This window comes from Haliotis asinina, chromosome 16 (assembly GCF_037392515.1).
Source record: "Haliotis asinina isolate JCU_RB_2024 chromosome 16, JCU_Hal_asi_v2, whole genome shotgun sequence".
In the NCBI taxonomy this organism is placed as follows: Eukaryota; Metazoa; Mollusca; class Gastropoda; order Lepetellida; family Haliotidae; genus Haliotis; species Haliotis asinina.
In genome coordinates this window covers 44,097,780-44,169,868 of record NC_090295.1, presented here as the reverse complement: position 1 = coordinate 44,169,868, position 72,089 = coordinate 44,097,780, and the positions used below count along the sequence as shown (strand labels likewise).

Below are 72,089 nucleotides of genomic sequence, written 5' to 3'. Positions count from 1 at the left end.
TGTTCCATTGGGAACTGCATCTACCTGCCACAGTTTCTCAACATTACTCCAGAGCTCGGGATCACGGTGAACACTGGCAGTGTGTAGACACTGTCTGTGACATCCGTGGTAAGTGCATGTCTGCTTGACCTTGTAAAGACCAGCCTAGTCGCGTATGTACAGCAACCAGTGCTCCCTTGGGTCCAAAGTGCACAGGCTCCTGTGGGAGAATTAGGTCTGCATAGTCCGAGCCAATCAGGATCACAGGCTGTGCATTTTAGATGGAGGGTAGAGGATAATCTCTCAAATGTGGCCATCTGATCTGCAAATCCTTCACTGGATAAGTGTACTCTGACAGGCAAAGTGAAGGTGAGGTGAACGCATTTGATATTGGATACTGAATCTGTGGCGAGTCACCTGCCGATATGGAAAGGTTGACACTCTTCCCTGTACAACGGTAAGATTCATGCCTGATTGTTGACAGGAGGACTTCATCCATTCTACCACAGAGGTTAAGCCTTTCTGCAGTTGATGTCAAAATCATAGTTCGCTGTGATCCATCATCCAGGACAGCATATGTTTCCATCTGACCACCTGGGCCGTGGAGGACAACTTACATTGTTAGTTTGGGCTTTAACAGCATCATGGAGTACAGTCAAGTGCAGTTCTTGGTAGGTGTGGCACACTTTCCTGAGTGTACAGTCTACCGGTTTGTGAGTATGTGCACACTTTGAGCATCGGTTCCCTTCTTTCATCCATCTGATAATTTCATCCAATGAAGTAAGGGCAGTAGGCTCTGAACTTGGTCATCATCTTTGTCTCATCCCTACTTACTGTAGTGGATGTAGGAGCACGGGTACTTGGGTTTCGTGAGTCAGATCGCGTATGGAAACTGGTCATCATTGTTGGTTCATTTCTCCTTGATGGTACTCGTCTGAATCGACCTATGTTCAAGGGTTTGTTGCCACTGCCTGATCGGTTGTCATCATTATGATATGATGAGGTGACTTGACCAGATAGACGTCTGGCTTGAGATTTAATCTGAAGCCAATAACTAAACTGAGAGAGAGTGTAGGTTTGACTTGAGTGCTCTCCTATCACACCTGTCTTGATGCAATGTACAATGAAACTATCTGGTAGCTTACTGAACAGTCTGTCCACATGAGAACCACACTGTAACTCTGCACAACTCTCACCATCCAGAGATTTCAGCATCCCAACCAGGGAATGTACAGCAAGGGCAAAGTTCTCAAATGCCTCATTATCTCCAAACTTTACAAAGAGCATACTCAAAATTGCTCCCGGCTCTCCTTGAACTAACTGACGAGGCTGACCTTACTTATTCTTGAGGGCTTCAAAGGCTTCGGAGTAAGGCTGTGGTGCATACATGTATGCCTCTGCTAAACGTTTAGCTCTTGCACCCAGCCTATCAAGCAACAACTGATATTTGTACTGTTCACTTAAATGAGTATGGACATTGACCAGATTATCCAGGGCCATTTTGAGAATGGCAAAGTCCTTTTCCTTCTCGCTGTTGAACAAACGCAAAGTAGGTCGTGGAATCCCATATGAGGAAGAAATCAATAGTTCAGTCATGTTTGGTATCATAGGTGGACTTTGTCCACGAGGGAAACTTGGTGGACCATAAGTTTGGGGTCCAAAGGATGTGTCCCCAGAAGAAGGGTGAACTGAAGCACTTTGGAATGGTTCGGCAGCTATGTTTGGGAAATTCGGTGGCAAGGATGGCTCATCCTGTTTCACACAAGTTTCCTTCTCATATAGTACAGGCATGGCATTATGAACAGAATGCCGAGTGGAAGGATTCACCTCTTGGTTAGTCTTCTCAGGTTTGAAAACAACTTGTTCAACCTGGTTTTCAACATTTGCCATTACAGCTTGCTGACCATGTGTTGATGAGGTAATAGTGGTGGAAGTGGTTACTGCAGCTGGTGGATTCAAACCTATTCCTATCATGGATGCCAAAAGATCTGCCTCCTTCAAGGAATTCTCTGCTTTGCGGATCCTGCGTTCTCGTCCCAGTTCAGTATTCCGTTTTTCACGCTGCCTTATCACTAGACGTTCAATGTCTTCTGCTCGCTTTCGCATTTGCTCCTCTGCTTCCATGCGGGCTAAATATGCTTTATCATTTAATAACCTTGGCATCTTCTATAGCCTGTCTCTTTAGTTCAGACCCGTGAAGGTCCCGGGGTAGAATAGGCCTTCAGCAACCCATGCTTGCCATAAAAGGTGACTATGCTTGTCGTAAGAGGCGACTAACGGGATCGGGTGGTCAGACTAGTTGACTTGGTTGACACATGTCATCGGTTCCCAATTGCGTAGATCGATGCTCATGTTGTTGATCACTGGATTGTCTGGTCCAGACTCGATTATTTACAGACTGATCAGACTTATCTACAGAGCGAACTGACTTGTCTATATTCCTGCCATCTGGGAGATTTAACACATAATCTGTCAAATGGTTTGGTAAATGTCTCTCTCGTGAGGATTGACGTAAAGGCATAGTCCTCTAAATCAAACCTTGGGCACTGGTAGTGGAGGTTGTCATCGTTGATGTCCAGAGTGGGGTTGTCTTCGTGATGACATTGGTAACTGCATGGGAGACTGGGTCGGTTAGCCTTTCCATGTTGGAAAATATAGATTCATCACTAAAGACACGGTTCAGTGGCTGTCCATCCATTTGGCAACGTATCCGCCTCGCGGGACCATGAAAAGAAGTGTATGTTTCATGCTTCAAGGCTTTATTCCAGAGCACATGGCAATGGTTACATGGAGGCCGCCATCTTGTGTTCTACGAAAAACATGAACTTTTTCGAAAATAGGGAATGGTAAGCGGAATAAATCAAATCCTTCACAACAGTGTCTTCGTGAACAGGAATGACACCTTGAGTTCTGCCACATTGAACATTGAGTAAAGGATGTACGTTCGACCACCCTGGCCCCTACTCGCAATCCAGCGTCGACAGAGTGCACCACCAGGGCTACAGGTTTGCACAATTAGAACATGAAAAGCTGTGACAAACAAACAGAGTAAATGCCAGGCTGGTTCGGCTCATGACATCATTCCAAAGAACCACAGATTTCAGTGGCCCGCATCACCAGATTGGCTCATAAGCCACCGCCTTCTGGCAAAAGGCTCCAGGCAAAGTATCAGTTTGCTCTAATGGCATCGTCGTGTTTCATAATCAAGTACTTGATATGATGTTTCTAAATCATAGTTCTCCATGCACAGGCTATGGTGTGACCAGCTGATTCATAGAACCTGGTTCATACTACCACCTGTCTGGGTGAAGTAAGAGTCGAAGTGGTGTGTTGGGAAAAGGAACGCTAATCCCGGAACAAATACCTCCAACCACCAATGTTCTCCACAGACACAGGTGCGCAACCCACGACAAACAGGTTGCCTAATTTCGTCACCTCTGACGACCAGCAATGGGGTGCTATGGACACATTCTAACCCGGGGCTGTCGTTTATGGAAAATGGGGATCGGCATGCCTAAACTTGAGTCTATGCCATCCCTACTCTTTCTGTCAGTTCAAACAGTCTGTGATTTGCGTTGCGCTGATAGTACAAACAGCAGAGGCACCAGTCAGCGTCTAGGGTTGCCTGCTCTAGGGTTACCTGCGCTGTCATGTAGCAGGTAGCCTTGTGGTGCCTGTACGTATCTGTCGTGGTGTATCACTAATTTACCATGGTTAATGTTATTCAGAGGTCGTGTGAGTTTCACACTGTACATTATATCATCCCAGCATACATTATCACGCATTGGTTGTGAAGCAGAGTACGCTAAAAGAATAGACGATTAAGAGCAGTTTCTTATGTTTATGCTTACCTGTTTCACAAGTTAATATGGCCCTTCCCCGCCTCCTCGCTTACAGGCGCAACTATTCGTTGGTTACGTTTTGAAGGAATGACGAGTTTCTGGTCATGTGCAGTGCACACAAACGACAGATACTACAAGTGATAACACATGTCATGCGATAGATCATAAAGTAGGCTCCTAAAATAAACTATGCATTAGTTTTGAAGTAGGTAAGAATAAAGAAATATGAAATTATTCTGAATTTTCTACTTTTTACAACTTTTCAATTCATTCAGAAGCTAATCAATACGTTACACAGTGGACCCGTGAAGGTCCCGGGGTAGAATAGGCCTTCAGCAACCCATGCTTGCCATAACAGGCGACTCAGCTTGTCGTAAGAGGCGACTAACGGGATCGGGTGGTCAGACTCGCTGACTTGGTTGACACATGTCATCGGTTCCCAATTACGCAGATCGATGCTCATGTTGTTGATCACTGGATTGTCTGGTCCAGACTCGATTATTTACAGACCGCCGCCATATAGCTGTAATATTGCTGAGTGCGGCGTTAAACTAAAACTCACTCACTCACTCACGTTACACAGTGATATTGATACGACACACATGCAGTGTTCAGTGGGTTTGGCTGTTCGTTACACTAAAAGCCGGATTTTTCTTAAGTGAAACAAACGCAGAAACGGTACATGCAGCAATGACAAGAAAAAATAGTGACATTCCACACCCAGATCTTTACAATTTTGTTATGGAATACCTCTTACTGTAGGGCAATAGAAAATGTCAAAACAGAATGTGGAAATGGCGGGCAGACATTTTAGTAACTACTCGGGGTTAGGCAATGCGGGTGATTACTGATAAATAATATTACATATGGAACCAAATACTTTCTGATCCGCTTGAAGAGCGTTGACTCCAGTGCTGCCTCATTTGCTTGGAACCCGTGAAGGTCCCGTGGTAGAATAGGTTTTCAGCAACCCATGCTTGCCATAAAAGGCGAGTATGCTTGTTGTAAGAGGCGACTAACGGGATCGGGTGGTCAGACTCGCCGACTTGGCTGACACATGTCATCGGTTCCCAATTACGCAGATCGATGCTCATGATCATGATCACTGGATTTTCTGGTCCAGACTCGAATATTTTCAGACCGCGGCCATATTTCTGGAATATTGCTGAGTGTGGCGTAAAACTAAACTCACTCACTCACACACTCACTGATTTGCTTGGACGCACAACATGGACTACTAACATCTCATATTTGAATTTGAATGAACTTGAAGGTTTTTTAAATTATTAAAATAATTTTGGGTATTATCTTCACATATTACGCAACGAACATCTACAGAGATGCTATAAGACGTGCCAACATATGCACAGTGGTTTGAGCAAGTGTGATTAGAATTATGATTTTACCGTTCTATGTCCCTTCGACCACCATATTGGCGTCTGGGTGTGTGTTTTGATGTGTTCTGATATATATATGTTTATTCATATCAAGCATGAATGTATATGCACATTGTATATTGCGGGTACCACGTGGTTTGTTTGCAGAACCATGTCGTCACTGTAGAGACCTTTTGGACCAACGTCCGGGTTCTCCTAACGTCAGATGTCTGCATCTCCAGGAAAATAACAGATACAAGGACCATCTTATGGATCTCATTGGAAGTTTATATAATTATGGATCGTTATCGGTAATCCTTAGATTTAAAGGAACGTGTAATATCCCACGTGTTCGTGATGTAATCAGAACTACTGAAAATGTCATCGAAAAGGTTGAGAGCAATGCAATTGACAAGAAGCATCCATATAAAGTGCATGGAAAAGCGTTAACTTCGTCAGATGTAATGCTGATAGATATGTCGTGTCCTTTGTGCACCACATGCGTCACTAAAGTCAGTAAATGTGCAACGGGACAAGTGTTTAGTATGCACATGGACATAGCAGCTGTCAACAGTAAAACACCGAAACAGAAAGGAAAGAATCCTAAGCTCGCAGATGAACGGAGGGCAGTTGTGAATCACTTCATGAGAAATGTTTGCGCTCTACAAAATCTTTCTGGAGGCGGGAGTATTATTGTACATTTTGTTGGTAAGGACAAGGGCGATCCAGGAACATACATTGGAGGGTTTGATGAGATGGTTAATACAAAGCTGAATGGACTTTTACCCCCGGGTGAACTATTTATTAATAACTTCAAACGGAAACGTTTGGAAGTTGATGGCTATGCGATACAGTTTGACGTTGCTTCAAGCAGCACATTATCCATTGTTAACATGAAGACGAAACTGCCTTTGGATGACTGTCTTCTTGACCTTGATCTGGCAAGTCTTGGAACGTTCATAAAAGACCTGTCGTCAAGAAGTCAGAAGGTACGGACCAAGCTAAAACTTCCAACAGGACATCCCACGTTTGATGATCTGCATGAAAGCAGATATGTAGAGCTGAAGGCATTTCCTGACAACATTCAAATTAACAATGAAACAGACATAGCGGACATAATCTGGGACAGACTGAAGCTAGGTGAAAACATCAGTGCTTTTGCCAAACTGGAAGATGGTGGAACCTATTACTGTGGGATACGTGAAACAGTTAGAGACATGACACGATACCAAACTAAATTTCCTGATGTATCAGGCATTCCTTTCGTAGAAAGTCAAGAAAGAAACTTGAAGACCATTCTGAAGAAGAAGATTGAGAAAGAAATGGTTTCAGTGAATGAAAAGTTTGATGTTGATAATGAGAAATTATCAGTGAGCATCGACACTACAGATCACAAGCAAGACAGGATTCTCGTTGACATGAAATATCACAAGCAAAAGAGGATTCTTGTCGTACAGGTCCGTGCTTATCAAGGACTTGTGTTTTTTGATAAACGTGGACCAGAGTCATACAGATATGACGAGGATATTGAAATTGTGAGACGCTTGGAGTTAGTTGAATTCTGCGAAGTCATAAAACAATATCATAACTTATGAAGAATATATTTCATACCTCAGAATTAAAACCAGTGAAAAAACACACATATAGGCAAATGGTTGGTGACGATGTATTTCATATTTGTCAGCTGTTCAAAGGATGAGATAGAATTAAGGCCGGGCGGGACAACTTAGGAATGGCCAGCGAGTCCTAACTTGACATACAGAAGGGAGCAAGCTACAAAGACATATTTTATATCATTGGAAAGATCTCGAGGAGATGAACACGAAAAGTTCATTTGCCAGTGTGTTCACGTGTTAATAAGCTCACAAATTGGCTCTGAAAATGCATTTCTGCAGAAATTTCTGGCAGAAATTTTTTTTCCCGCAGAAATTTCTGGCAGAAATTTTTTTCCCGCAGAAATTTCTGGCAGAAATTTTTTTTCCCGCAGAAATTTCTGGCAGAATTTTTTTTTCCCGCAGAAATTTCTGGCACAATTTTTTTATTTCACTACCAGAATTATCTTAATTTAACAAAATTAGAGAGTATAAGTAATGATACTGCTGCATGAGTGGTAGTTTCATGTTTATTCCAAGTAATAAGTACTTAGCGTGATCAACGGATCTGATATTTTTGTTTCGATACTAGAATTATCTAGTTGAATAAGATTAAACACAATCGTTAAATAATTTAATATAGACTTTCTTTAAATGGTGTCGTTTTCCCTGTTTAAAGCCTATTAGTACCAGACAACAGAGAATTTTACAGTGTGAATTTAACCGTATTTCATTATAGCTTTTACAGTTTAACAGGCTTATGCATTATTCCCATCCGTTTCATCATAACACAGTTGTAACTTCTTAGTGGATTCACGTCGTGCAAGATTAATTTAACAGTATCGGGGTGCATTTTCTAATCTCAATAAGCCTACATTGTTTTTGTATGCGACATGGGTTGAGGGCGAATAAAGACGAAACCGGACATATACTACATACATACAATATAATAACAATGTAAGACGTGTGAGCCATAATTTGAATTCATCAACATGCCCGAAAAGACCAGCGTACCAGATGAGATGATAAACAATGCATCAGTGTTCAAAGTGACAATGCCCGCGAAAATGTAATTGCCTCGTTGAAACAATAATTTATGCCAGAGTGGCCACCGAGTATTCACACCTGTTAACGTGGTTTATCAGGTTGTCTCTATAAGCGGTCATCGTTCCGGTTCGGTTGGCCTTGAGTGGACACCGCGGTTAATAATTGCGCAAGCCAGAGAGCGGCCACTGGGGAAATACAGCGAAACAATGCCAGTTGGTGCTGCATGGACAATAGACGTTTTATAGAGTATATCCAGTACGTCTTGTCGGTTCAAGGTCACATGCAACACAAAACAGTTCTTTGCAGATTCTGAATCGGTTCGGTAACAAATTATCAAAAATGCAAAATAAAGTTATGAAGTTGAAAATAACGCGATTGAAAAAACGCTTCCCCAGCGCAGGGGGGAAAAGTGGTTTCACCACCCATAGCACATGTGCAGTGATTATTTTGAACCGGAAAGCCAACTTGAACTCGTATAAACACAAGTGATGTGTGCAAGATTATCGTTGCGGTCGAAGTGGGAGAACAAGAGATGTTTCTTGTGGTTACAAGCATCCTGGTTCGGCAATAATAACAATACACTGGTACAGTACCTGCATATTTGCAACCCATGCTTTTGAAAAAAATGTATAGTATTAGAAATGCTAATTTCATAGTTCAGTTTGAAAACTGAAATGTTTTAAATCATGTATATGGAAACAAAGAATACATTGATTGTGACAAGCAGTCTATGTCATAGACAAAGCGCAACGTCTGTTTATTGTCACCTGTCACTCTGCTTGTCTGCTAATGACAATATGCAGTACTTAGCTTCAATCATTTACCAACTTAACACCTATCAGGCTATACACCGTAAACAAACTACACTGCTTTATGGCTCGTGCACCTGGGGTCTGTCTCTGTCACATTATGTAATTAGACAGACAGGCAGGTGCGATTCCTGTACACATGGCATGTTATTACGTCTGTGGGTTGCAAACAAACTACCTCCATTTTCCCGGATGACTGGGTCGGACGGAACTGAGTGCATACTCAGATTGTCAGTTTCAAGGTCTGTATGTACAAAACCCAACATTTCAATATATAATATTTATGGATAACAACTTCTTCTATTGTGTGTGCTTAGAAGTGGATGGATGAATCATAATGAATGGAATATTTTCAAACTGTTTAACGCTGTATTTTGCACGAATCCACGAGTGACCCACATAGTTCTTACTATTCCTGTTTAAAAACATGTAACTGATAATATGCCGACGGTACACTAGAACAGTGATATAAACTGCCATCATCACAGACACATTTATACAATTTAACATTTCAACCACTGGCCTTTGTTGCGAAAACACGCCAATCAAGTTATCTCACTAGCTTCTGTCATGATGGGGCGATAATTCACTCACTAGGGTCTTGGTTAAAAAAAGGTAGGAATAACAAATATAAAGGGGATATTGTACCACATTAGTCATTCTTGAATGGGATTAACAGGTGTGAAAACTCGGTGGCCACTTCGGCCAAAATCATTGTTTCAAAGAGGCAATTACTTTTTCGCGGGTATTGACACTTTGAACACTGATGCATTGTCACATAGGTATTGTTTATCATCTCATCTGGTACGCTGGTCTTTTCGGGCATGTTGATGAATTCAAATTATGGCTCACACGTCTTACATTGTTATTATATTGTATGTATGTAGTATATGTCCGGTTTCGTCTCTCTTCGCCTTCAACCCATGTCGCATGCAAAAACAAGGTAGGCTTATTGAGATTAGAAAATGCAACCCAATACTGGTACTGGTACTAATAGGCTTTAAACAGGGAAAACGACACCAATTAAAGAAAGTCTATATTAAATTATTTAACGATTGTGTTTAATCTTATTCAACTAAGATAATTCTGGTATCAAACACAAATATCAGATCCGTTGATCACGCTAAGTGCTTATTACTTGGAATAAACATGAAACTACCACTCATGCAGCAGTATCATTACTTATAATCTCTAATTTTGTTAAATTAAGATAATTCTGGTAGTGAAATAAAAAATTTCTGCCAGAAATTTCTGCGGGAAAAAAATTTCTGCCAGAAATTTCTGCGGGAAAAAAAATTTCTGCCAGAAATTTCTGCAGAAATGCATTTTCAGAGCCAATTTGTGAGCTTATTAACACGTGAACACACTGGCAAATGAACTTTTCGTGTTCATCTCCTCGAGATCTTTCCAATGATATAAAATATGTCTTTGTAGCTTGCTCCCTTCTGTATGTCAAGTTAGGACTCGCTGGCCATTCCTAAGTTGTCCCGCCCGGCCTTAATTGCAATAATTTGTTGAGTGAAAGAAAAGGTCATCAGATTTTCAATTTTCAATTAAAAATATATATATTTATGTTTTAATCTGCTATCTTAGTTTCGACCATTATGCTTATTTCGCTGGAACTCGAGTTGACCTTTTCGCCCCTGACGTCACGTGCACATTTCGTCCTTGACGTCAAAGTCCACCATATTGCTAAAGACCAAGCGTTACAGCAATACACCACTTACTTTCAAGGCCAGTTGGCATCGGGATGCATTCAGCACAGCCACACCCTCTACATATATTAAAATATATTGAAAACTTATGAACTGGCACATTAACAATGTAACTGGGCCGATAAAATAGATTATTCTACCATTTTGTGTATGACGAACTTGCCAATGTGTAACCTATTATGGCTTGGTGTTCTCATCAAGACTGAAATGGTCAAAAGAATGTCAAACTTTCTCCCTCAAAGACTCCATGACTGATTTTTCATCTTTGAATAGCGCGAGATGCAGGAAACATACAAATATTTGTCAGCAATGTTACTCTATGGGCATTAAGTATTCCTTACAGCACTAGGCGATAAGACCTTGATTCGTGCACTCTGTAAATTACTTATTGCATTGCATTCGTTTAAAGTTCATCTACTGTGGCAAAAAATAAGCAAAAACATTCCTGTATGCACAAGTTGTAATATAATCTAGGAGTAATCGAAGATGAGTACCATGTATTACTTGTATGTTAAAGGTATGTTCGAACAAAATATTTACGTCGTATCAATCACAAAAGTTTATCTGTTCCCAAAAGGAAAAAAACCATAAATTCATGAAACACGTGTTTTATTTATGAAGATGTACATATGCTCTTCCTGTCACGTATTGCGGCTATGTGGTCACAATCAATGGTGATATGGCCAAAAAAATGAACTGAATCAAGTGGTGCCTCCGTTTTGAGGGATTCGCATGTTCCTTTTCATCCTGTACTGTTCGTTAACTGTCGTGTGTTTCCGTAATGGGCGGAAATTCGAGCACGCCTTTTACGTTTTCATCGCGATTTTAAAACTTTGTGTGGAATTAGTGAGAACGGAGGGTGGCGTTTGGGATGATTGTTTCCATATATCAAAACAAAAATACGTCAGTATTCACCTTTAACGAACCAATGGCCCTAGGCAGTAAACTGTAAATGCTGGAAGAACATTTGCAGCACCGTGGTAGCTGATTGTCTCCAAAGGAATGGACACTAAGGATGGTATTACCAGTACAGAAGAGGGGTATTAAGACGGATCCAATCAAGTACTATTTCTCTTCTGAACATCTCACTGACGTATATTTTAGAAAACACACTACTCTAGAATCTTGATAAAGCGTCGCCTGAAAAACAAAGTGTTCTAAGTCCACTTTTGACAAAATTAGAGTTAGTATGATCGGGTTAGGTTTTACAGCATAATCTAGTACTCTTCTACAGTGATTTCTTGCTTTGAAAGTGTTTTTTTCAAACGCAGACTTTGTTCTTTCTCCGTGCAAAATCACATGTTGATAGTTTTCAAGTGTTCTTTGTTGTCACCTCACCAATGAGCAAGTGCAATGATCACGTGACGTTGAGACTGACCAGTTTTGAAGTGATTTTCATCATGAAGATGGAACTCTGTTCTTATTTCTGCTTTATTTCATTCAATATTGTATTGTGAAAGCAGGACAAGGTTTATAAAACAAAAAATGCAACCTGATAAAAAAAATAAATAAATAAAAATCAGTATCCATAAAATTTTTAGCTGTGTTTTCGACATTTACATGTAAAACACTTTGGTTTTGAGCAAAATCTTGATTTCTTTGGTCAAGTAGTTCCATCTCCAATCATTTTTGGAGAATTTCTTATTCAAATTAATACACTGAGCTCATAATTTAGCCATTTTCTGATGTTTGTCATGTCACATGCATGTGCAAAATTAAAAAGACTTCGATTGAATACTTTAGAAGATATGGTTCGCCTAAACTTCAAGATCGATAGATTTTCTCGAAAATAGTTTTTTATTACATAGTACACTCTGGCTTTCAGGCGACAATATATTAACGATTGTATTTCAGAATCGCATTCATATTTCCCTTCTCCATATTGTACAAACGATTTACGTTGAAGGAACTGTGCCCCAAAGTTTAGCTTTATTGGAAGAATGTTCTTCGTAATTGGGTTTGCATGTAATCTTGGTAAATGAAATACTATTCTATTTTGAAACGAGCGGATAATCGCAGTACGTATCACGTTAACTGGGTAAACTGGACAAAATTACTGTCTTAAGCATCCGGGAATTTCAATCACGCTTAAAATACCTTAATGGGAAACTCGTGGTAGTAATTGATTTATTGCAGTGGAAGTCGGAAGTGCTCCAAAGTTGATGCATGGGTTGGAAGTATGGCGTATGAAATATCAAGACGAAATCGATTAGATCCGAGCAAGCAGTTTGAAACATGTTCTTGGTGTGAATTATGGACGTACACACAGTATCTATATCTGAAGGCTCTTGCCGTTATTTAGAAAAAAGGAATACCATATCTTGTTTTGTACATAAGAAGTATATTCAATATAGTTTTTTACCTTATTATAGAACCATTATAAAGATAGAATTATGTTAGCAGGTATTTATCTCCAGTGATAATAATGTATTGTGCTTGGTAGCTTTTGTATCTACGTACATTATTTAGATTGGGATTGACAACTATGTAACACACGCGACCCATATGTGTGTTATCTGACAACTGTACTATGGGTCACGTAGCCTACCATATAGCTGGAATATTGCTGAGTGCGGTGTAAATCTAAACTCACTCACTCATCCCCCATATGACCTGTATTACGAAGTTAACTTAATAGATTGAATGAAAGTCCTGAGCGTGAATAGTGTGTGTCTTCTTTCCGGCTACATTAAATATAGCGAAGGAGTGTTGTTAATTGTTGTTCTTTTTATGACATCTGTGTTATATTTTGGGGAAGACCATTTAGAGAGGCACCCCATTTGGGGTGTTTCTTTATGTTGATGAACAAGTTTACTTGTGGAGGCGAAAAAAACACTTCCAAGGTCACAAAACATCTTCATAAATTCATCGTCGATTGACCACGCGTTCATGAATTGCAATGACTTGGGTGGAGACTGTACAGCTGTATAAGTATGGGATTTTGTTAAATAATGATCATGCTATCATTTTGTCAATCATCAAATGTTGTGGCAATACATACGTAAAATCTCAGTTCTCATAATTGAGTTGAAAGTAAATTATTTGCTGTCAGTCATGTGTATTACACAGTGAAACAATGTTGTAATTAGGTGTTTTATTAGCATATTCACGTACCTGTATGTGGTGTAACCTAGCATTCGTCCTGAAGAAAACGCAATGGTGTGATATTCATTCTGTAACGTATAATATCATTCTTATTATGTATTATAACATACATCATTCAACGCACTAAGATAATAATAATAGCTCTTAGAGCGTTGAATGATGTATGTTATCATTCCGAGTTCGCGATACTCATTGTACATTGAATGATACGCATATCAAATGTTATTTTGTTATTTTGTGAAGTGCCCGCGAACCAGAACGTGTAATAAATTTCATTTACTGCATCTCTGCCTTTTGCCTTACTCTTCTCGTATTGTGACACTGCCCCCCTGCCCCGCTGGACTAACTGCGGTTCAGCATTTACTCTTCAATTCAGTCAAACATCGGATGCTTCGTTCGTACGTTTCCCTGGACCCTAGACATTCCACTAAAAAGAAGACACAGATTGCATGACACGTATACCTCAAACCTCGGAACTTCGTTTCCTAAACATGTTAATGTCATTTGCAGGGTCGGATACAGACAGAGAAATACACCAGCTGACATTACCATGCAGTGATCCATTTCCGCCAACTACCTACTACTGTGGTGACAGCTTCAATAATGCCCTTGTATATTTTTCAGAAGGTATAGAATTACCTTACACATATTCACCGACACTCAATCTCTAATGAGTAATATACTTAAATGATTCATGCACACATAATTAATTACTAAGGATTTGTGACAGTGTACGTTTACCAGTTAAAAGTCGCAGAGAAACTGACATATTTCAGGGACCCTTGATGACGAACGCTTTTGATGACTTGACTTGGTGTACTTTTTGTATAACGCACCTAAATCGTCACATTCTAAGAGTCTAAAAGTACTAAAGGTTGTATTACTTTGTATTACTTAGTATCTACTGGCTGTATTACATCAAGATTGGGGGTGGGGAGGTGGGGGAATGGGGGATTACGTTGTACATGTGTCTTCATAGAAATCATCATGAAGCCCCCCCCCCCCCCCCCAACCTTGCCATAAATCATGAACGGTCCATAAAGCCACCGTAAGTTCGCGTAATAATTGTTGACGTGCTCCATACCTACAGTTTACGGAATGATAGCGCTGGACATATATAGGTTGGAGTGATGATGGTTTAATCCAAATTTAAAGACTCTGTATGGACAATGTCAAATGGCACATGGTGATACTTGACTGACAGTCTAATACTGCATATTTCTTTACTAACACAGATCAGGCAATGCTCCCGCCGAACTTTGTTGAGACTCTCAAGAAGGAACACCCACATATGGTGAAACGAGTTGCTGAATTGTTAGAATACAATGGCGGGGGATTTGCCATATTTGGTCGGTCACTGGCAACAACCTTAAACCTGCCTAGTTGCAAACCTCCCGACATTCTGCAGTGTGACGTACTAATAGTTACCCGAAAGTGCCTTCCTATTTTTATATCCTTCGCATCTGAGGCATTTGATGGCACTGACAAGTATAATGCAGATTTGGCACGCCGGATGAGGGTAATTCTTGGAAAATACACAGCAGAACGATTCAATCTTATCTTTCTGGCCACCGAAGAAAAACTGTATCTCAAAAAGATCACCTTTCACAGTACCGTTCAAAAAAGAAAGTCTATGGTAATTGAATCATGCTTTTCGAATCAAAAGTACATGAACGATTCAAAATTTGAAGGACTGAAAAACGCTGTAACAGCTACAGTTTCCAGAACAAGGATCCCAATGCACTTTAGAGAAAGGGAGGCCGGAGCTTTCTGGGTTTTGATGAAAGAACAGTTTTCACTGTTACTTGACAATGTTGATCTGCAGCAACCATTAGACGTGCCTGAATCGTTGCCTGGGAAAACAGTATTCATGTTCGAAGCTGCCCAACGACTGGAACGGAGTGGGAAAACACTACTTATTTGTGACAACATGGAGGAAAAAACCAAACGAAAGTAGGTTTTTAGACAGCAACTAATATGCTCCACCAGAGTAAATGAATTATTGTAAAGGCCATGGAATATTAAGCTGATTGGTTTGCATTTAACTTCGTTCATCACAAATGTGTTGTATAGGGACTGGATGATAATACATGACAGGGACTCATGACGTTTAGTGGCATAATGTTGACGTAGTAATTACGAACATACTAAAGTAAGATGGTTAAATATGAAGAGAATAATGAACATGCCTACTTTCAGTCATGCCCCAGATGAAGTGACCATCGAGACCATCGAATCCTTCCTCCAGTCCCGTCAGGACCTGACACCCTTTAAGCACATCATGGTATCCGCCACACATCACAAACTCGAGGCAATTCAGGACAAGCTGAAGGCAGTTCCGACTCCGATATGGAGGATCTTCGAACGCGATGGTAAGTATCACAGATTACTGTTATCACAGATTACTATTATGACTGTGAAAAGAATCTATCGTAATGCCTATTACTGGCTTATGCATTTTTTCTCTTCAGTTATATCGAAAATATCGTGGTTATCATTTTTACACAGGCCCAATAAATTGCAAGGTTCCTTCTTTAAAGGTGACCCGTGAAGGTCTGGGGTAGAATAGGCCTTCAGCAACCCATGTTTACCATCAAAGGCGACTATGTCGTGAGAGGCGACGAAAGGGATCGGGTGGTCAGGCGCGCTGACTTGGTTGACACATGTCATCGGTTCCCGACTGCGCAGATCGATGCTTATGCTGTTGATCACTGGATTGTCTGGTCCAGACTCGATTATGTACAGACCGCCGACATATAGCTGGAATGCTCTTGAGTGCGGCGTAAAAATAAACCCACTCACTCATTTCTTCAAAGACAAAATATAGCTCTCTGATGGCCATTCATTGGAGTAAATGGTCGCATTTGTGTTTCAGTTCACACAAAACCTCTGAGTGTTGTTCTCCTGGGCTACGCTAGAACAGGGAAAAGTCTCCTTGCCAATACAATTGCAGGTGAAAAACTCTTCGAAGCTGGACTATTCAAACCCACAACAATGTGTCAACAGAGACGGACAAGTGTGGGAACGAGGACAATTCATATCATGGACACGCCGGGTTTTTCCTTGCACAATAGACAGTATATTAAGACTACTGCTGAGCAGTTGGTGAGCAAGGCAAGTTCCACTGATGCCTTCTTGCTTGTTGTGAAGGCACGGCAAATGACATATGAGGAGATGCTGCTCTTCAAATATGTCAGAGCAATTGCTGGGAAGTCCATGTCACGTAAAATAATACTGGTGTTCACAACTCTAGATGACAACATCACTTTAGAAGGATACCTCGAGAACACTCCCAGTTTCCTGGAAGAATTTCTCCAGCTCTGCCACAACCCTCCTGTGCTTGTCAACGTTGGGACACAATCTGAGAGGGCGAATGATCAAATACAAGACCTGTTTAGGGCAATAGGCAAGATACAAAGTACGCCATTCCAAGAACCCAAAATGAACAAAATATCTCAAAAACTGACAGCAGCCATCTGTGAACTGGAGAAATATAAGGGTGATGCAAATACAACAGATGCAAGTAATCCTTTCCACACATTATGGACACGATAAAACTGTATCTGGGTGACAAGTGTGAATATTTTCTTACAGGAAATTACATTTTACACATTTAGGCGAAACTAATTGGTCCGGTCCCTCTGATATCCGGAGACTTTGCCAACCCGACGATATTTACGTGAATCGAAATGCATTCTGCATAAAATACTTCATTATTCGGGAAGTGTGGTGAATTCTAAATGCCCAAGGTGCAAAATGCAGAGTATCGTGCACCGTTTAACGGCCTCGCGAAACTTTCAATTCATCACCCTGCATTCGACAATGTTCATGAAAAATGTTGACATGTATCTCGATTTCTGTTCTTAACATGTTGTAATATATTTTTTTTAAAATTTGCGATACTGTTTATATAAATAGTTAAGTGTACATAATTATTCTATGGTCATTGTTATTTTAAATATATACAGTAAATGTTTCAAGTAATATAGCTTTTTTATTCCCTATGTAATAATTGTTTCTTACATAATGTATTCCGACCATTCCATTAATATTCTGTTTGTTATGTTATTTATCATCTGTACAACCACTTAACCAGTAGACTGAACGAAAGGACAGTTGACTGCTATTTTCGTGTTTGTTTACGAGAAAATCTTAACTCTTGTGTATACAGAAATCCTAGTTATGACAGGAAATATATCTAACACTAGCATGTCATCACGACTGGTCATATTATGTGTCAAATTGTATATTTTTGTGGACCGAGGTCGTTGTCAGCCGGTTGTTCGCCTCACTTCGCAGAAGGGACGTTACTCTGAGCATCAAATGTCGACGCCATAGCCTCATTGGCCACGAAAGCTATCTTTACTCATTCTTCTTGGAGGATACGGAAAGGGGCGAGTGGTGACGACTGAACGTTTTTATTTTGTTCGTTTTTGTCACATCAATATTGTGCTTTCACGATACAGTGATTGCAGTTGCGTAATGGGGGTAAATGTTTGTATAATGCCTGTTATCTCAGAAATGAAATGATGCTTAATAATTGGTAATTTCTGTACATTCCCCATTATTATCAATGTTTGTCATCCATCTGTACCAATATTCTCGTGTTGGTAAGCACCAGTGATTGTCAGTAAAGACAAAGGTAAATAAAAATTCTCAATCTGAATCGGATTCAGATTTTACGACCGCTTCATGATACGAGTCGACAGTGATCAATATTGAAAACTTAGTTCTCTCACTTTTACAGTCTTACAGGCCTAAATAAATGAAAGGATAAATACACCCTGACTCATCATTGATAGTTCACTTTATTCTAGGGTTATTTATGATATGTGTAATCTATTTCGCATATATATGTATTGAGCTTTCATGACATATGATAATATACTACTCACGCATCGTTAAGAGCACAAAAAGTCACAGTTTTACTTAAATATAGACTTATAATTTGAAACTGTATTCATTTAAAACTAGATGAATAATGATATAGTAACCCCTCTTTCGGCAGAGTCACGTTAGTTTAATCTTATTAGATACGTAATACATGAGTAACCATGAAAATTTTCATGACACCAATCAATCTTTTTGCAAATCATGGAACGAGTCACAGAGAAACAAAGAACACCTGCCAATTGCAGGTATGGGATCCACCAGATAGCGTGACCTACTGAAATCTGGGATCCATGATTACATGTAGTTTATATATTTAAACCAAATTTGATTCCACGTCATAGGTTCCTGTTGAATTCATAATTTGATCTTTAGCAAAGAGTGAATGGTAAGAAAGGGGATTACGAGGATCAGTCAAAAAGTAGTCAGTCTAACCACATTTGAACCAAAGTTTGAAAAGCTTCCCACACAATACTGAACATATTTTATATGAGTGCATACCATTACAAAAGAGGTACCAAATGACAAATCGTTTTTCATTTCCTGCATTAAAAAAAATAATAATAATACCCCAATGCGTTGTGGTGACTAGGAGCAGGATACAAGTTGGGATGGTGAGTCTGGAACACAACAAGAATAAAGCTGCATTTGTATCTTTTTCTAGGTAGAGCTGTCTACATTTTCACCTTCCCTCGTATTTGGGCACAACTAACTTTGAGTGAAAGCTGATATACGCGTCGAGCTCGACACATAGATACCATTCTACTTAAATAAAGAAATATGCTCTGATACCATTTGTGTGATGTTTTAAAGACTGGGATATGCACTTTTGATGTTTTGACGGTTGTGATATTTCTGGATAAATAATAAATTGTCATTACATTCATAAAGGTATCTGGAGACCGAACAAGCAAGGGAAAGAATCACCCATGTATTGTGCGGAATGAACTGAATAAAGATCTAATCTGTTCACGCGGTCGAACGTGTATAATGAAGACAGTGATCATCGTCGTTGCTTTAGCTAAAATGTCGTGAAGATCCGGGTAAGAACTGATCTTCAGCAACCATGCCTGTCGAAAGAGGCGACTAACGGGATCAGGTGGTCAAGTGTGTTGACTTGGTTCACACATGTCATCGTATACGCAATTGCGCAGATCGATGCTCATGTTAACGATCGCTGGATTGCCTGGTCCAGACTCGATTATTTACAGACGGACTCCATTAAGGTAGAATATGGTACTGCTGGTATGTGAAGCTTCACGAAAAAAAAACGATCAAGCAAGCGAGTAATTTTACGTCCGCTTCGAATCGTCGATTCACAGAGAATGATAACGGAACCTGTTTCCTGAAGCCTCCCTGCAGTATAACGGCCTACAACAGCACAAAGTAAAACCAACACAAACGTAATACTGTAGTAAACGTAACACTGAAACAGTAGCAAAGGAAAAGCCAACACGGTTGTAAACATGAAACGTTGGCTTTAGGTTTGCTACTGTGTTGGCTTTATGTTTCCAGCTGTGTTGGCTTTATGTTTCCAGCTGTGTTGGCTTTATATTTCCAACTGTGTTGGCTCTATGTTTCCAGCTGTGTTGGCTCTATGTTTCCAACTGTGTTGGCTCTATGTTTCCAACTGTGTATTCTTGGGTGGCGACCCACGGTTATTGTTGTCATCTTACTTACGAGATTGACAGTAAGAGTTCTCTCCCTTTGGTCGATGGCGACCTGTTTTCGACAAAGTTCTATTTACGGACTTTTCAGTCACTTATTTCCTTTGTAAGACTCACCACATTGATAGATATTGGTAGCCTGTGTTTGTGGCTTACTTTTCAGGTGTGTTTTAACATCCATTAATCTCTAATTGTAACACAGTTACTTTCTGAACTGGCAGCTTCATCATCTTCGTGTAGGTCAGTCACGCATTAAATTGTCTAGTTTATTGTTTAATGCATTACTGTTGACTTTCCTTACACGATAGGATTCCTCAAGTCGTGAACTCTGTAATGGTGATAAAAATTACTTATTACGGCTTGTTATTGTTTCATAATAGTAATTTTATCGGGTTGGACCAAGCACACTTCGGCCCCGGTTGAAGAATAACCTAACGTCGAGTGACGTTGACTACTTTGACGTCCGCGCCTCTCATAAAAAATACGTTGAACTCTTGTTAGTGTTACTCAGTCAAAATCTCGCCTTCAGACGTAATGCATGCCGGCATGAGTTGGTCGCTGATTCAGCGTTCCTTAACCAAGAGAGTCAGGATAATCAGATAGTGGGAACTTTATTCCATTTTTGGATTGAACTACCAGTGTGTGGTGTTCTATTCACATACCGGAATTTATGGGACTTACGTGTTGGATGTGATTCTATGTCACGGTAGGTCCAGTACTGTTTTATGCCATATTATCGGGTGTAATAGCTGTGCAGTGTAGTGAATCCTATTATAAGAATACTTTAACCTTCTATTGGAACACGGTAAAATTCCTCTGAGGTGTATTCAATTTCGGAATAATTCACGGTAGACTAAGAGTCTTTTAACTGTGTTTATGTATCCCTAATCGACTATCTTTTGGTATACTTGACTTGTCCAGTTTTCATATTTAGACATAACTGTCTAAACTGTAAGTTATCGCAGCTATTCATTGATTGACTCCTATCAAATCAATACCTTGGCTTCGAGTAAATATTCTTGAAAGCAATGTAAATCTTCTAAAACTCTGCAGACTTGTGCACGGTGATATAAGCACTCAAATAAGTCCCAGTGTATTTTGTAAGGGGTTGGGCAAGTTTATGCCTCAGGTGTGACACCACGTTAGTGGCTTGCTTTACTCCATTGTGTGAATACGGAGATTATATTTATTCTATTTCTCATGTTCATTGTTACCTCATACGTAGCTCTGTTGTTGTTATAATAATAAACTTCAGATCAAACTTTTATTCTTGAGGTTGTCCTTTGCCACAAGTTGGAACCAAGTTACCTATACATATTTGAACCTGTGGTTAAGGTTAATTATCTACTTAAGGTTGTTTAGATCAGCACCGGGACACTTACTAATGTACTCTTTGACTATTGTGTAACTTGCAGTAAGGTTTAGTCAGTGTATTTGACTGTACCTGTATTGATATGTATATTCAAGTATACAGGTCAACACACAGAAAGCAACCGTTCTTGTTCTACAGTCGATTAATATCCGTCTTTCATTGACTGATTTCAGTCAGTCGCATACATCTATATAAACATTGTTCGTTCTTGTCTTTTAATCTGCAGAACATTTACTGCATGCTGTGTAAGTTAGATGTTCTTACCCTTTCACATTTTACAGATGCCGTCCAGGGTTAAAATAAAGTTTCATTCCTATCTATTGGTGGACTCCAGTTCTTATTCAGCACAAAATCAGCAGTCAAGAATGATGTTATTGTCTACTGTAATCTGTACTTGGGTTGATATTTATTTGAGCGTGTCATGTTTTAATATGTATTAAAACAGTTATATTATAACACTAATTGCATTCGTCGTGGTTTAACACTCATATCAACGGTTGTAGATTAATAATCAGACCCCACTGGGACGGGCGAACGAAAATGCCTCTCCCCAACTGTTGTCTGGTCCACGCCACATCGATTATCTGACTCCACACGTGCTCTTACTGGCGAACGCAATCGTACGGGTTGCGATGCTGAACATCATTCGGTTCACGAAGGGTCATCATTGGCGATCAACACTCCAGACGTCAGCGCTGTTCCCATCTACATGTTGCCCACGCACCAGGGTCCACCTCCTTCGATCACAATAAGAGAGTGAAAAAACTGATGACTACACTGAGAATTATGCTGTGCCGTGTGTTCAGTCATTAACCTTGATGAGCTTCTGTGTGCGCCTACTGCACCCACTTTTCTTAACACAACAAAATGCAGTCACTGTTGTAGGGTTGCCTCAAGCCCGGACGCTAGTTACGACAGTATGCAGACGAGGTGGTGGGCAGATGGAGCATCTCGTACGGTCAGAAAATCCTTAGAAGTTATCATGTGACAATGCGCTAACTTTATGTATGCTGAATCTATTTCAGAAAAAAGATTCTGAATTAAGTAAACGAATGAGTGTGTACATCTTTGTATTCAAATATGAAACTTAACTGCTCTCTTTAAAACAATGCCGTATGTGATATGACAAAAACACTTTTACCTGATTTCCTCAGGTCAAGAGAACGAGGAATTATTTCACAGGTTGTTGAGTCAGGTTATTGTTTAACATTTGACATTGTCTTACACAATGAAACTGTGTTCCAAATAGTTGACTGTGTTGTCTGTTTTCGGTCTTCACACCGAGAGCTCATACATACAAGCAGAGGAGAGCATCAGGACGGCTCGACTCTTTCCGAGTGATAATCGATGGCAGATAAATGTATAGGAGGTGCAAAGCGTACTGCTTCATGGTCACTGAAGTCCCCAATTCCAAATGTATAGAGGAAATGCGTATTTAGAGTTCAAATACCGAATGCCGAGTCTCTGTGTTGACCTGGATATGTGACGAGATATATAAAAATCAGATTCGGATTCGAATCTGGGAAATGAAAAAAATATTTAGATTCATGATTCAAATCCCTAAACTCGAACGTTAAAAAGACCAAAACAGATTTGAGGTTCTGTCAACTGTCAACTTCATGTTGCTGACTTCACTGGGAAAAGTCCGTCCAGAGGAGTTTCTTCAATGCAGTTTTTGATCTTTCATTTCCGTGCTAGACAGCAGTTCAGCACTCGATGATGTAATGTTAAAGTGAGGTTAGAGTTGTCTGTGTTTAGGAAATGTGCGCGCGCGTGCGTGTCTGTGTGTGTGTGCGTGTGCGTTCATGCGGGTATGTGTGTTCGACGAATTCGTGATGTAATGTTACATTCGATTGAATAATTAGCCATTTTTCATTTTAATGTTTGTTGTTGGTTTATGGATATGTCGTGTGATCATCTCATGGCGTGTGAAGGTGACTGTTTTCTTTAGGTGTTGCAACTACCTTTACCTTTGAGTATGTCGTTTCGCTTTGGTATCCAGGCTGGCGGTGTGTTTTACTCAAGCCACGCCGCTTCTCTTAGAAGCGATGCCCGATGCTATCACGTGGTTAGAATGATGTGTAGCATACTGAGTAGCTTTATCCAATCAACTACGCCGCGAGTCGGAACTGCGTCACATTGTACACTTGTGCGAAGAAGTGAAACAGTGGAAAAGGTAAGAACAGGGGCCGGATTCACCAAACTTCTTAGAATTTTCTTAGTTTTTATGCTTAAGTTTCTTAAGAATTCTTAGCTGAGAATTTATCTTAAGTAGCAATCCACTAAGCCACTAAGCCTAAATCTTAGCTAAGAAATTTAGAAATTCTTAGAATTTTCTTAGCGGTAATCGCTTGGAATTATGGGATGCAAAGTTATGCTAAGAATTTTCTTAGATGACGTATTTGGAATTCCCCGTATCTATTAATAGCACACTTGAACTCTCCTCGCGTGGAGATTGAAAAGAAAATTTACGCAGACGACAATAACAATGTCAATGGACAAGAAAATTACAAGAAAGCCAAACTGGACGGCGGAGCAGACCTTGTTCTTAGCGCGCCTCGTGGAACAGAACAAGGCTGTGTTGCTCGGCCGATTTGGCCCGGGCGTGACATCATCCCGAAAAAAGGAGATCTGGACGGACATTACGAAGCAAATAAATGCCACCTTCACAGGTAAGTGACGATACTTTAAGATATTATCACCTTATGCCCGAAATTGTGAAGTATTTGCCTCCTACGATAATTCACTTATTAATGTATGTTTGTTTGTAATAATGTAAACGTTGAAATAATTGCAAGCTGAAAAAGTGGGATGGCCGATATGTGCTATTTTCGATCACCCATCTCAAAACATAATCGATTACCCATCTCAAAACTTAGACAAGTGGTAACAACATATTGTCTGTGCAGCTTATTATGATCATTTGAAGTAACAGTTGCATACGTGAAATGTTGTGCATTTTCATTTGTAAAAGCTTACAAGTATACGAAAACACACACATATGTAGTAAATACTAGTATGTTCATGGAACTAGCGAGTGGAGTATATATATATTTACAATATTAATTGTTGATCGTTTAATCTGGTTGCATGGTCAATTGTAAAATTTTTCATTACTGAAAATAACAAGAATAAATCAATGTTGATTTGATATGTTGATAATTATTAGTTTTATCTTGGAAGTACAGGTTGATATTCAGGTATTATCCAAGCAGGTAAGATATTTCTACTGTAGGATTTCATGAAAGAATCACACATAAAACATTCCATTTCAACAAAGTGTGAAAGACTCACACATGTATGAGTTTGTTGTCCAAATGTGAAAAACTCACACATTATCATTATATTTTACCCTGTGTCTGTAAGACTCACACATTATGATTTTATTTTACCCAGTGTGAAAGATTCACACAATGACACATTATGATTTTATTTCAAGCAGTGTGAAAGACTCACACATCATGATTTTATTTTAACCAGTGTGAAAGATTCACACATTATGATTTTATTTTAATCAGTGTGAAAGATTCACACATCATGATTTTATTTTAACCAGTGTGAAAGATTCACACATTATGACAAATTTGTTATGTTGTGTTTGCAAGATGTGTCTCATTAATTTATTTGATCAAACACTGACCCCTTTGAGTTATTGTTCCTCATCTTGACTCCCTTAAAGCTTTTGAATGGCAGTCCATTATATGGAGTTGGTTCAATTCCAACCGAAGGCATACACAGAGTCAGTGTTTATTTGTTCCTTAAGTTACTATTAACAGTGCTATGTTGAAATAGCACTAATTTTCTGTAATGTGACTAATTTTGGTTTGCTGAATTGGGCTCTTTTCATACACACCCTTACAATGAACCTGTGTTAATGCCATAACTGGGATTACAATAACTTTAGATCATGAAATTAATAAAGTAAATTTATTGCAAATGTATATATTTGATGTAATATTTTTTATTCAAAACATTTAATGGAATATATTTGTCCTTTTCCCAGGATGTGTTAGAACTAGCGAGGAGGTGGAGAAGAAGTGGCACAACACTCAGGCCAAGTCAAAATATGACATCGCAGCATACAAGAAAGGGGCTGCATCTACAGGTGAGAGTTCAAATGTAGATTTAGGATCTAAACTAACAGATTTTTGTCAATCTGTTGTTCATGAGAAGTGATTATTTTGAAGAAGAATAAAAAGAGTAATAATTACTGATTTTCATATTAATGATTGAATGATGTATGATTATCTGGGCAATGTCATATCACGTTTGTACTAATGTAACATCAATTACACCTTCTTAAAATAAAGTGCTATGGATAAATGACACTTGTAAGTGTGCAATATTAGGCTGTTTACAGGCAATTTCATTTTAAGTTGTACAAAACCCCAACAACATTAATACCACCCAAACTCATAGAAAATATGTTGAATAACACCTCCTCCTGAAAAATATGATTTTTGCACATGTTTGATTATTGATCAATGTATGGTGAACCATGTAGTGTCTGTACATTGTAGGTGGTGGACCATCGCCATTCCCACTGTTAAATGAAACAGCTGAGGTTGTGTGGGACATTCTGGGGAAGGACAATGTGTGCATATCAGGAATCCCTGAGTCAATGGATTCAACTTTACTCCAGATTCAGGATTCTGCTGAGTCAAGGTTTATCAAAATGTTATGCTTTATTGTTTGTCGTAATACCTACAATGAAATTAGGTTCATCACATTCTAAATATTCTTGCCATAGCATAAGGTCTCACGCAAAATCAAGGAAATCACTAAGAGTATTAATAACAAATTTCATTTTTAAAATAACTCCAGAAAAAAATGATATTTATCCATTGAGTTTCATTAACTTGTCATTTTTATAATTTACATAGTGTTTTATACATGAAACAATTCAAAAAGCGATGCCAGCTAAGTCTTACCACCTACATGAAAAGACCATTAGGCTTGACCTACTAAAAAATCAAATATGTGTATAAATAATTGCTGTTCAATTTTGACCAGATTACAAGTCAAGCTGATTATATTTCATTTTAATTTCAGTGATGCCATGACATTGTTAAACATACAGTCGCTGCCAGGTGTGGAGGGGTCTTTTCATGTTGTCGACAGTGTGGCAGATGTGGCAGATGTGGCATTTACTCCAAGTACACCTGTAGATGCTTCAGCGACTCCAGTCAGGCCTACAGAGAAAGTCTCTTCACGAAGTAGAGAAAGATTTGCTCCACCATCAAGACCATCCCATGTTCCATCTTGCAGTGAATGTGATGAGCTGCATCACAAAAAAATGAAATTGGAAATAGAAGTTCTGGAACTCAAAAAGAAAGTAATGGAACATAAACTAAGGAAAATTATGGAAGAGTAGCAGTTTTGAAGTTGTTTCATAGGGGTGTCACAATACGTATGTATAACAATGTTAAGGTCACAATATGATACATATTGCGATACAACAAATTCACGCCATAGTAAGGAAGTCTGCTAAAAGCAGGATGGAAATCTGAGACACTAATAATTTCTTGTGACAGTCATCATAGTTTTGCATATGTTTTCAGAAAACTTTCATTCAATCTGAAATAAAGTCACAAAATTCTAGCTACATCTATATATCGGAGCGGTCTAGAAAAATTTTACTACTAACATTTTGATGGAGATCCATATAGTGTAAAATTTGATTTGATGAAGTTGTAAAATAGGAATTGGTACAGTCAAGCAATTATCACTTTTTGAATTGTCAAGAAAACTGTTCCGATGCATTTACTTATTGCGACACCCCTATTGTTTCATATTACATATATTATGGTACTCTCTTTGCTGCAATGATACCATGGTCTGAGGATCTGACTGCTCTGCCTTCTCAAGCCTTTAAATCCATCATGGCTTTTATAACCTGTACATACCAATAAGAGTAGGTTATTTGACTTGAGCCAATCTTTTCTACATATGTCAAGTAATGGTTAAAACTGTTGTTTGTTGTGGTTAAATATTGGGGCTGAGATGTGAATCGTAAAATCATTTACCAAATCTGAATAAAAACAGTACCATATGTAGAAGCTGACAAAAATATTTGTTACGTTATTGTTCTTGCAAATACTTTCTAAAAGTTGACAAATCTATGATATTAACTCTTCCTAATTACCGGTATACTTCATCTGATTTACTTATGTTACAGTTGCTGGATGAATCAGGACTCACGACTTGAGCATTTATAATCAAAAATATATTTTATGTGAATGTATATTTCAATTTTAATTCAAACTACCTGGATTATTAAGATTTTAATGGCTTCATGCCTGTCTTTAAGTAGATATTGATTGATAATCCCTCACATGTTGGGTACTCATCCCAACATAATGTCTACTTGTTCCAGTTGTGTACTTTACAAGTCACCCCTAAAAGTTGAAATGTATCTAAATAAGTATGATGTCATTTCTTTTAAGTGCATTTGAATTCATTTATGAAAATTCTCTCTATTAATGCATTCAGTTTAAACTAATTCTTATAGTTTTAAGTGATATTTAAATTACAGTGATATTAATTTGCTACTAAATCTGTTACTGTCATGTTGGTGACAATGTCAGATAATTTGTCTTACACTAGAAGTGAGTGTTGGCAAAGTGATCCCTGTAAATGAGGTTATGACCAGACAATGGTGGAAGAGTTTGTGGCTGGTCGTCCTCGTCTGGCTCCATCGATTCACCATCAGGCAAGGGAATGTTCCTCATCTTGCATATGTTGTGCAACACAGCACAAGATGTGATGACCTGTTGGGAAAATTAAATTAAACATGTTATGCAAAAAAAGGCCAACTGATTTAATAATTTGTGTATCTTCAGATTGCATTACATTTATCTTGCTTTGTTCACAATGAGGCATGGCATTCAGCTGTGACAGGTACTTTTGGCGAATTTCATTAGATTTTGTACATTGCATAAAAACATGGTATTTATCTTCAATCGCTCCAAAACTAGTTTACACAGATAGAACTAGTTACATCACTGTCTTTGAGTCTCCTTCAGATGCATATGATCCATGTTATTAATTATCATTGACAATTCACTAATACCTATATAAGTAAAAACCAATTTTGAAAATGCATAAGCTACCTATCATATTTAAGCACTAACTTAATATTATTATCATAATTGTTAATTGCTAGATGTAACTTCAGTGTGTGTGTGTGTGTGTGTGTGTGTGTGTGTGTGTGTGTGTGTGTGTGTGTGTGTGTGTGTGCGCACACGTGCTTATATGTGCGTGAAAATATGTATTGTATATTTTATTGTTGTTAAAAAATGTTCTCAATAATGCCACAGTGGAATAAACCCACTTTAGCACGACCCGCTGCCTTGGTCATAACTTGAGTTGATAAGCACATGCTGCTGAATGGTTCAATTGAAGACAATCTTTCTTGATGATTGCAAAATGATATAAATGGAGTATTTAAGAACATGTATATGTAGACATATGTAACACATATATCTTAATACTTACAGACATGCACAGGCATGGAAGTGCACACACTTTCACAAACACACACACATGCAAGAACTGCTTTAAATAATTTTATTGAAACATAAACATTTTTTTTAACTGTAATTATTATGAAAGATTTCTGTCTACTTGTAAACATCTTTATAACATCTTCAAAACAGGTAATTCTTAAGGCATAGTTTCACTAAAAATAACACTGAGTTTACACAGATGAATAACTGCCCTCCACATTTATTATTTTTGTACACATATTTACCTTGCATGTTTTTTGTGGTGATAGTCTAACTTCACCATGCAAAACATGGAAACGGCGTTTCAACTGCCCAATCCCTCTCTCGACTACACTTCGAGTCCTTTTATGAGCTCTGTCAGAAAATCAAATGCAGTGAATAATAATTTAAAATCTGCAACAGCATATTTGTAATTTCTTATTGTCACATAAATGAATAACATGATATTTATGAACATTGATAAATAGTCCATTTAGCCCTGAAATATTCATTAATGGGTACTATCAGTTCAATAAGTACATTGTATTCATGAAGTAAATTAATCATTGAGGATTGTAATTTGTTCCAGGAAAGAAACCTTCACTTTTTTAATGCAACCAAGTTACACTTTTATAGTTTTTTTTGAAAGGGGGCATAACTCTATTCTAGTACCCGATGGAAGTCCTGTCGTTTTCGAGGTTTAGTTTACCTGTTGTATGCTGTCTGAGAGCCGGGATGTGGTTGAAGATAAGGTGTGAGGAGCCAATCTCTACATGGATATCCACTGCCCCCAAGCAAATGGCAGCCGGCAGGCATCACATGGCGTGTAAACAAAGCGCAAACGCCGCTCTCGGTCAGTATGCGCGAGTCATGAGTGGACCCGGGCCATTTCGCTACAACATCGATGATTTGCGAACTGTGGTCAAAGATAACCTGAGTGTTGATGCTGTGGTATTGTTTCCTATTCACATAAGCAGGTTCGTGCTGGGATGGTGCCAGAATCTGAATGTGGGTGCCATCTATCACCCCAACCACTCCGGGAAAATTAGCGATGCCATAGAAACCTAGTTGGTTTCTTCGTATTTCAGCTTGACTGGTAGGAAACGAAATAAACTGTCGAACTATGGCAGGAGCAGACACTGCAGTTATTGTTTGTGTAATGGCCCTACTGACTGACGACTGTGAAACTCCAATATGATCAGCATTACACAGCTGCATCTTCCCAGTGGCCAAGTATCGCAGCGTCAACAGAACTTTTTCTGTAGCCGATAAGGGATTGCTTCTTTGTGTCAGAGGTGAAATTTCATTGGAAATCAAACTTACTACAAACTGTATGCCATCTTTGGATAAACGAAATCTTCGTGTCAATTCTTTTTCAGTGTATTTTTCTAAAATGTTGTTTCTAACGGTGCTTGCATTGGCGGCCATCTTTGTTTACTTTAAGAAATTTCTTAAGGGCTTAAGTTACCTATGCATGGTTCTTAGTCTAAGAAAAAATCTTAAGCACTAAGAGGTTTGATGAATACGACTTAAGCAAAATTCTTAGTATTGTAGAGGTTGTTATGGAAACTAAGAATTCTTAGCAGATTTAAGAATTCTTAAGGTTTAAGAAAATTCTAAGAAGTTTGGTGAATCCGGCCCCTGATCTGAAAATATTTGTCTAGATCTATCTATCTATCTATCTATCTATCTATCTATCTATCTATCTATCTATCTATCTATCTATCTATCCGTCTGTCTATCTATCTATAATATATATACATATATCTTCACGAGGATCTTCTCGTGAATCATTTCGGAAACTACTTGTTATATATGTACTACGGTACGCTCGGTATTCTCATTATACACACACACACACACACACACACACACACACACACACACACACACACACACACACACACATATATATATACATATATATACACACACAATGACACACACATACATATATATATGTATATATACACACACACACATACATACATACATACATACATACATACATACATACATACATATACAGAGAGAGAGAGAAAGAGTTATGTTTTATTTTATGAACTAGTAGCACCATCCATTAGTAAACACGGTACACCTTATACTCTGGTAGCCTGTCGAGGTTCACCACTAAAACGTATATAGCGTCTACGCACCAAGAATCAAGAAGCCCCGATGAACTACAAGGACACTGGGTGATTTATGTATCAGTGTGTTTGGTAAAGAAAACGTGGCAATGATCGGTTTAGCGTGATACGCAGTTATCGTTTCAGTACCATACATAAAAATCGCATTCAAGATGGGAACCAGGAAGTTGTACTCGTCACGTGACTGACTGGCTTGTTGCTGTCGTAAGGTCGGTCGGTGCAATCATTCCAGATACGAACATGGCAAATACCTGAACAAGTGAAGTTTCATTTACATAACAGATATGTCAATATGTGCATCGAGGTACTCTCTTTCGTGGAAATAAAACACCTGGACGCCAGGATTTGTATTGGTAATATAGTTTTTAAAATATAGTCTTCTAAAAACTAATAGTATTGTCATACCGTTGTGATGAGTGAGTGAGTGAGTTGAGTTTTACGCCGCACTCAGCAATATTACAGCTATATGGCGGCGGTCTGTAAATAATCGAGTCTGGACCAGACAATCCAGTGATCAACAACATGAGCATCGATCTGCGCAATTGGGAACCGATGACATGTGTCAACCAAGTCAGCGAGCCTGACCACCCGATCCCGTTAGTCGCCTCTTACGACAAGCTGAGTCGCCTTTTATGGCAAGCATGGGTTGCTGAAGGCCTATTCTACCCCGGGACCTTCACGGGTACCGTTGTGATGAAGTTGAAAGAACCTATGTATATGTGTTTTGGCTATATCTCCTCTTTTTCACGACAGGTAGAATGAAAAAAAAACAGACTTTCATGTATGTCACATAATGTATGTGTCTACACGTGGACAATCGAAAAAGACCCCACATTTATATACGAGATTCAAGCAGTCGTAGGTGAAAGTAAACAGTGAATATCCTCGGCTAAAGCGACTGACGTAACCATGCTGAAATACAGACAAACAAATCGTTATAACATCACTTCACTATCAAGTTACCTCCTCAGGAAAGCTGATCACATGGCAGTGTGCTTTGTTATATAACATCCTGGTGTACGAACATGGAATTGTATAGTGTCACCATTGTGCCTCTAACATATATTAGAGCATGAATATTCTCTCACCGTGAAGTGAGACAAGTTATCGGGCCATTACATAAAGTCAGATTCACACTATATACAGCACAGGCAGCTGTAGCAGTGGTTAATGTCAAACATCCTTAGAAGAAAGTATTTGGTTTTGTCCTCATCTTCTAATCATATGCCATGTGGCATTGCCCCGAATCAGGATAGTAAACCTAATAGAACTGACTATAGGTAACTAGGGTCAGCGGGTGGACGTGTGGATCACGCCATCCTTCCCATTGTCTTGTCAGGAAGGGATAACTATAGGATCGAACTCCCGATGAGTCCCGATTGTACTGCTTTAATTCGCTGCAACATGTGAAAGTACAGACTTATCGCATTGGAAGTTGCAAATATTCTTTACTGCCTGAGTTGTAGCTCTGTGGGTATACCCTGCTCCACACACCCGCCTCTGTGAACTAAATGATACATCGCTATCAGGAGAGCAAAGGATTGGTGGTCTGATCCCAGGGTGCGTTGAGGTTGAGACATTGGAAGAATGACGTCGTTGTCACAAGAAATGGGCTTCACACATTGTACCCATGTGGGGAATCGAACCCGGGTCCTTTGGCGAACGCTTTAACTACTTAACAAGCCCACCGTCCTCTAAAACTCAGAAAATTTCCAATCGTATGTCTAGTATGTCAAAGTGTCTGAAGCTTCACATAATGTGTTACAGACAAGGGGAATTAGCATTTCACAAATTCCGAAAACAGTCTTGAATGTTCGCTATTAAAACATGTTTGAAATGAACCAACTCTGTAACTACCCATAATGGCAAACTGGCCAAGCGAAAATGTCATTCCTAGATTTTTGTGGCTATTGTTACCAAACACATTGAGCGCTCAGTATCCAGCACAACTAGTCAAAAGTAAAACACGTTCAAATAGATAATATATGACATGCTGGACCTCTTCATTGATACCATCTGTACAAAAGTTTGGGTTAACAAATTTAAACAGGAAGTAAGAATTCCCACGGACACAAACTATGCTGCCTGTCATGCAAAAGATTCGGCATTTTTTCTGCTTGAATTCAAAATCAAAACAGGGGATTCTGACCAAGAAGGTCAACTTTATTTGGCTATGTCGATGATCTCCATAAGACTGTACGACAAGAGTGATGAACTGTTTGAGAGGCTTTCTTGAAGTTGTAACCAATAGTAATGACAATAATCTTTGTGCAAGATCAACGGTTGATCGTCCATAAAGATTTGTCATTCCTAAGAGTGATGACTGAAACGGTTCAAGTCAGTGTTCCCTTTTTATGCACATGCAGACTTTGTTGGATAAGTCTTGTTGCAATGTAGTCGAGGATGTTTGCTCAGTGAAGTGTCCACTTACCCTTCGTAACGTTATCGTCCACCAGATGGTGCATCCATAGAGCTTATTAATGTAACATATTCTTTAACAATCTGTGCTTAATAAAATGTACTAACACGAGAATGAACAGTGCAAGGAGACGTCAGACATCTCTTGTGCTGGTTTTCCCGAGCATACTGATACCAATGTGTCTGGCACTACGCTGTTTTTGTCCTGTTTGTCTCCTGGCCACCCCGTCTCAAGAGCTAATTTAAGGTTTCAGTTGACGTCGGCTGAGGTAATACGACACAGCGTGTTACCCAAGAGCCCATTTATGTTTGGTCCGGTCTGGCAACTTTTACGAAAGGAAACAAAAACCACCGATACAGAACGTTGGCTGTGTTAAGGTATGCCAGCTTGGATCCAGAATGCGTTTGATAATGTGTGGTTTCGCAGGATTCACATCTTTAAACTTAAAGTCTAATATGAATAGATGTAAGTAGGTAAGATGTGTGATGTAGACTTGCACAAGTCTCTGAGGTGATAGTTAACAAATTAATATGAATAGCAGTCAGGTGTCCTCAATCCCCTTTCTCGACTAGTCCCTATCAAAATAGAATTACTATTCTCCTAATGAAGCTCCTGTCAGACAGTACCTTCATAAATGTTCAATGGCATCTAGTCACAACATAGCGAAGTTCCACCTTATTTCATGTTCAGGAAGGTCAATGGAAGTGGACTGGTAAATTTCATTGTTACTGAAAGATAACATTTTAAAATCACTTTCGAGACGCTAGTGATCTCTAAATTAGGGAAGGAGCTGAGATATCACAATCTCAATCTGGTAGAAGTCCATCGTATGAACGTATGTGTGAAACCTAAACTGCACCTACAGTCATAAAGATGCATTGAAGATACATCTAAAATACAGTATCGGCGCAAAGGTGTCGCCATGGCTTGATTTTCATCTAACATAGATTTCGTTGAATGAATGACCCAGTGTAAATCGGAGACGCCATTAACTTTTCATTCAACACAATAATTCTTATATCTTGACATCAGTAGGGCAGACATACGTTACCTGTCAATGTTGACATCAGTAGGGCAGACATGCTTTTCTGTCAATGCTGACATCGATAAGGAAGACATGCTTTACCTGTCAATGTTGACATCAGTAAGACAGACACACTTTATCAGTCAATGTTGACATCAGTAAGGCAGACAAATTTTAATGTTGACATTGGTGAGGCAGATATACGTTACATGTCCATGTTGACATCGGTAAGGCAGACATACCTTACCTGTCAATGTTGACATCAGTAAGACAGACATGCTTTACCTGTCAATGTTGACATCGGTAAGGCAGACATACGTTGCCTGTCAATGTTGACACTGGTAAGGCAGACATACTTTGTCAGTCAGTGTTCACACTGGTAAGACAGACACACTTTGTCAGTCGATGTTGACATCGGACAGACATACTTTACCTGTCAATGTTGACATCGGTAGGGCAGACATACATTATTTGTCAATATTGACATCAGTAGGGCAGACATGCTTTTCTGTCAAGGAGATAACCCCAGGTCTCAGTTTTAACTACCATGTTTCAAACGTGAATTACCCACAATACATATGTTCCGGAAACGGATGTGTAATGTCACCTGATACATCCTCATTCGCATTAACATTGTGTTAAGTCTGCACCAGATGCTGTGCTCGCCTCATGATACCGACACATGACTACACCCGCTGTTGACTAGGCTAGAAACGACTAGAAAATGCTGTTGACTAGAAACGCTGCAGGTGAGAATGTATTTTGAATTGCACATTTTGCGTTTTATTCTACATGCTAAACTCAAACGAAACACTTGCGCAGATGTATTGTAAATCATATATTGTGTGTGAATGTATGTATGAGTTCCTGACAAATACCTAATCAACAAATTCACGATTTACGACAAAATTCATCATTTCATATAATGTTAACTTACTGACGATTACATCTTCATCTATTTTGACAAAACACTAAGGCCGTTTGAAGATAGAGATGTCAGGCATATGTATTCCGTTTTAAATTTCACCCTCAGCAGCCTGCTCTTGTTAGACGAGTCGACCGATTTGATTGCAGGAATATCTCCTGCACTGTAAAACCATCACTCTGTTGTTGATTTGTTGTTCTCTCTTAATTTATTTTATTAGAAAAAGAAAAAAAAAGCCAAACGACAAAAGACCCCCAAAACAAAACAAAAAAGAAAGCACAACACACACGCACTCATGCACGCACGCACACACATAAATGCAACAACATTAGTGTGTTTGACCTAGGCTCTTGAAAGCCTTTAGTAAAGGACTTGTATGATCAGATTCGTTTATAAATAAATTACTTGAACAACGTACATTTTTCTCGGAATAAATTTCAAAAGGTTCTATGGGCGTATGTAGTGGACGTTTCCATTTCCACACAACTGATGTGTAACATGTCCGATACAAACTATTATGTTGACTTGCCTCCAATGTTATTACTAGCAGGATAACAGTCTTCAGATATACACTGGGGACTGTGGGGTAGGGTAGCACAGTGGGTAAATTGTTCGTTCGTCACGCTAAAGACCCGGGTTCGATTTACCACATGGTTACAATGTGTGAAGCCCATTTCCCGGGTCCCCCGTCGTGGTATATCATAAGAAACGGAGTAAAACTAAACTCATTCACACAAATGCAGATTGCGTGAGTTTGTAGTGGGTGTCAACTGCGTAACAGGAAATGCGCACAGTTGTGAGGAAACACCCCAAATGTAGTGGGAATCGACTCCGTGGTTGGACGTTTTAAAATTACAGAACGGTTTTGTTGCTGTAACATGACGAGGGCAACGTTTCACACACTACAACACTTGATGCGTCACTTGAAATTGTTCAAGGGATAATTTCCGGTGCCCAGCGACTTGAGGATGGAGGTCAACTGTTACATGTCACGAGGCAATTAGCGTCTAAAGTCTCTCTTCTGTGCTTGTGAAAGCAACATGTTACCCTCTGATAGTTGGATGCAATGTGTGCCCCCGCCGTGATAATACTGAAATATTGCGTAAAACCAAACTCACACACTCACTCACTCACTCACTCACTCACTCACTCTGCTTCTAAATCACTGCACAAAGGGACAGTCAGTATTACTCAAAGACTTGCGCCTTTTTACAGTTACACACGGAAGATTCCACAATTTATCTGGTTTTTAAAGACGGTAACTACTGCTAGACAAGTAACAAATGAGCCACGACCTGACAAATGACCCCAATTTGTATATATGGGAACGCCCCACACCTCGTCTTTCAAATCAAGAACATGGACGTGCTATGGGGAGGGCATCAACCGGAACTGCCGCCCTAACACTGAAGCGTCTCAGTAACGTCACCTCGGGTAGATCAGGCAATTTATGTTATTTTCGGAACAGATTTGTTGCTGCAAGTTCACAAATAGTGAAATGTTTAGTGGAAAGATAACTGTCAGAAGTTGCTTGCCGCTGAAATTGGGTCACGGAGACCACATAATGGACAAACTGTAACGCATCTTCATCGCTGCAACCGACAGGTATGGACCTCAAAACAGATGTGGTTCAATCAAAGACATTTGAATTCGGTTAGATTCAGGACTAACTGTAACGCATCTTCATAGCTGCAACCGACAGGTATGGACCTCAAAACAGATGTGGTTCAATCAAAGACATTTGAATTCGGTTAGATTCAGGACTAACTGTAACGCATCTTCATAGCTGCAACTGACTGGTATGGACCTCAAAACAGATGTGGTTCAATCAAAGACATTTGAATTCGGTTAGATTCAGGACTAACTGTAACGCATCTTCATAGCTGCAACCGACAGGTATGGACCTCAAAACAGATGTGGTTCAATCAAAGACATTTGAATTCGGTTAGATTCAGCGATGCATCTAGATTCACTTTGAGATCTGACGACGGCAATACCTGAGTGTACTACACGCAAGGTGAACGTCACGCTCATGTTATGTGCACTGTTCTGTTGGCGCCAGCATAATGGTATTGGGTTCTCCCCTTGTTGTCGTTCGAGGTAACGTAATTGCTGCCTAGTACCGGGATCAGATTCTTGCTTCCATTTATGCGCAGAGGTATGGGCCTACTCTGACGTTTACTCATTGTTTACGTCTAGTGTACGGCATGGAACGTACGACGCGCATTGCTCCAGCACGGGCATGCATAGCCACATCTACTTCGTGTATGCGTGAAGCAGTCGTGGTATTATTTGGCTTCGCTTTGTCCTGCATAACGCTATAAAAATAACAAGCATCATCCCGGCTTCATGCATTGCTGTGGACCTATGTTGAGCACCAGATGAACACGCTCTTAATGCAGAAAAGAACGGGTGTCTTTCCAAAAGGAAGGTTCAAGAGGCCATAGAATTTCACCTGAGAATTTCCCCGACAGGTTCCTTGACATGGTGGAGAAGAAAACCAGATTCGTGAGACAACTGCTGAAGGTGGGGCCCGAGCTCGCAACAACTCTTCCCATCCTAGCCATGAGTAAATCTTATGCAAGTCTGCAGCACAGCTTCAGAGCTGAAGCTTGTACAATCTTCAAGGTCTTACTAGAGGTCTGCAAAGTCACCATTGACGTGCACACAACCTGACGAGGAGTGGAAGGAGGTTGCTGAAGGTTTTAGTTGCAGATGGAACTTCCACAACTGTCTGGGGTCTGCGGATGGCACGCGCATTGATGTGGAGAAGCCATCCAAAGCTAGATCACTCTTCAGAAATTACGAGAGTATGTCACAAAGTAGTGAGCCCAACTATATTCTCGATGTCCATGTATGTATGTATGTATTACAGGCTTGACACTTGCATGGATGTTCCCTCCGTCCTATCACACAATTCATCGTGACAATGTGTGTAGTTTACATGGTACGCATGAAAGCATGAGGCCTAGTTTGCGCACTGTTCCCGTCCTGCTCACACATGAAGTACGCATCTGGCGCGCAATGCGTGCTCATTGTCACGCAATGACAGGCTATCGCACGACTTATTCACGACTAGGTCAAGTACTCTCTTACGCATAAGGTACGCACCTGGCGCGCAATGCTTGATCGAAAATGGTGCTCATTGTCAAACAATGACACGCTATCATACGACATATTCACGACTAGGTCAAGTACTCTTGTCGCGTGCGTAACGTCTAGTGTGTGGTATGGGACACACGACGTGCATAGTTACAGCACTGGCATACATTGCCACAGCCGCTACGCGCATGGAATCAGTCGCATGACTGATCTTCATCCTTTTTATGTCATTATTACGCGATATAATCAGCTATAGAGCCAGAAAACATTAATAGAAAACAGGGATTTGATAAGAGCCATGTGTAAATTTAGACCTTCCCTACACAATTTCAATGTAATTTTTTCCAGAAGGTATCAACAAGAAGATATTGATCTAATTAAATGTGCAAACTGTAAATTGGGTTTTATTGAAGATGAATTTCTTGTATTATTAGTTTGCGATAAATATAAAGATCTAACATCTCAAAATCCTCTTGTCATACATTAAGCTTTAACTTTGTTAAAACATATATTTATTGCTAGATAATTATTTTAATTTGTGTTCACGTTCATTATAAACACATTATATATCAACTGTATATTGGGCCATAAGCCCGTATATCACCGAATAAACTGCCTGTGTGGTCTGTGGGTCTGTCTGTTTGAAGCAGAGATATATGGTCACATATATAATTATGTTAAACCGAATACTGAAAAATAAAGAACGGAATGGTAAAAATGAGATACAATTAAAACAAATGCAGATCAATACTTTTAGAACAATTTTCAAACTGAAATGAATTTAACCCAGATAAAGATGTTGGGTTCTGCTAACAATTTTCATGACGGTAAATTGTATATGTAACTATACTAACCACTCCACTTTGTGTGTGTGTGTGTGTGTGTGTGTGTGTGTGTGTGTGTGTGTCTCTGTGTGTGTGTGTGTGTGTTTATTCCCCTGGAAAATGTGTTGGGTGTGAAAAGGCCATGTGGTCATTATTTCTTCACTCCTGTCTGCCTGTCCTGATCCACTCTTGTGGATCATTTTCCCCACTATCGTACGCATGTGTGCATAATGTTTCTTGCAAGGGGTACATACAACATAGAAAGAGGTACAAAAAGTTAATTGTATTAACGTACTAATATAATAGTTTTAGACAAGTAAACGTCTTTCATAATGCAGTGACATAGTGAGAACAGAGGTGTATATAATGGAATGTTGCATACCGGCGGAATGGGGGTCCTGTTCTTCACCAGCTGATGTCCATAATTGGTCTTTGCAGTGACCTTCAGCCAGTGCACCTACTTCTTGTCAACGAGCTAGGGGTGCTGCTTACCATATTTGGTCAGCTTCATAGTTACCTCGCAAGCCCATTTGTACTCCGGTATTCTTACTGGAGAAATATTTATTTTACTCTCTAAACCTCTGTCTCTATCCCCCTCTCTCTGTCTGTTTCTTGGTTGATCTCGCCTTCCAGTCTCCTATTCACTCTCGCGATTCCTCTGGATGTCTTCTTCTTGACAGGCATCTTGCTGATGGTTCTCTGTCGAGTTGAGGAATCTGGGGACTGGCGATGGGCACGTTCTTACGTATGCAGTGCCGAGTGAACGATTACCACTGATTCAACAAAACGTGAAGTAGGCTTGTGCATCAATTTCGCAAACTATTGATACAGTGCACAAACTATGCGGGAGCTCATCATGCCATGCGTCACGATATGGTTTATTTAGCAATGGCGACGGCGTCCTCGGGGTGGGATTACATACGTTCTAAGATGCATGATGAGACGTTATGTGGCTGTAAGGCTCGCTAGAATACCTCACTCAAATTATTCTCCACGTGGTGAGCTTCATTTTTGAAGGTGTCTTGACATCATGAACGCTATTATTGTTAAAGAGTTTGGTGCAGGATTTATATTATCTTTGGTGTAAAGATGCTCTGTCCACAGTGCGCATCTTTAATAAAGCATCCTAGGTTACAAACGAATAAATTGTATGACCAATACAATATGTTCCTTGGGAAGCACTGTGTGCATGCCGGCGTGCTCACTTAGAACGATTTAGATACCAAGGAGTGTGACAGAGAGCTAATAATGATGAGGATACGTTGTGTGGTTGTAAGATGCACAAGGGGAGACAACCCTTACAGAAGACCTCTGTCACATGTTTTGCACGCTGTGAACTTTTGTTTGGAGGGTATCTTTACATAGTTACACCTTTATGAAAGCTTCATAGGCTACAAACGAATCAATCAAATTATTTTGGCGATTCACCATTTGTATCTTGATTTCAGATAAGATGCTGCTGTGCGTCCTGTCTCTGTTCCTTGCCTGCCTTACTCTCGCTCAAGGGAAACATGTGGACATCCCCTGTAAGCCTTGCGTGTGTAGCAGGACATCCAATGACAAGTTGGTCGCCAACTGTAAGGACAAGCACCTGTTTGGCATCCCCAAGAACATTCCAAATTCAGTAGCATACCTGTTTATGTCTTACAACAATATTAATCATCTGCCAGGTGGTTCGTTTAAACGCTTCTCGGCTTTGGAACATCTTGATCTCTCTTTCAATCAACTGAAACAATTACATGTAGACACTTTTACAGGAGCTACAAATCTGATGCATCTGTACCTCAGTGGAAACTATCTCCAACTTAACGAATCAGCATATCCAATGGGAATATTTAGACAGCAGAAAAAATTACTTACACTGAACATCGCCAAGAACACTGATATCGCAGATTCAGTATACCCAGATCAAGCCCTTGGTGATCTTACTGCTCTTCAGACACTTTTCATTGACGGTGTTCAGAATGCCTCGTTTGGGATTGGATTTTCGAAACTGAAGAATCTTACAACTCTGTCTTTGTCAGGCGAAAGGGGCCACTGCTCAGTTCAAACCTTGTTGAACACGTCGTTTCTCCACACACCATCTGTCAGGAACCTGGACATTAGCAAATGCAGAATCTTCTTTATTGAAACAAATACATTCTGGCCATTAAGACACATTAATTTGCTCGATGCATCTGACAATCAGTATTTAGGGTTTGATCGCATGGGTGATGCTGCATATGGACTTCGATATTCTCCTCTGAGCATTTTGAAGATCAACAGAATAGTGCCAACATTTGCAATTGGAGTTTGCCTAAAGAAAAACAACACGAGATATTTCTGTGATCTTAGTTTAAAAGAGTTTCACATTGATGAAAACAGGTTGGAGCTCGTAGACCAGGAATGTCTCGGTCACCTGAAAACAGTGGAACTAATATCCTTGAATCACAACAGATTGACATTTGGACCCTACCTCTTTAGTCTCAATAGACTCACAAATCTGCGAACAATATATGCTTATAACCAGTATTCAACTAATATGCCCTTCAAAAACGCAGACGCAGTTACAGACACCATCCTCTCCCCCAATCCGCCGCTTCCCTCGTTTGATCCCCATAATAGTCCTAATAATGATGTAAATTATGACCGAACAAGGATCATACATCTTCCTGTTAAATTACCACTACCTCCAAATGCAACATATGTAAATATTAGCAACAGCAAAGTAAACTATGACATAATCAAGCTCAACTTTCACAGAAATCAAATTAAAACTCTTGACCTTTCACACAATGTCATTGCAAATTGGACAGGTCCAGTGCATGGATCTGAAACAGTTGAATATTTAGATCTCTCAGACAATTATTGTAAATATGTATCTCACACATTTTTTATGTTTACTAGTGGACTAAAAGTCTTAAATATAAGTAGAAATTACCTCTCAGAGTCCCTTCTAGCTGACACAAATGGGCAAATATTTGCCAACCAGACAAACTTGGAAGTCATTCGAATTGCGCATAATCTTATTCGAGAACTGCCACCATCAATATTTAGAAGACTTACCAGGCTTGAGGTTCTTGATCTGAGCTGGAACATGATGACCTCCTGGAACATTGAAATTAGGCACATGCTGCACCTCCATACTTTAGACATCTCGGGAAACAGGTATGAAGGCATTCCAACACCCCTGACAAATCAGATTGACCATATCATGAGTAGTAGGAACGAGACTTTTCATCTCAGCATCAAGGGTAATATCTTGAAATGTGATTGTCCAAGACTAGAATCATTGGAGTGGATTACAGGGCCGCATATTACCATTGAAGATCCTGGTAATACAGAGTGCACCTTGTCAGATGGGGAAACCATTTCATTTATAGATATAGAAGATGTTATAGCGAAGCTCCAATTACAGTGCAAAATAGTTATCCCCGTTCTGTCTATAGCAGTATTTGGATTGTTGCTTTTCATGTTGATATTTGGAGCTGGTATGGTGTACCGATATCGATGGAAGCTACGCTATCTTTACTACACCACAAGACGGAAGTACAGGGGGTATCAAAGATTGGGACAAGAAGAAGACCACTTTACTTATGATGCCTTTGTTTCCTATGCTGAGGCAGACAGAGGGTTCGTCATTCAAGAAATGCGGGCTGTTCTAGAGAGAACCTACGGTTTGAGGTTGTGCATCCATGACCGTGACTTCATGGTTGGTGAAGCCATCACTGCCAACATCATCAATGCTATTCAGTCAAGCAGGAAAACCATTGCTGTTTTGTCACCTGACTTTGCAAAGAGCTCCTGGTGTGACTATGAAGTCCACATGGCCAAGCTGGAGAGCATCCACACTGGAAGGAACGTCCTCTGTGTGTTATGGTATAGCCATATACCGGATATTAGAATCCTCAGTAGAGATATTCAGGACATGATTGAGTATGATACGTATATTAAGTATCCTACCCAAGAGAATGACAAAGAAGAGTTTTGGACAAAAGTCAAAGCTGCGATCAGCTTTTAAACTGATGTTAGATGCCTCTGTGTAATGGGATTATGTGTGATCATTTAAGGTGACATCAGTTTCTAGGATGTTAAAAGCAAAGACGTGATCAGATTTTCAGCACGGTGGGGTAGCCTAGTGGTTAAAGCGTTTGCTTGTCACGGGGAAGACCAGGGTTCAATTCCCCATATGGGTACAATGTGTGAAGCCCATTTCTGATGTCTTCCGCCGTGATATTGCTGGAATATTGCTAAAAACGGCGTGAAACTAAACTCACTCTCTCACTTAACTGCACCTGAACGTTACTTTCAGTTTAACACACTTCGTACATATTATGCTTTTCATGAATTATCCTTTTTGCAGAAGTATTATTTTATGCGTATTGCTAGCAGCAAATACGGAGGCAGGAGCGAAGATGTTGTTGCAGCTCATGACAATACCTATACCACACAACATGTTATATAGTGCGAATTATAAAGTCAGTAAGTGTTATACATTAATATGCTATTTATGTTAAGCAAAAACACAGAAGTGTTTTATTTAAACGTATCAAATGCTCACATAGATACGTAATTGGTCATTATTTATTCCCGAACAGTTTATGGCATTGGAAGTGCAAATTACTTTGGTATTTAAAGATTTTTATGAGATATTTTCATATTTTTTTAAAATAGTGAAGTGACTTCTATTCATAATGGTTTCCAGATGACAGGTATGAAAAGTTTCTACATTAATTGTGTATATATTGGTTTTCCATCTTGATATATATGCGACAGATTTGTACGTACATGTATCTATGTCAGGGACCTTCAATGTCATGGAAACTTGTATCTCATGATGTGATTTGTACGTACATGTATCTATGTCAGGGACCTTCAATGTCATGGAAACTTGTATCTCATGATGTGTTGCTTGTGTAGTATGAACCCTTTTTCGTCAATGAATGTAACTAAGAAAAGGAATACGCCTATTTTTGATTACCTGTGTATACAAACGCAAAGCATTCGAAACTAAAGGAAGTTCAGCGATATCAATCAGGTGTTAGACACTCGTGTTTCATGCCTGTTTGTTATGTTTCCTGTTTATGTAGTATCACCTTGTTAATCCCTCCACGTGACTGAAGATCGGGGAGCATTTGGTTTGTTTGTCCCTGACAGGTAGCGCCTAGTGTGTCTAAAACTTGATTGAAACATTTTAAACCTAGTTGGCAATATCATCATATTTTCATAAGTTGTGACCTGTTTGCATTTGCATAGTTTCTAGAGCTTTGCCACAGAAATAACAAGTTGGTATTCGTTTTACATGGATTGTGTACGTATGGCTTTTCTAACGAATGGTTTGTCTATCTGACCACTCTTTTGCAAAATTGTATGCTCACCTATCTATATCAAGGATATTTAATATGTGAAACCTGGAGCTGATGATTTATTGCTTGTTCTATGTTGGAAATGTGTATCAATGAATTAAACTAAGCAATAGAATGCATCAGTTCACCTTTGTATACATGCTTTCCTCGACTGAAAATATATCCCAAGTCCTTTGTGAATAATATCATTTTATACATATTGTTTTCAGTAAATGAAGAGTGATGTGTGAACAAGCTGCTACAGCTCATATTAATCCTTGTTCCATGCAAGATTTATGACAAGGATATTCAATGTTATGTGAAAATTGTAACTGAGTATGTATTGCCTGTCCTATGCTAGGAATGGTATGTCAGTGAATGAAACAAAGGAATAGAGTGCATCCGTTCTCGATCGCCTTTATACAGAAACATAGGAAACAATGAAAGGAAACAATCGGAGCAAATACTTCATAAAACCGGAAGCTGACGCTGTTGGAATGGTCAGTGATTATCTCCATAATAAGAAACGCTCTACTGCGCAGTACTTCGTGTGCTATTCAGACAGCAAACCAAGAATTCGGATTAAGGCTTCACCTCGCACGGTAGATGAGGTTATAGAGGCTTGCTTGACTTGGAAGACATCGCCGTGTGACCAGGCATGGGGCAGTAAGATGTTAAACTGAAAACCAGAAGGGGAAAACATTCTTTTGCAAACTTGCCTGTTAATTTTTGTTGGAGTGATTTTTTTATGAATTTCCAACGATCAATGATGCAGAATAATATCCTGTATGTTAAATGCTGTCATAAAATTCAGTTGATTTGTAAACAACTTTACAGTTTCTTATTTCTATCACTGCGCTGATTTTATTGTTGTTGTCAATGTCGCCGGATGTATTTACCAATACATTACGTATCGCTCACTTTATTCCCCTCTGCTCATTTACAAGCGCTTCTCATCTCACTCTTAGTCTGGTTGTATTACCAGCAGTACCTCGTGCTTTACCTGTCCCGTGTCCGCTCGTGCGTTATTGATATTGTAAAGATATTATCCATGGTAACCTTTGTGCGATATTGCTATGCGACTTCATGTCACGCCACGGTCGAGGTTAGTTCTTACACCCCTCAGCCATACATCATATTCCTCTGATGTATAATATATATTCTTTACAGAATAAACGGCTTTTACACCACTTCGCCTCAGTCCACTTCTCAGAGGCCAGGAACCGCGACATCAAGATTAATAACCATGGGCATTTGTACGGAGTAACCATGCTACACAAGCAAGAAATGGTGACATCAAGATTAATAACCGTGGGCATTTGTACGGAGTAACCATGCTACACAAGCAAGAAATGGTGACATCAAGATTAATAACCGTGGGCATTTGTACGGAGTAACCATGCTACACAAGCAAGAAATGGTTATCCTTAACATTTAAAATGTTTTATGTGTTTGACATATTATCAAATGCTGCATATATCCATTTAAATTCACATGTCGCTTCCTTATGCAATTTGTTGATTCTGTTAAATGTTAATCTTTGGCATATTACACATTGACGCTTTAATGAGCATTTTATCTCATAACCATCTCACTTCTTTCCATCAAATCATACAAAAGAGGAAATATCCACTTCCATCACTGTTGCCCATTCAGTCTCCTGTACCCATGCATTTAGTATATAAATACCAAATGCCAATAACTGCAACCATTTTGACTGCAAACATTCTTCATGTGCTTGAAGATTATAATTTCATACTACCTTCAATATATTTCTGTCACTGTCATTATCATCGATACATTTTCTTATATTCCATTAACATTCCATGTAATTGTGTAATTTGCTGTTATTATCAACGATACATTTTCTGACCGCAGAAAGTCATGGATACAGCTTGGTCTATTCTGATTGAAATTGCAATAGTTGTGTGTACATTTGGACTCTGATGAAATGCATTTGCAAAGCGATTAAAGGTAGTCTGTGACCAATCTGTCTGCATTGCGCATTGTTGGGAAGTGTTGAACAGGCTGTGAATAGAGTTGTTGCCAAACAACGTACTTGTTAAGCTTCGTACAGTGGGCATACAGCCAGATGTTGTCCGATGAGGATGGAACATCAAATACTTTGTTGCCAACAAGTCTCTTGTATTGAAATGTCAGGCAGTAGTCCTGTCAAAGAAAAGTGTGGTGGACTCACTATATGAAGGATAATGTTGGCATTGATGTGAGTTGTATAGGGCAGGCTGCCGTGTTGTTGACACGGAAATACACACAGACTACTTGAGTATATATCCGCCTCTCCGTCAACGCTTGATCTACATAACCGCTGCCTGACTGCACGCCGCACATTCTACATAACCAAGACTTCGGTGAGCTGACATTATATTTGTGTCCCACTACCTTAGAATAGACTCAGTTGTCTTGTGCATGAAACCTCTCTTGTGAATATGTATATTTTTGCCTTTGTTTTGCTCCACATAAAGAATTTTTGAAAATTTCAAACTTCTCAGTCTTATATATCTGCCTGTTTTAGGTGGATTTTTTACACCTTTTGTCAGGGCAAAGTTTTATCCGTAACAATAGTTACCACACAGCTTACTTGTTGAGCTTCGTACAGTGGACATACAGTCGGATGTTGTCCGATGAGGATGGAACATCAAATACTTTGTTGCCAAAAAGTCTGACAAATAGTCAGCCAGTTTTCTTTCATTTTATCATGGAATGAAATGCATGTGTGGATAACATTAGTATCTCAATTTTCCGATCACATAAGTGCTGGACATGTAAGTCACGATATGAATCACCAGCTCATTAGATCAATATTTTAGTTCCTCGTTTATTACAACCCTGTAGGGATGATTAAATGAAACGATAAGGTCACTTGCCTCTTTTGATTGATACGTCACCTTACGTTAGCCTTATCTCATACGTTCATTAACTTTAACACATGTTTCAGCTTTCATGAAAAATGATATTGTAAGAGAGGTATATTTGTGCATAAACATTTATCACTATACGCCCTTTGCCGTAACCTACAAGAATACACGCGCCTTTCCTGATGTTTGTTATGTACGGAAATAGGACAAACCGGTCAGAAAGAGCGTAATGATCCAGAGAACTTAAATTATTTATGGAATTATGTGATCGTTTAAAAAATCATGAAAAATATACATCGTAATAATTAAAGTACAAAGGACGTTGCTAAAAAATGTATTGCCTAATGTGAAAGTTTTAAAAAGGATAATACCTGGGTGGGTGAGGGATTCAAACAGGCACATGCGTTTGTTTACATAACGGTTCTCATGGGTCCCACTGGGTGTATTGCAAAGGATCTTGCGGGCCTGTTTTGCAGATTGTATGTGCGCTTTCCTAACATTTTCATAAAAGACAATGATAAATTACAACACTTTCACAACAGTGGGATTGCATCTATATGTTACTAATTAACTCTATTCTTTCTTTATCACTGGCTTATTTTTCACTATTCTGGAGATTTTTGTTTTAGGTCATTCAGACATATTTCACCGTATTCACTTTAGTTGTATCAAACAGGTTTAACTTGTTAGAATAACTAAATAAAAACAAATATAGCAATAAAATATCATATAACTCCGGGATATTAAGTACCAATGGAATCCAACTGATGTTCTGATGTTCACACGACAACATGAAATCATGATTGGGGAGCATGTAATGTTTTGGCTATCAGCTGATGTAATATGTTCAGGTCGACTTTTACCCTCAGAGCTCACCACGCAAGTCAAGCAGCCAGTAAGGCACACGTTAATTACCACCCATGTGTGATTGTTTGTTTGTAACATGTTAGCCCTGTGAGTTGATTTTAGCAAATGTTGTTTTGTATATTGTGTGTTACAGGAGTGATATCTTGTGCATACGGAGACGAGATGAAGGCGTTGCCCCCTGGTGTAAGGGGATTGGTTGCAGGTTTACCAGAGTTATTGAGCGAGTGTAGAGCTGAGTCTACGTCGCGGAAATACAGATATGGTTTTGAAGCCTGTGCAGTTTATTTGGTATCTATCGTTCAGAAAAGCGATTCGTTTGCTCCTGTGCAGACAGCATTTTACAGTATTCGTCACACTCATGCGGTAGTAGGCTTGCAAAGTCCTACTGATAATGGGTTGGTTAAAAATGCGTTGGAAGCAGCTAAGAGATTCACTAAATCTGTTTCTAAAAAGGAGCCAATAACACCTGATTTATTGGAGAAGTTGTATGATGTCTTGATGTCTCATCCCACGCTTTGTGATGTGAGAATTGTGTGTGTGTGATTTAACTTACTCAGGTTTTTTGAGATCATCAGAATTATTACACATAAGAAGTTCTGACATTGCATTCTTTGAGTCTTATATAATGTTATTCATTGGGCAGTCCAAGACGGACATGTACAGGGATGGTTCAGCGATAGTTTTTGGTAGGACAAATTCAAAGCAATGCCCAGTTTCATGTTTGGAGACATATCTTGAGCTTTCAGGTATTTTACCTTCATCTGATGAGTATATTTTCAGAAGTATTACCAAGACTAAGAACGGGTTTATACCTTGGAAAAACGATTCTCCATTGTCATATACTCATTGGTATGCAATGTTAAAGGGAGGTAATTACATAGGGAAATTAGGGGTGTATATAGGGGTGTGTGACAGTAGGTCTCCCCTCTCGCTGATCACCTCGGCAGTGTTAGTATTACAAAGCAGTGTTAATATTACATCAAAATTTTTATACATGTTTGAGTGTTTCTATTTTCAGATTGTACATGTGTCGTGTCGAGTGATGCTCGTGCGTGTGGATCTTCCCTTGTCGGGTCGACCTGTCTTTTGTATGGTTGTGTTGGTTAAAGAGCCTAATCATGTATTAAAGTTTCTTAATTCAGAAACTTAGACTGACGAGTCTTTATAATACGTTTACTGTGTAAATATGTTTGTTTTTTGGCTGTCGAGACGTGATTTACATTTGTTTGTAGGGTCGTGTTGGTTAGAGAGCCTAATCATGTATTAAAGTTTCTTAATTCAGAAACTTAGACTGACGAGTCTTTATAATACGTTTACCGTGTAAATATGTTATTTGGCTATCGAGCCGTGATTTACATTTGTTTGTAGGGTCGTGTTGGTTAGAGAGCCTAATCATGTATTATAATTTCTTAATTCAGAAACTTAGACTGACGAGTCTTTATAATACGTTCATTTGCTTATTTGGTTTGTTGAGCAGTGACAATATGAAATATTAATGTTGTATTGCTGCTTATCATACAGTTGATTTACATGTATATGAGAGGTGTATTCTATGTGTTTTAGGCAGACGAGCCTTGATAATACGAGTTCAATATTAAACGAGTGCTGATTGAACAAGGATTATTTTCTTCTGCTGTGTTGTATTTTACGCATTATATTTGCATTTATGACATGTTCAGTACATCAAAGGTTCAGTTGTAAACTCCCCAGAAAGGGGTCGTTGATTTCGTTGGGAGAACACGGTTCAGAGTAATTTTCTCTTGAATGCAGTTCTTGATCTCCGGTTTACGTGTCGGGCAGCGGTTCCATACCTGATGAAGTGTAATGGTGAAGGATATTGTGTTTACAATGTAGCTGTGTTTATGTCACACTATTTGTAATAAACTGCTGTGTGTCGACACTGCGACCGGACCAGTATGCATGTGATGTTTGGTGTTAGTGAATTGGTATGTAATGTTACCATTGCATGGGGTGTAAGGAGAAACGAGATACCTTTCTTTATCCTGTAAATCCGAAGGGTATAATTTCAGCAAAGACCATGGATGATCTCAACATTTTTATTCGAAAGATTGGTGATTGGTCTGAACCTGGTGCTCAGTGACGGAATGAAGTGGAACCAATCAAATGCTAACTTTGTGTTCAAATATTCATTTGACAAAAGGGTATCCTTTAACCTGGACTGAATGTTAGGTTTGAAGCCATGTATATGTGACATCCAACACACACATAAACATTGACGTCGTTTTGATTCCACAACACAAATAGTAGATGCTCAGGCTGTTAATTTGGTTCATTGCATGACACGTTCCCCCGACGGTCTCGTATTGTGGTCTTGTCAGCCATATCAGCCACGCGTTTGTCTGGTCCGATTACGTTCATCCTGCAATATTGGCGAACTATGTGAGCGTTAAATAATATTCCGTGACGGCATATATTGATTGAATTATCTGCGTGTTTATACGCCAACAATGCACGAAACAACATCATCCGAAAACATTCAGCAAGAATGTGGAAGTGACTGAGAAAGTGAGTTGGTGTTTTACGCCACAGGACATTTGCTGGACCCACAGATGATCAAGAATAAAGAACAGACCAACCAGTATTTATATTTTGTTCCAGAAAAGTTGAGCTGAATGGCAAAACGTTGAAAACCCATTTGGTTTCATCCTCATCCCTGATGCCAATCACACGGCCATGGTACCATTATCAGTTAACTGAACAGCATTTTTTCCCTATAAAGTTTAAATAATTTAAAATCATTTACAAAGGCGCTTAAATATTTGCGTTTGGGGAATTCAGGCGTGTTACTCTTTCCTTGAAATGAAGATGCCACATGCAAGTCACCCAGTGTGTTTGTTCAAGTAATGATTGTTAAATATTCAGATACAGTAATGATTGGAGTGTTCCCAGAACAACAGCACCAAACTTTCTGTAATAGTAGTATTCTTTCACGATGTCATTGCAAGACTGATTCATTACGATAGTCGCTAATGGCACATCAGAGTGCCTCTCGGAATTGATTGTTTGGACTATTGCTTCTCTGTACTACTGCTAACTAACGTAGGGCTGGTGATATCAGCCAAACCAGATACCAGGTCACAGAATAACATGAACACTCAACTCAGATATAGTACTGCCTCCCAGTCGACAGGTCCTCATCACTTTATGCCGAGTTCTTAGCGGGGTGACAACAAGGGCCATTCGGGAGCGTCGTTGATATGACGTAGACATTCCGTTCTCCAGTTAAAATTAACTAGATGTATGAATGGTATAAGATGATTTAATTGTAACGTTTGAGCTAGTTTGGACCAGGGGTCAACACTGCCTTCGAACGTTAACGTGTTTGTTTGTGTGCTTTTGTTTGTGAGCCCGTGTCCTATCTGAATATTGTCTCCTTTTTTCCTTAAATATTAGAACCCGGAAGAATATCATCTGTATCTATTATTGCAGCTGGTGTCCTCTAACATGATGCATTGTTTGGATCAAATTATTTAGCTACAGTCTATTGCTGTTATTTAGGTGTTTAGGTATTAAGCATTTTCCATGTACACAGCAACACGAACTCTATAAAGGTCAGTACGGGTAATATAAACACGACACGAACTGCTGCCTACTTTGACGACTTACTTCCTGGTACAGACAGCACAAGTGTACAGTGATTCAGGGCATCAAATGTTCCCTGTACAGTATATAACTAATAGCAAGGCAATATAACCACGAGTTTAAAAGTTTATTAAGAAATACAAACGCCCGTATTAAAACTCCACAATTACATTATATACAGCGAACAACATCAGAAAACTCAGAGACTGAATAGTAACAGAATGAGGAAAAGTACTGTTGATAACAATCGTAAGCTGCAGAAAAAATATGGAATGTTAATGATAAATACGAGAATGAATGGTTGATAACAACAGTAAGTTACAAAAATATATGGAATGTTAATGATAAATACGGGAACGAATGGTTGATAACAACAGTAAGTTACAAAAATATATGGAATGTTAATGATAAATACGAGAACGAATGGTTGATAACAACAGTAAGTTACAAAAATATATGGAATGTTAATGATAAATACGAGAACGAATACAACAGTAAGTTACAAAAATATATGGAATGTTAATGATAAATACGGGAACGAATGGTTGATAACAACAGTAAGTTACAAAAATATATGGAATGTTAATGATAAATACGGGAACGAATGGTTGATACAGTAAGTTACAAAAATATATGGAATGTTAATGATAAATACGGGAACGAATGGTTGATAACAACAGTAAGTTACAAAAATATATGGAATGTTAATGATAAATACGAGATCGAATGGTTGATAACAACAGTAAGTTACAAAAATATATGGAATGTTAATGATAAATACGGGAACGAATGGTTGATAACAACAGTAAGTTGCAAAAATATATGGAATGTTAATGATAAATACGAGAACGAATGGTTGATAATAACAGTAAGTTACAAAAATATATGGAATGTTAATGATAAATACGAGAACGAATGGTTGATAATAACAGTAAGTTACAAAAATATATGGAATGTTAATGATAAATACGAGAACGAATGGTTGATGATAATATTATGTTACCGAAATATATGGAATATTAATGTGTAAGGTTAATGAAAAATAAGAACATGAAGGGTTGATAATAACAGAAAATATCCGAATTTTCGGGAAGGTAATGTAGCAATGCAAAACTAAGGGCACGACGTGATCTTAACTGAATGTTTGCAGTTAGTGATATTATAATACTAAATGCATGGGCACAGGAGACTAAATGAGCAATTAGTGATGTCAAATTTCTTTCCTTTTGTATGAATTGATGGAAAATAGTGAGATGGTTATGAGAAAAAGGTTCATGAAAGTGCAAAAGTGTAATATACACACGATTAAATTTTGAAATAGAAATGTATAAATATAAATACTAACAGAAAAAAACCCCCAAGAGCCAATACATTGCATCCTAAAGCGGAATATCTGTTTGAATGTTAACATGAACCGAATTTTCTAAGAGCATTTAACATAGACACAATTCTTCATCACTGATCATTGGAAATTCATAAACAAAAACAATTCCAAGAAAAGTCATTGGGAAAGTTTGCAAAAGGAATCATTTCTTCCATCTAATTTTCAGTTTAATGTCCTAGTGTCCCAAGCCTGGTCACACAGCAATGTTTCCAAGTCGAGTAAGCTTGTAGAATCTCATTCATTGATACACAATTCCAACATAGAATAAACAATACATAATCAGTTACAGTTTTCACATAACATCGAATATCCTTGTCATAAACGGGAATGCATTGCTACATCCTCTGCAAATGGATGGCCTGATAAAGGAAATAAACAATTAGTTGGAAAACCCATATGTACGCAATCAAGGTAAGACAAATACTGTTATTTATGTACATCGTCCTTAATCCCCATCTGTGTTATGTAAACATAATATTACCATTGGCTTCCATCATTGTCATCATAACTGTCGGCTCCCTATCAATGCTTGTTTATACTGGTTTCCAGCGTTTGTTAACTCATTCTACTTGTTACTTTGTTATTGTTTACCTGTACATATAAATAAAGCTCTGTACTCCCTTCTCGTTCACCTGATGAAGGAGTAAGCATTAACTCCGAAACGTTGTGTTCTCATAATAAAGACGTTGATATCCATAAAAACTTCATTCTTATGTATTTCACATCTAAATGCCCTTCAAAGACTTGATACAATCATCTTAACCAACATGATAATGTGAAGCATCCTCTAACCTGACAATTCGTAGCATATATAACATCTTGCATGGAACAAGGATTATCATGAGCTGTAGCAGCTTGTTCACACATCACTTTACATTTACTGAAAATAATATGTATAAAACGATATTATTCACAAAGGATTTGGGATGTATTTTCAGTCGAGGAAAGCATGTATACAAAGGTGAGCTAGGCTGAGAGTAACACACGGATACGAATAGTCAGTTGTGTAAGCATTCCAGTCGGGTAGAGAATGATGTACCTCACTAAACATTTGAAACTTTTGGTATGCAACAGGGTAACGTATGCTAATTAAATGTCGTCGCTTGTAAATCCGCGGAGATGAAATTAGTCTTTGACAGATGGCTCAAACCGGCAGTAATCGTTCTGTCTCCAAATATGTCTTTCGTGCTATCACAAGCAAGCACCTGTCCTTGATATCCCAGTAGCAGCTCGCCAAGCTGTATGCAGTCGCGACAGGAAATTCAAGCTGTGAGTGTAATCACACCGAACGTTCAGTGCTCCTTGTATTCATGCCTACTTCCCCTCCCAATGAGGACACTTGGGTATAGATGTAACTTTGGTGATAATCCTGTGACAACCTTCGATTCCCATTCCCATCAAACAACTTGTGTCTGGTGATGAATGCTTCCACTTTACTCTGTTAGGCTTTGTAATACATTGTACACATGATACCACTTTGCTAATATAGTATATTACGCGCTTTGATTCTCGGTGGCCTTTATCGCTTCCGATTACCATTCAAGGGAAGTATGAATAGATCATGTTCACTTTCTATGAGTAGTACTGTATATATGTGTATATGTATATGTACATGAGCTGCAGATGTTTGTCTGTAGTGGTGAAAATCTGATCACGCCTTTGCTTTTAACATCCTGAAAACTGATACCAGCTTGTATGAAGACACATAATCCCATTACACAGAGGCATCTAACATCAGTTTAAAAGCTGATCGCAGCTTTAACTTTTGTCCAAAACTCTTCTTTGTCATTCTCTTGGGTAGGATACTTAATATATGTATCATACTCAATCATGTCCTGAATATCTCTACTGAGGATTCTAATATCCGGTATATGGCTATACCATAACACACAGAGGACGTTCCTTCCAGTGTGGATGCTCTCCAGCTTGGCCATGTGGACTTCATAGTCACACCAGGAGCTCTTTGCAAAGTCAGGTGACAAAACAGCAATGGTTTTCCTGCTTGACTGAATAGCATTGATGATGTTGGCAGTGATGGCTTCACCAACCATGAAGTCACGGTCATGGATGCACAACCTCAAGCCGTAGGTTCTCTCTAGAACAGCCCGCATATCTTGAATGACGAACCCTCTGTCTGTCTCAGCATAGGATACAAAGGCATCATAAGTAAAATGGTCTTCTTCTTGTCCCTGTCTTTGATACCCCCTGTACTTCCGTCTTGTGGTGTAGTAAAGATAGCGTAGCTTCCATCGATATCGGTACACCATACCAACTCCAAATATCAACATGAAAAGCAGTAATCCAAATACTGCTATAGACAGAATGGGTATAACTATTTTGCACCGTAATTGGAGCTTCGCTATAACATCTTCTATATCTGTAAATGAAATGGATTCCCCATCTGATAAGGTGCACTTTGTATTACCAGGATCTTCAAAGGTAATATACGGCCTTGTAATCCACTCCAATGATTCTAGTCTCGGACAATCACATTTCAAGATATTACCCTTGATGCTGAGATGAAAAGTGTCGTTTCTATTCCTCATGATATGGTCGATCTGCTTTGTCAGGGGTGTTGGAATGCCTTCATACCTGTTTCCCGAGATGTCTAAAGTATGGAGGTGCAGCATGTGCCTAATTTCAATGTTCCAGGAGGTCATCATGTTCCAGCTCAAATCAAGAACCTCAAGTCTGGTAAGTCCTCTAAATATTGCTGGCGGCAGTTCCCGAATAAGATTATGCGCAATTCGAATGACTTCCAAGTTTGTCTGGTTGGCAAATATTTGCCCATCTGTGTCATCTAGAAGGGACACTGAGAGGTAATTTTTACTTATATTTAAGACTTTTAGTCCACTAGCAAACATAAAAAATGTGTGAGATACATATTTACAGTAATTTTCTGAGAGATCTAAATATTCAACTGTTTGACATTCGTGTATTGGACCTGTCCAATTTGAAAAGACATTGTGTGAAAGATCAATAGTTTTAAATTTGTTTGTTTGAAAATTGAGCTCAAGAATGTCATAGTTCAATTTGCTGTTGCTAAAATTGGCATATGTTGCATTTGGAGGTAGTGGTATTTTAAAAGGAAGGTTCATGATGCTGGTTTGGTCCAATCTTACATCATATTGATGGTTATTATGGTTTTTACGGTACGAATGGCTATTGCTGCATTCTGCCTCATATCGTTCACACGCATGGATGGTTTCCAGTGAATATCGCACTATTGGATGGGGATCAAATGAGGAAAGCGGTGGATTGGGGTTGAGGTTTGTGTCTGTAACTGCTTCCACAGTATTGAAGGGGATATTAGATGAATACTGGTTGTAACCATATATTGTTCGCAGATTTGTCAGTTTGTTGAGACTAAGGAGGTAGATTCCAAATGTCACTCTATTGTGATTCATGAATATCAGTTCCACTGTTTTCAGGTGACCGAGACATTCTTGGTCTATGAGTTCCACCCTATTTGTATCCATATGAATCTCTTTTAAACTAAGGTCACTTAAATATCTCGTGTTGTTTTTCTTTATGTGAACTCCAATTGCAAATGTTGTCACTATTCTGTTGATCTTCAAAACACTTAGAGAAGAATATCGAAGTCCATATAAAGCTTCACCCATGCGATCAAACCCTAGATATTGATTATCAGACATATCGAGTGTGTGAATATGCCTTAGTGGCCAGAATGTATTTGCTTCAATAAAGGTGATTCTACATTTGCTAATGTCCAGGTTCCTGACAAATGGTGTGTGGAGAAATGACGTGTTCAACAAGGTTTGAACTGAGCAGTGGCCCCTTTCGCCTGACAAAGACAGAGTTGTAAGATTCTTCAGTTTCGAAAATCCAATCCCAAACGAGGCATTCTGAACACCGTCAATGAAAAGTGTCTGAAGAGCAGTAAGATCACCAAGGGTTTGATCTGGGTATACTGAGTGTGCGACATCAGTGTTCTTGGCGATGTTCAGTGTAAGTAATTTTTTCTGCTGTCTAAATACTCCCACTGGATATGCTGATTCGTAAAGTTGGAGATAGTTTCCATTGAGGTTCAGATGCAGCAGATTTGTAGCTCCTGTAAAAGTGTCTACATGTAATCGTTTCAGTTGATTGAAAGAGAGATCAAGATGTTCCAAAGCCGAGAAGCGTTTAAACGAACCACCTGGCAGATGATAAATACTGTTGTAAGACATAAACAGGTATGCTACTGAATTTGGAATGTGCTTGGGGATGTCAGACAGGTGCTTGTCCTTACAGTTGGCGACCAGCTTGTCACTGGATGTCCTTCTACACACGCAAGGCTTACAGGGGATGTCCACATGTTTCCCTTGAGTGAGAGTAAGGCAGCCAAAGAACAGAGACAGGACCCTCAGCAGCATCTTATCTGAAATCAAGAGACAAAATAGTCCTGTGATTGATTCGTTCGTAGCCTGTGAAGCTTTCTTCGGCGGAGATACAACGTACCGACGTATTGAACGACCAAGTACCGTTTTTCCTGAGATCGGGCAGTGTATTGTACTTATTTATAGTGAGTGAGTTAATATTTAACGTCACATCAGCAATATTGCAGCCATATCGTGACGAGAACATTTAACAATGAAAAGGACTATAAATATATTGTAAAACCTGTCGACGAAGGACAGTAAAACAACAAAAATATCACAATTAGAATTAAAACTAGCCTGGAAAGTTAACATTATATCAGTATTCGGACAATACAATATAAAACAGGCTATAGATTGCCAACAACTGAAGGTGGATCACCATACTTGGGACCATGGATACTTACAGTACCTTTGCTTCCCGCATTATATTGCTTCCAAAACACAACGTTTGGTTTATAAATTAGTGCGTTTTAACAAATGATTCAAGTCGCACTAGGTGATCGACAGTACTTCTGTTTTTACGGAAACCACACAGTATATCTGTTAAGAGGTTGTTGGTTTCCAAGGACCAAACAAGTCGAGTATTTATCATGCGTTCCATGGTCTTGGAAACACAGCTCGTTAATGAAATCGGACGATAATTGTATGGATCCGTATGATCACGTCCAAGTTTGGGTATTGGTACTACTATAGCGTCACGCCACGAAGACGGAAACTTCCCTGAAGTCCAAATATCGTCAAAAATATATAAGAGCGTCTCTAAACAGGATTCTGGTAAGTGCTTCAGGAGTTGATAAGGTATGTTATCAGCTCCTGTTGCAGTGTCATGAGCTTGATCAAGAGCAGTATGGAGTTGAAGAATAGAAAATATTTCATCATAATCTTCCCCATTATCTGAATTGAAATTAATAGTTTTCTTTTCTTGTTGTTTTTTATATTGTTGGGATGTTGGCACATAATTAGAAGAGGAAGAGTGTTTAGCGAGGATTTCACCCAGTTTATTTGCAATATCTGATTTATCTGTATGTAACTGATCTCCATGTTTAAGATGGACATTAGATTTAGTACCTTTACCTATAATGTTTCTGGACCATGTTCCATACTTTGGACATGGGTGTCCGAGAATTTATTTTGGATACATAATTCTGCCAAGATTGGTTTTTGTTTTTTTAAAAGTACACCACGCTTTAGCATTTTAAATTTTAAATTTATTTAAATTATGCACCATAGGATGGCGACGGAAATATTGTTCTGCTTTTTTCCTTGCCTTCCTAGCTTGTTTCCATTCATCATTGAACATGGTTTCCGAATATGTGTAACTGCAGAGGACTTTGGTATACACTTTGGTATATATGTAGTTCAATTCATCAGAAAAGCATTTAATAGCATCAAGAACGTCAATAAAACGTTCAGGTTTAAGTTTTTCAGCACACTATATTTCATATAAAGCCCAGTTGGCCTTTCTAAAATTCCGCCTTGATGATAAAGGGACATCAGATGGAGTTACATAATTTAATATAGTAAGAAAATTGTAACTTCCACAGGGGTCATCGAGGACTGACCATTCAAATTCATTTAGTAGTTCCGAATTTGTGAGTGACAAGTCGAGAGCAGAATAGGTCCCTGTAACAGGGTGCAAGTGTGTGCTGGAACCATCATTATAAATACATAAATCATTGTCAGAACAAAAGTCCTCCAACAATTTGCCTTTAGCGTTTGTAGTTACACTATGTTTTCAGTTACGTCCATGTCTTCAAGAGGCCCATACTTATTGAACAACTGAATTCTATTTTGTGACCCTTTAGGGCTTTGATTCCACTATATTTTGAGTAAGTGCTTATCAATTAGCAAGTAATGAGGACACCGGATGTTCCCTCAAATGTGCGCATTTTCTGTTGCGCAGTTTACACCAACCACAAATACATGCATATCTGAAGGATATTCTCATATTAACATTAACATTCGACGCAAGTCAACATAATGGGTTGGATTGGACTTTTTATATGTCACTCATGTGTAGAGTGTGGGAACGTCCCCTGCATGCGAACATTTTGAAAGTTTTTTTCTGACAAAGATTTTATTTCATATGTAACTACATGTACGTTGTTAAATAACTTGGTTGACACATGTAGTCGTATCCCAGTTGCGCAGATCAGTGCTCATGCTTTTGATCACTGGACTGTGTGGTCCAGACTAAGCTATTTACAGACTACTGTAACATTGCGGAATGTAGCATTAAATAAGTAAAAACCCAACCTCGATTAAATAAATAGACAAATGATCGGTTTTAGACCGGACCGACGCTGCTGTTCGTCTATGCATGTCACCAAGCAATGCAGTACATGTAATCAAATCAGTCGACTCGTCTGACAAGACAAGGCTGCTGGGGGATGAAATCTAATGCTGAATAACAGACATCAAAACAGTCCTTAGTGTTTTTTTCAAAATCGATGAAAATGCAATCTTCAGTAATTTTACATTATCATGATTATGTTAAATGATCAACTTTGACGTAGATCGTGAATTCGTTAATATTTTTGTCAGGATACATCTGCACTCACATTCACACAAAATAAATGATATCTTAATAAAGATATACTGTTTCATCAATGCAACTACGCCAATGGCTGGTTTGACTTTGAGTAGAATAAATAATTAAAAATTGCAATTCAAAATACATTCCCACCTGCAGCGTTTCTACGTATAGTCAACAGCGGGTATAGTCATGTGTCTGTATCATGACGAGTGCACGGGATCTTGCAGAGACGTGAATCCTATCGAGGAAGTATCAGATGACATTACACATCCGTTCCCGGTACATGTCTTTTTGGTAATTCACATTTGAGGCATGGACGTTGAAACTGAGGTGTGGGTTTTACCAATCATTCCGTCTGTGTTTTGTCAATTTGTCAATGATGATCAGTTCATAGAAGGAAAGGCTCACGACTGAGTCGAACTCATATGTATGAGTGGCTTTTGATACAACCTAGGCAATTAACATCGTAATTGCGTTAGTCAGCTGGTCCACCAGTTACCTTACTAAACAGTTGTAAGTCTTCTTAGACACGTGCGTGCATGCGTGCGTGTTTGTGCGTGTGTGTCCTAATCTATGAATCTGGGCTAATGCCATTTCTGTAGTGTTCTCCCACATAGTTAGTATGTGTTACGATTAAGTGTTTTCTGGATATTTTGTTATTAATTCAGTAATAATTATTATTGGGTCACAATGTTTAGTGTTTTGAATCATAATTATAATGGGTCACATTTCGTCTTAATAGATGGTCAGCACTTTTAAGATTCTGGTTTTCCGGAATTTATCTGATCCTAGTTTTCTATGTGTTTACTTCCTGGAGACTTATTCGAGGGCCTTTTACAGTGTTGACGATGATATATACTGAACATCATTGAAAACGCACCACCTGTAAATTTTGAAATAAGGCAATAGAATCTTTTGGAAATGGAAAATTAATGGTGGGAATTTTGATAATAACACACTAGATCGTAAATAACGCTCTACAGTAAAAAACGGATCGTTCGAACACATCATCGAACACATCACATGAAAACAACAAAATTCATGCACATCACACACGAAGGGCACAAATTGCATGCAGAAAGCATGCTGTTCAGGGGTATAAATGACCTTCGGCACAAAACCGTTCTCATTTTCGCAGTACTTTCGTAAGTAAAGTTTTTTCGCCATGCCAAGATTGTCACCAGAGGAACGAGAACAGGCCTTGGGTATGTTGCAGGTCGGCGCTTCAAGCAGAAACATTGCACGACGATTTGGGTGTCATCATTCGACCATTCTGAGGCTTGCTAACAGATACCAACAAACAGGAACCAGCAGGGACCGGCAACGCCCAGGTCAGGCACGTGTTACTACCCCTCGTCAAGATCGAGACATTGTACGGCGCCATATTCGGGATCGAACCTTGCCCGCTGCCAGAACCGCCAACGCTGTCCAGGGTCGACGTGGTTTGATCAGCGCTTCCACCGTCCGACGCCGTCTCCGTGCGGCAGGGTTACGTTGTCGACGCCCTTACGTTGGACCCATCCTGACTGACAGGCATCGCCGTGAACGCCGACAATGGGCTGAACAGCATCGTGTGTGGTTGTTACGACGTTGGCATGGTGTGGTGTTCTCCGACGAGTCGCGTTTTCACTTGCGAAATGCTGACGGGCGTCTACGGGTATGGCGTCGACGGGGTGAACGTTATCATCAGGATTGTGTTGTACAAACCGATCAGTGGGGTGAAGGCAGCATTATGGTGTGGGGAGGGATAAGTTATCACCACAGAACCGCTCTGATTGTTTGTCGTGGCAGAGTGAATGCCGTTTACTACCGTGACAACATTCTTCAGAACAACGTCGTTCCCTTCTTTCACCAGCATCAAGATCTGCACACATTTCAACATGACAATGCACGAGCCCACACTGCACGTGTTTCGATACAGTATCTGGCTAACAACAACATTCCTCTACTTCATTGGCCTGCATTGTCACCAGATTTGTCACCCATCGAACACTTGTGGGATTACATCGGCCAACGCCTCGCACGTCGTCCGCAGATCAACAACCTTGGGGAACTCGACAATGCCTTGCAGCAAGAGTGGAATGCAGGGCCTCAGGACTTTATTCAGAGACTTATCCGTTCAATGAGGAGACGTTGCACAGCTTGTGTTGCTGCTAACGGGGGTCATACACGCTACTGACTTTCCATTTTGACCCCATCTTTATTTCATTGTCAGCTGCATTAAATCTTCACTGTTTTGCTTGATTGTTTTTTGCTTCTTTTCTTTATCAAACATTGGTCTACACAAATATGTAAAATTTACATAGATTGCTCACTTCTGCTCTTAGAAATCCACAATTTTAGGGGTGGTGCGTTTTCAATGATGTTCAGTATATATCGGCTGGTTGCCGTGTTGCGGGGAACACTCATTCATATTTATTCATGGAGTTACATCGCCAACATTCAGCATACGCCTTATCTACATCATCTGCTGTCAGACCGATCACTGTGTTTACATTCTGCGTAGTTGATTCTCTCTCGCACTAAGACTTTGGTGAGTTTGCTATATTGCATTTTGTGACCCACTGACTTAGATTTTGTCTCTCTTGAATTGTATCTGTAATCAGCATTGTGAAATTGACTTGTGACTTTGTATACCTTGCTCTCGTTGCATAATAATACATAAGTTGAACGTTTATGACTTGTCTTTATTCTGTTTCGCTGGTTCACAAGGGGATTTCTTACATCGTTTCTCACGGTAAATTCTTAACCGTGACAGTATGCTTTACTTTAACACAAGAGTATCCCACTAAGGCACACGATATACTATCCTAAAGAGAAAAGGCGATTTGTATTTTTGAAAATCTGTAAATTACCTATTGTGTTCAAACAATAGTCAAAATATGCAATAAAAGTGTTGATAACATGATTGTACGCAATTGTGCAAGTACAAAATCGATTTCTTACAAGGATTGGAAAGGCGTCTTCACAACGCAAACAGAAATCACCTTCCAGTTGAAACTGTGCAACAAATAGCATTCACTATCTGGCAATGAAAACTTTCAGAAATTTACTTTCAGAAATTGACATTAGTTTTGAAGAAGATTCAAGGTCAAATCACTAGGTCACGTACTGACTCTGCTACTCGGAACATTGCCATAGAAACAATGCATGCTGGGGAATATAAAACGTCTGTTGCCAGGTGTCCGAATGTTTAGTTTGAGCAAGATATCCTAGCCAGCATTCAGTGTACACGTATACTGTAGGTCAAGCAGTGTGTTGTCATTCGGAAGATGCTGCATCAATGATTAATAGATGTGTTTATGTCATAACTTCAACGCCAGAGAAATGACATTCTATAATACACGGTAAAAACAATATAAATACACTGTACACGTTCGTGTACCAGGGTGTAGTATAACTTTGCCCACTGACATCAGGTTTCCCGGGGAGATGACATTCACAGTGGCGCGACGCTTCACTTACGACAGGACTGTAATGAAAGGTTTCTTAGTGTATATTAGGAGCACGGCTGCGTCTGTCGTTTAGCCGCCGATATTCGCTGTTTATAATTACTTTCACATACAAGTGCTTGAATATCATGATGGTAGATTTGCGTGGGGGCTGTTTATGGGTATCTGTTCTTGATTGATTGCATGCGTTTGATTGAAGAAAAGGTAAAACAATCACGCCACAAATGTGAGAATTAGTACCTTAACGCAATGTTTGGATTTAATAAGGCGGAGACACGTACATAATAAGGTATACATGAACGTCTATTTTTCAATCGTCCTTTTGTAAAATACGTGAAGGTCCGGGGTAGAACAGGTCTTCAGCAACCCATGCTTGCCATAAAAGGTGACTATGCTTGTCGTAAGAGGCGACTAACGGGATCGGGTGGTCAGGCTGGCTGACTTATTTGACACATGTCATCGGTTCCCAATTGCGCAGATCGATGCTTGTAATGTTGGTCACTGGACTGTCTGGTCCAGACTCGGTTATTTACAGACCATCGCCATATAGCTGGAAGGTTTCTGAGTGCGGCGTAAATCCAAACTCACTCACTCACTCATCCCTATAGTGAAAAATGGCGATGTAACTAAACATATGTCTTACTTTAAGTCTAGACACCCCGAGGGCAAACATATTCCACTGTAGATATTAAATATTGCAGTGTTGTAATCCAAATTAGATTTGGGAATCCCCATATATATTCAATACGGTATATAATTCCCAAGGGCCTTTCACAATCCGTTTTAATTCTTAAGATTATTATTATTATTAGTTCCTTAGATTATTTTTGTAAATCTATGAATGTAAGTATCGGGAATGATTAAACCAACGGACTACCTTACGAATATTTAGGACGCCATCAACCCCAGTGTCACCTGACAAGTACAACTTCCTGGTTCACACGGCATGACTTATAATGCTCTGCCACTTTCTGACACATGTTCTGAAGCAGAACAGCTCAAAGCAACACAACAAAGGACCGTCCTTTGAATGCGATGTTCATTATACGTATGGTATTGAAATGATAATTACGTGTCACTCTATATTCATTATTTCTAGGTTTTCTTTACCAAACACATTGATGCATATTCATTTCACCCGGTCTCTTTGTAGTTCATCGGTGCCTCTTGATTCTTGGTGCATGGACGCCATGAACTATTATTATTACTGGATATTTATATAGCGCACATATCCATGCACCTAGTGCTTGCTCAAGGCGCTGGTATATGGTTCCCTCGATCAATCTCAACTCCCTGGGGAGTATACAACTCTTGCTGCCACTAGGAGCACCGAGTTTTGTTGTGGCATTCTCATCCTAACGAGGTACCCAATTCACAGTTGGGGGGACTGGGACACATAGTCACAGTACTTTGTCCAAGTTTACTGCATGTTACTGTACCCGCAACTAGGTGTATGCAAGTATTCGTGTGGCCGCCATCTGGTCATATACCAACGGATTTGTGGGTTCTTTTAAGTGCACAGGGTTGTGTACTGTACACTAGGGGTTGTGACAGCACGGAAAGAGTCTGCATACAATGTTGACACTCAGATTTTTACACCCGGTCACAGGTGGGCTCGATCCCGTCACCTCAGTCTAACTGGAATACTAGCCTGACGCTTTAACCAGCCCACCATACGTTTTAGCGATCAACCTCGACAGGCTACCAGGGTGATAGCTCCCTGTCAGTTGTACCATGGTTACTAATGGCCTTACTCCCACCTTACTGGCTTACATAAAGATTTAACAAGGCTACCGGGACAATATTATATATGGCAGCTTTGTGTAACCTTGTAACATGGTTAATCGAAAGCAGTGCTAGACTTTCATAACGTAAAACACAACTACGTAAATCAAACAGAGATTAATCTAGCCAAATAATATCAAGTGTTTTCTTACCTTTTCCACTGTTTTCTTCCGAGATGCTTGTTACTACATACAAGTGTACAATACCACGCAGTACTGATTCGCCTGGATAAAGCTACTCAGTATGCTACACATCATTCTACCCACGTGAGCTTCGGTATCGCTTCTCAGAGAAGCAGTCAGGCATGTGTAAGACACACCGACACCATGGCCAACAAAAAGTTACAGGATACTCAAAGGGAAGGTAATTGCAACATACAAAGGAGAACACGTTCTCCTGTACACGCCATGAGGTGATCACATTACATAGCCATGCACCAACAACAAATGTTAAAATGAATATTGGCCCTGTCGCAGTGAGGATAAACGACAATTTATTCAATACACATCTTCAGACATCTGCGTAATGATAGTAATACTGCCACGGTCATTAGCGTAAGAAGACACAAAGTTTCACGTACCCCTATATATACACCTTATTCATTAGTATTGATTACCTGTCTTTACTCTTTGCATGCCACTACGGGGAAATTAGTTTCTTCCTTATTCACGAGAATATGCATTCCATCGAGAGAAACATTATGAATCAGTACTATTTCTTAACGTCCCCGAATGACGAGTGTGATGATTCAAGAGACATGTGCACTACGTTCGTCCCGTAACTACAGTTTGCCAAGATGGACCTCTGTGCTCTCTGGCACCTGTCCAACTTGCAGTTTGTGCAAACATTACAGTAACAATTAACGGTCCAAAGTGACAGCACATTTGCCAGATACAACACAAGCGGGGGTGCACAAGATCATATGGTCAGTAGCAAGTGTGTCCACCTTGTACATTGATGCAGACCATGCACGCATTGCATGGATTGAGTTTCTAGCTTGAACATGTGTCGGAAGTGCATGGTTCGAATCCATAGGTCTTCACCTGGGACTTCATTGTTTGACTGAAACCTTCGCCAAGTGACGTGTCTATGGTCGCTGAGCTAAAGATCGACGTCGAGGTCTTACATTAAAACATATCTAAAGATCTTCCCGAAGACGTGGCATATAGAACACATGAATTGAATAAGGTTTTAATGAGTGGAAATGATAGCCTGGCCTTTTTAAGTGAACATTCCTTATAATTCCACATAATTATTTCCATGTTTCTTTCAACTCATTCTGATTCTTTGACTTTTTAACGTACTGTATTTCGGTTCATACTTATTGAGAATTGTTTATGTCAGTCCGAACGCCATGATTTATTAATAAACTCCCCTGATGATGAAATTCAGCTACCAATCTAAGGGAAGCAACTCTTCTTACCTTTCTCGACATGTCAGTTAGCGTGACCTCCCCTAAATTCAAGCAGACGCCATTTTCCCAAACAAAGTATATAAAGGATGCAGAAGAGAAAAGGAAGTTGATTCTAGAATTGTACAATGATACATCACCGATGTCAGTACGCTGTCTGAAAGAGGGCACACTCTGTCAACGGTATACGTGGTTAAGAAAAGTATTGAGAGTGGGGCTGGAATTCAGCACTAGAAAAGAACAGGGAGGCCTAGAAAATTTGAATTTGGAGTTCAGGTCAGACTTGACTAGTGAACGGTACACACATATTTTTGACAGTTTTCTACTCATAAAGTCTCTTGTAGGAATAACTACATTATACAAGAGGACCCAAAACACATTCCATACCTATAGCCCCTCTGTTGTTACAAGATACTAAATAGTACCTCTAGCTCTCGCCTGCAGCTGGCTGTTCTGTTAACAGTACTCACTCCCCTGTAGCTGGGTAACTGCTACTACTGGTTAGGTGTTGGTAGTGAGTCATAGAGAATCACAGCTCCGTGATCATTATTGCTCCGTAGATGTTTCCTAATAAATGACAAAACAAATATGACGATGCCACAAATTAATGACTTCAGATCTTGACACTCAGTTGAAGATAGAGTCAGAACCTGTGTATTATTGTCCATCATATGTCCAATGGAACACAGGTATGAATCAGCTGTGGTTCAAAGAGAAAAATGTGACTTTGCTCACAGCCCGGATCTGAATCCCAATGAGAAGATTTCGAAATAATGAAGGAGAGTGCTAATCAAAAGGGTCTCACAAAACTTGAAGACACCAAGGTAAACATGCTGATAGAGAGGATGCCAAGACTGTGCATGGAAGGTAACAGGGACGTGAAAAATATGAATTCCATACCTGCCGAAATTCACAGGATGTGTACAAATATGGAATACTCAGAGATATACAGAGATTTCTCTCGTTATTTACTTTCTAGTAAGACAGTTTATTGTTTTAATAGATGCCAAAGATGACAATTCTAGATCGTCAGGACGCTTCGAAAACGTGGACGAAGCCGAGTTACACCAAACATACCTGGCCGAGAGGCCTAAAAACACCCTAAAGACAACTCATTGGGGCGTTTCCATTTTCAAAAGTAAGGAAATATATTGTATAAATGAACAAGACATACCCACCATTATTAATTTTTAGAAATTGAATTTATTTTCACTAATTTCACCAATGATTTTCCTTAACTAATTTACTAGCAAACACATATTATGACACAGACACTATATTTTTAAACATAACACTTCGTAATGTTTTTTTAGATGTGAAAACTGTACATTAAGTACCGTAACTGTAACCGAACACCAATGTATAATTGAATAAAAAGAAAAACATTTCCTACCTTTTTATGATATTCCCATTACTGAGAATATTCCTTTCCTTTTAAAATGGCTAACACAACAAAATGGGTACACAGGAATCCGATATCGTACTGTAGGTTAAACATAGACCCTAGATCTACACGCACGTATATATTAATAGACTAAAGGAGCAGCAGCTGTCATATTGGATTGTCGTGCCGACATCGACTCGTTCCTATTTCAGGTTGAAATGTACGCTAAGAATTCGGTGACATTCGAAACTATGCACACGTACCTCTCAATTATACATTTCCCGACACATCATGCCTGATTTCCACGACATAACACCCATTTAGTTGATGTTAATACGTTCTCAAACTAGAAAATCAAACCAAAACACATCTGGGGTGAACGTTATCCCGCACTCGCAGCCGAGTATTTTTAGGAGGAGCTGTGAATTTGGCACCAGATCAGGCTTCAACCAAAAAAACCCTGCAAAACAAAACAAACAAACAAAAAAAAAAACCCAAACATTTCGCGCGAACCAGTGACATCGCTCGAGAGGCAGGATGAACTATTTCACTGCGCAAAACAATGTATTTCACGGTATCTTGCGCAAAATCAAAAGCATGGTTTTGGATAACAATACACCATGAGCCAATTTCTCAGAGTGACATGGGCAAAATTAGATCCCATTTATCTGTTGACACACCGGAAAAAATCCAAATTAAAGACTGGTTTGATCTCACTCTCGGTTTTGGCAGACGGGACTGTGAAAATCAGCGGTCTCTCACTCGCGATTCTTTCACTGTCGAAACCGATGACATGGGTGTTTAGTACATCACGATGATACACTCTGCAGCTACAAAGAATCATCTAGGTCGGATCCACGATAAGGGGCAGGGAAAACCTCGTATCTAAGCGACCGGATTGTCTTCGTGTCCAGTCGATTCATTCCCAACGTACAAATCCAAACTGAATCCACAAAATCCAGCTTTTCTTTCAGCAGCCACGGACATGTGTACGTGAGTACGACACCACGTGGTACACTCTCAAACCGTTAGGCCACAACTCTCATTCGTCAATGATGAAAACTTTGTCAGTTAATGCCGGCTTGAGTGAAATTTACACAAATCACTGCGTGCCACAACAGTAACACTTTTGGCACACGCTGGAGTAGAATCACGCGAGATCGTTAAGTTGACTGGACAGAAGAATGAGTATAGTCTAAATTCATACAACACCGACTCTTCCTCTAAGCAAAAACGAAAATATTCATCAATTCTGCAGGCATTCTTTGAAGGTCATTATTCACTTCTTGACAGCAACAGTGACCCTAATCCTGTACGTACACACACGTTGTATAAAAATATCACAGTGTGATGGTGTCGATTATCTTTTTTTCAGAATTCCGCGTAATCATACGTCACCAGTAGTTCCTCTTTTTATAATAATGTATATAATAATGGGTCACCAGGTTCTCATCATCCTATTTCTACTTTTACATCATCAACCATTTGAATATCGAAATAAAACACAGTGTCGTATGCCGTTTATCGTCCTGGCTAAACTTTCAATTCACCACCCTGCATTCGACAACGGTCATGAAAAATGTTCACATGTATCTCGATTTCTGTTCTTAACATGTTGTAATATGTTTTTGTTTATTTGCAATACTTTTTATATAAATAGGTACGTGTACATAATTATTTTATGGTCATTGTTATTTTAAACATATACAGTAAATGTTTCAAGTAATATAAGTTTTTGTATTCCTGATGTAATAATTGTTTCTTATATAATTTACTCCGACCATTCCATCAATATTCTGTTTGTTATTTATTATCTGTATATCCACTTAACCAGTTGACTAAACGAAAGGGCAAAAAAATCTTAGCCCTTGTATACACAGAAATCCTAGTTATGGCAGGAAATATAACTAACATGTTATCACGTCCTGTCCGAGGTGGTTGTCAGCAGGTTCTTCGCCTGACTTAGCCTCATTTGGCCATGAAAGCTATCTTTACTCATGCTTCTTGGAGGATACGGAAAGGGGCGAGTGGTGACGACTGCACCGACCTGTGCTGAATGTTTTATTTTGTTCATTTTTGTCACATCAATATTGTTGAGCTTTCACGATGCATTGATTGTGTAATGGGCACCCGTGGCGAGCCACCTCCTCGTGGTGGGTGCTGGGTAACGCCAAGAGCTCGCCAACAGCCCCGTAGTGGACCCGGGGGCAGATTTGGTCCACCAACCCGTTTGCCGTGGGTTGCGGCCCTTTTCGGCGGAGGAGGGGGATCCTGGTGGTTGAGGGCAATAGGGGCCTGCAATCGTGTTCCTGTTGCTCAATACACCACATTGGCCTTGACTTCGCCTAGACGGGTGGTCGAATGGGCCCGGTTCGACCAATCGGCTGGTCATGCCAAGCCCTGTGCGTGGATTATGTAATTGCACAAATTTGATTTTATATTGTTTCAATTTTGATCTTGGCTTTTCACTCATATAACACTTGTAAATTTGAAAAGTGATGTTATTAACTTTGCCTAGAGTCTTATGTACAGAAGGCGATGGCTCATGAGCCAATCTGGTAGATCGATTAATTTTCTATTAATCTTCTGCTGGAGTATACCATTTCAGTATCCTTGGTGCTGCCAGTCGGAGACCCACTGGTGTATAGCATTGTCCATGTGATACTCGGTGGAGGGTGGGGAGCTGGGATGGTGAACTTTCTATTATTAACCATGGCTCAACCCAAAAAACATAAACGAACACTAGATGAGTGTTTGCCCTCTGATGATGAAAATATCACAAACAGATATCCAGATACGTGGAGTAGATTCTTGGTTGTATCTTCGACTGATGGTGAACCACTCAAGCTAAATCCGTTTGCCACATCAAAAGCAATTTATGGACTTGTTGGTGATGTCCAAGCTGTTAGAAAAATTAGATCAGGGTTTCTCCCCATAGAGCGTAAAACAGCAAAACAATCAGCTACCCTCATAGCCACAAAACAGCTTGCAAATACTGAAGTTTCAGTTTCTCCTCACAAGTCTTTGAACAGTAGCAAAGGCATCTTGAGGGACAGAGACCGCTGGCTTGCCCACATGAGTGAAAAGGAAATAGTTTCTGAACTGCAAAACCAAGGAGTCACTCATGTTAAAAGATTCACGTTTAAGAAAAATGGAGAAACTTTGAATACCAACACATACTTAATTTCTTTTTCTCAACCCCAACACCCAAAGTACATACAAGCTGGATATTGTAACATCGAAGTGGAACAGTATATTCCAAACCCACTCCGTTGTTACAAGTGTCAAAAGTTTGGTCACGGTGCCCAATCCTGCAGAAATCGTGCAACATGCTATAGATGTGGTAAAGGTGATCATGAAGGTTCTGACTGTATGTCTTCTCCAAAATGTGTCAATTGTCTTGGAGATCATATGTCTTCGTCAAAGTCGTGCCATGTCTGGAAACGTGAATATGAAATTGTCAAAATCAAAATCCAAAAGAATGTCACATATCATGAGGCAAAACGTTTAGTTAATGTGGCCTCCCCTCAGTCATCAGGTGTACCATATTCTGCAGTTGTTGCTCGCCCCAATACTAAGTCTGTTCTGTCAGCTGCATGTCAGACAGATATCACCTGGGTCAAAGCTGACAAACACACTTTAATTGCATCAGATTCTACTGTTGATAAACACCATGCAACATCAGCATGCCAGACTGAAACAATATCTCCTGTTGTGAAAATTCCTTGTCAAAAAGTAGATTACAGACAAAAAAACTGATCGA

At 39.3% G+C, this 72,089-nt stretch overlaps 5 protein-coding genes and 1 pseudogene across 5 annotated transcripts in view; 3 read left to right on the top strand and 3 right to left on the bottom strand.

Annotated features, from left to right (window-relative positions):
• LOC137267810 (uncharacterized) overlaps positions 1-1,266 on the bottom strand; it is a 3,423-nt gene extending 2,157 nt beyond the window's left edge. The window contains exon 1 of the mRNA XM_067802246.1: positions 1,176-1,266. Within this exon, the coding sequence (XP_067658347.1) occupies positions 1,176-1,266 (91 nt within the window). The remainder of the gene's footprint in view (positions 1-1,175) is intronic.
• A 12,715-nt stretch (positions 1,267-13,981) lies between these two features.
• LOC137268384 (uncharacterized) lies at positions 13,982-18,128 on the top strand. Its single transcript, XM_067802950.1, has 4 exons — positions 13,982-14,092; positions 14,701-15,418; positions 15,665-15,837; positions 16,341-18,128. Exons 2-4 carry the CDS (start codon positions 14,709-14,711, stop codon positions 17,018-17,020), a joined length of 1,563 nt encoding a protein of 520 aa, XP_067659051.1. The 5' UTR covers positions 13,982-14,092; positions 14,701-14,708; the 3' UTR covers positions 17,021-18,128.
• A 5,601-nt stretch (positions 18,129-23,729) lies between these two features.
• On the top strand, positions 23,730-28,858 carry LOC137268653 (nuclear apoptosis-inducing factor 1-like). Its single transcript, XM_067803229.1, has 4 exons — positions 23,730-24,066; positions 25,398-25,499; positions 25,915-26,059; positions 26,447-28,858. The coding sequence occupies exons 1-4, from the start codon at positions 23,883-23,885 to the stop codon at positions 26,766-26,768; spliced, it is 753 nt and encodes a 250-aa protein (XP_067659330.1). The 5' UTR covers positions 23,730-23,882; the 3' UTR covers positions 26,769-28,858.
• Positions 26,967-30,309, bottom strand: LOC137267809 (putative nuclease HARBI1; annotated as a pseudogene).
• Positions 30,310-35,111: 4,802 nt separating this feature from the next.
• Positions 35,112-43,322, top strand: LOC137268098 (toll-like receptor 4). The gene is made up of 2 exons (XM_067802608.1): positions 35,112-35,220; positions 40,771-43,322. The coding sequence occupies exons 1-2, from the start codon at positions 35,196-35,198 to the stop codon at positions 43,320-43,322; spliced, it is 2,577 nt and encodes an 858-aa protein (XP_067658709.1). The 5' UTR covers positions 35,112-35,195.
• An 8,782-nt stretch (positions 43,323-52,104) lies between these two features.
• On the bottom strand, positions 52,105-65,743 carry LOC137268566 (toll-like receptor 4). Its single transcript, XM_067803134.1, has 2 exons — positions 65,684-65,743; positions 52,105-57,757 (listed from the first exon to the last, which is right to left on the bottom strand). The coding sequence occupies exon 2, from the start codon at positions 57,750-57,752 to the stop codon at positions 55,116-55,118; it is 2,637 nt and encodes an 878-aa protein (XP_067659235.1). The 5' UTR covers positions 57,753-57,757; positions 65,684-65,743; the 3' UTR covers positions 52,105-55,115.
• Positions 65,744-72,089: the final 6,346 nt, after the last annotated feature.

What these genes read in the sequence shown, in the direction of transcription:
- LOC137268566 (XM_067803134.1), bottom strand. Translation starts at nt 57,752, where the DNA reads ATGCTGCTGAGGGTCCTGTCTCTGTTCTTTGGCTGCCTTACTCTCACT.
- LOC137268653 (XM_067803229.1), top strand. Translation starts at nt 23,883, where the DNA reads ATGTCAATGGACAAGAAAATTACAAGAAAGCCAAACTGGACGGCGGAG. An exon ending in GAAAGGGGCTGCATCTACAG is followed by an intron (nt 25,500 to 25,914) that starts GTGAGAGTTCAA and finishes TGTACATTGTAG; the next exon opens with GTGGTGGACCATCGCCATTC. An exon ending in CAGGATTCTGCTGAGTCAAG is followed by an intron (nt 26,060 to 26,446) that starts GTTTATCAAAAT and finishes TTTTAATTTCAG; the next exon opens with TGATGCCATGACATTGTTAA.
- LOC137268098 (XM_067802608.1), top strand. Translation starts at nt 35,196, where the DNA reads ATGCTGTTGACTAGAAACGCTGCAG. An exon ending in GTTGACTAGAAACGCTGCAG is followed by an intron (nt 35,221 to 40,770) that starts GTGAGAATGTAT and finishes TCTTGATTTCAG; the next exon opens with ATAAGATGCTGCTGTGCGTC.
- LOC137268384 (XM_067802950.1), top strand. Translation starts at nt 14,709, where the DNA reads ATGCTCCCGCCGAACTTTGTTGAGACTCTCAAGAAGGAACACCCACAT. An exon ending in GAGGAAAAAACCAAACGAAA is followed by an intron (nt 15,419 to 15,664) that starts GTAGGTTTTTAG and finishes GCCTACTTTCAG; the next exon opens with TCATGCCCCAGATGAAGTGA. An exon ending in GAGGATCTTCGAACGCGATG is followed by an intron (nt 15,838 to 16,340) that starts GTAAGTATCACA and finishes TTTGTGTTTCAG; the next exon opens with TTCACACAAAACCTCTGAGT.